Source organism: Tenrec ecaudatus, chromosome 11, assembly GCF_050624435.1.
Source record: "Tenrec ecaudatus isolate mTenEca1 chromosome 11, mTenEca1.hap1, whole genome shotgun sequence".
NCBI classification, from domain to species: Eukaryota; Metazoa; Chordata; class Mammalia; order Afrosoricida; family Tenrecidae; genus Tenrec; species Tenrec ecaudatus.
The window spans coordinates 82,737,749-82,809,837 of record NC_134540.1 but is presented as its reverse complement, the minus strand read 5'-3'; the positions used below and the strand labels follow the sequence as shown (position 1 = coordinate 82,809,837).

General features: G+C 39.9%; 1 protein-coding gene across 1 annotated transcript; it reads right to left on the bottom strand.

Annotated features, from left to right (window-relative positions):
• Window positions 1-26,170: 26,170 nt before the first annotated feature.
• SLC5A7 (solute carrier family 5 member 7) lies at window positions 26,171-50,980 on the bottom strand. The gene is made up of 8 exons (XM_075562580.1): window positions 50,803-50,980; window positions 46,349-46,462; window positions 44,819-44,974; window positions 36,979-37,127; window positions 33,838-33,981; window positions 30,919-31,072; window positions 28,699-28,916; window positions 26,171-26,800 (listed from the first exon to the last, which is right to left on the bottom strand). Exons 1-8 carry the CDS (start codon window positions 50,978-50,980, stop codon window positions 26,171-26,173), a joined length of 1,743 nt encoding a protein of 580 aa, XP_075418695.1.
• Window positions 50,981-72,089: the final 21,109 nt, after the last annotated feature.

Genomic DNA, 72,089 nt, shown 5'->3' with positions numbered 1-72,089 from the left:
GCATCAAAGAACAAAAAACATATCATTCTGTGCTCACCTCCTTGATACGATCGCTGAGGACAAATGGGCGCATAAGCAAATGTTGCAAAGGAAGCCGATGGTGCTTGACTATTTGGTTTACATCTAAGAGAGCTGCTGAATAAATATTTGGCAAATAAATGGATATTGAATTCCGATATAAACAGGCACAATAGGACTTGAAAGTTCCTATGAACAGATGGCCTATCTGCAGAGATGCTTCTGCACCCCAGGAATGAAACGCCTCCCTTTCCTTTCCTCTACATCCCTAATGACATGCTTGCATTTCCCCAAATCCATACTTTGTGCTGTGCCAGGCCGTGACTATTTATCTCTGTGATGAATACTTAATGCAAATGGCAAGCCATCCTGAGGGAGGCTGGCATCCGTACCCACTGAGAAGGCCAGAGACAGCGTGTGAAGCACTGACGCTCACGGCCATTAATGCAAGCGATAATGAACATTTTTCATCAAGCTCTAATAGCATGCCATCAAGTAGGTCAACTGCTGTGCTGCCCATTTAGACACAAGTCGCTAATCAGCCAGTGAAATCCTGTAAATACCTGCATTTCTCCAAATTTGCTTTTAAGCCTTGGAGAAAGTCTGAAATGTGTTTCAATGAGTGAAATGGATATGTGTAGAAATAGTGAACATTTTAATTTAATGGAAAACCCCGTACTGTGTGAGAAAAATCATTTCCATCTGAAGTTCTTTTCTAGTTTTCTTAGAGGTACGAGGTGTTAGCCACATATCTTGAAAGGTTAATTGCAGACTCATTAAAATCATAAATACTGATTTTTTTCTTTTTACAAATAATTAAAAAGCTGTATTCTCTCCCCCCCCACCCCCCATCCACTGATGAAGCACCACCAAAAAGAGGGAAATCTAGTTTGTGAATTTAAATATTGTATTTTTTTTCTTTTGGTTCGTATGAGCCACAAAAGGAATGCTACAGTGTCAGTCATGTTTTCTATCACATATTTGTCATACAAATGGTGACATAGAACTCAGAAGTCATAATGAAGCTGGCACCCTTTCTTCGGGACAGCTTTTCACACTATCAGTTCTTTCATTCACTGCAAGAGTTAGCCCTGCTTTGTTCTTGTGCCTGAAGCCTGATTTCCAATGGGTGTCCCAGCATTACAGAATGCTAGTAGAATTCTCCTTCCTGGTGATTTCAATGCTGACTTCCTTCTCAATGATAACACGAGAGAAGCAGGCACAGGTAATGAGAAAATACATTTTATTTGCAGGCTGGCATATTGATGTTGAATGCTAGAAGGGTATTGTTTTCAGCCATAACTAAGCTTCATTTGGTGACTGATCATTTCAAAATCTTCCCATGGACTCTAATGGCCGCAGAGGAGGGCAGGTGGAAGGGCGTCTAGGTAGAATTCACCATTGAACGAGAATAATGAAGTATTTCAATATAAATCAAAACTAAATTCAGCATGAAACAAAAGCGATCATTTCGCCTCCCTCAGGATCTGTTTCAAGATTGTTCGGGGCGTTAGGTTATAATAGTTGCTTTATATTCTTTTGACTGGTAATCCCAAACTGTCACCGGGGCTGGTCGGCATTTGTTGGTTGGGTTTCTCTTTGCTCCTTTATTTCTATGTCAAATATGTTTCCACCCAAAATGTTTGCATGTTATCAGATTCTAGGTTCTAGCTTTAACAAGTGAAGAACATTGAATTTTTTGTTGTTGTTTTAGCTGCCAATCAACCTGATTAGGTTTAGCTATAATTTCAGACTGTTATTCTGTGAGTCTGACCAACCCCAATGTGAGTTTACTTTTTTCAAAACTAGGGAGGGCTGTTTGTATATTTCTATGTGGATGTTACAAATGGAGCTATGTATGGTTAAATGATCAAAGTTTTGGTATTCTGTTTCTGGCTAGTTTCACACACACTGTCTGTGTATGTGACCCAAGACATCATGCATAACTCTATGAGATCATATTTTTAAGCTTTCTTCTTCGCTCTGTCAAAGGAGTCCTGGGGTTAATTGAAGGTCAGAGGGATAAATGGCTCCGTGAGCCTTGCCTTTCTAGTTCTCAGGTCTCTTGCTTTGTGATGGTCAGACCAGGGTGCAGCCGCCTTAGTCAGTTCCATGCTTCAGCTGACCAGGCTCACTGCCTGCAAGATATCCCTAAGGAGAAGCCATAGACCTACCCCGATGCAGCCCTGGGTGCTGGAGCAGCTGTGTGGAGATCCCTGCCAGAGCTGAGATGCTTACACATTCACTATTTCGGCTTTCCTCCTGCAGTCGGCATCATAGTATGTGTTTTGTGTGATGGAGGAGGATTTTGTGGATTGGTGTCAGACATATGGGTTAATGGGTTAATGTTTGACTTGTGGGCTTGGGCAGCACTGGGTTGGGATGTTTTCCTGATGGGCACTTAACCTTTTAATAAGACTCTTTTTTATACATAAGTTTCTGTGGATTTGTTTCTCTAAAGTACCCAGACTAACACAGTGGGTTATGCACTGGGCTGCTAGCTACAAGATAAAAAGTTTGAGTCTAACAGGTGCTACTCATGAAAAGATGAGGCTTTATGGTCCCATCAAGACTTACAGTTTCAGAAACCCACAGGGAGCAATTCTATTCTGTCCTACTGGGTCGCTAAGAGCTGGAATCCTCTCAATGGCAATGCCTGTTTGTTTTCTCTCTGCCCTGTCTACAGCACTTTCAAGCTCTCTAGGGCTGCTCAACTATAGTCCCTGGCTCAAAAAGCATGGGTTTAAGCTCCTCACATTTTTGGTTACCTTCTGTGACTGACTGTGCTTGGGGATGCAATGGTTGGCCAATGTGAAAGTGTAGAATTGGTAGTGAGCTCACTTCTGAGGAACGACAGGGAGAGAGAAGAAAAACCAAGAGACTTCTACCACATATCTCTTTCCCTACAAGTCCTCTGTTTAGAAAGAGAGAGGGTTTCCTGAGAACACCAGCTGCCATTTGGGTCACATTCAGAATTCAGGCTCATCTGAACATAAGCCCTGAAATACCAGAGGAAAAATCAAAACAGTGAGCATATTGGTCTGTGTTTGCATTTCTTTTGCCGTTACTGATCCACGTTCTATTATTCACGTTTTGAGAGTCTTTAGGTAGAGTTTTTTTTATCTACAGTTGTCAGTTTTAACCACCAAGAGGGTCTTTACTTCATCTGAGTTAGAACTGGAAAATTGCAGATTGCTTCGTTTTACGTTTCTCTCCCAGAAGCGTTTTTAAGTTCTCTGAGCACAGCTATAGAGCCTAAGTCAGTTTGTATCTCTGATGCTCTAGTAATTGAGTTTCTGTATGATGACCATGAATTTGTATTACTCCTGATTTCAGACAAACATTTCTGTAATTACATTTACAAATGCATATATTAATGTTTTATAAGCTTCGGTCGAAGTGTGCTCTCATTGGTCACAGAACGAGTTTTCTGGGGCAACAGAGTGGAATCTTCAGTTTGTTCTCAGTCCTGGGTTAAACAGCACTGTTTCCCAAAGCAGACACTGCAATCATCCAGCGGGGAGCTGCAAAGGCCCATCTCTATAGCTTATCCTGGATTGTGGACAAAAGGACAAACAATTTTCATTTCCATTGGGGAGCTAAGTGTTATTTTTCTCTTGAAAATAAGGTAGTAGGCCAAATAATTTTAGAAACCTATGCTATGGAATTTTCGTGGGACCCTAACACATCATTAGCTGGGGTTGGACGTGTGGTCTAGTCAGCATAAAATGCTTTTTCACATTAGTGAAATGGATTCTTCTGGAGCAATATTAATGGATCCTTCACTTCTATAAAAGTAGGCTGAGAAAAGCAGAACTCTACTTTCCCCACCCTGTGCATTGGTTCATCCCTGGAATCCCAGAGGCCAGTTCCTTGCAGCCGTCAAGAGAGCACATTATCCTTGGGGATTAGGTGTCTTCCAATTTGGTAAAAAGAGAAAAAAATAGAATTTCTACTAAGGCTGTGCATATTTATCATGATCATCATTATTGTGCATTTATTTTCATGGTTTATTATTTCCCCAGATTGTCTATCTGGTTAGAAAAGGATAAGAATTTAAGCACAGTCACGTCAATCCGCGGCCCTCACCCTTCCTTCAGACAGTGCCTCATGTGGCGCTGACCCCTAGCATACAATTATTTTTGTTGCTACTTCATCACTATAATTTTGCTACTGTTATGAACTATTATGTAAATATCTGACATGCAGGATGTATTTTCATTGCTACAAATTGAACATTAAGGCATAGTGATTCATTACGAAACAATATGCAGTTATTTATTGTGAAATATTTATTTCTAATGAAAAACAAATGAAATTTTATCTTGAATCATGGAGTAGCATGGGTAACAGTCTTCATGCCTGGTACTCATAGGTGGGCGCATCTGCATGTGGACGGACCCTCCTGGAGACGGATAGAGGAGCGGTATCTTGGTTCCTAAGACCATTGGAAATATGTGTTTTCCAATGGTCTTAGGTGACTCCTGTGAAAGGGTCATTCGATCCCCAAAGGGGTTGTGACCCACAGGTTGAGAACTACTGACTTAAATGGATTCGTAGGAAGAGAATGTACCATTACTGCATGTTATCAATTTTGAGAAACTTAGTGTGCAACTTTTCTGAGTGTAGTTGATACTTAGTCTCCCTCTGTCTATGTTTAAAATTATATTCTAGGATATTTTCAAAGCAATGTTTCTTTTTTCCATTATGTTGTTTGTAGACTTTTAATTGCAAGCACATCACATTAAAACAAAGAGGAAAAAGCAGACACATTAAGTCACATGTTTTATGATTTCATTTCTTAAAATGTCTATAGTAGGCAAATTCAAAGGGTCTAAAAGTAGATTCATGGTCACCAAGGACTAAGGAGAGAGAATTAGGGATTGCCTGCTAACAGGAGTCAGAGTTATTTTGAAGGAGGGTGTTATACACATGTTTCATAATTAGATAGTGATGGTGGTTATATAAATTTGTGGATATATTGAAAGGTACTGAATTATATATGTGAAAAGTTTGTTATGAGAGTTATATTTCAACTTTAAGAGATATAGTTCTTGGTAGCAATTATAAAAGAATATGCTTTTGCATATGGGAGCTTACAAATTTTTTATTCCCTCTAATGGAGAATGATTTAAACACATAATTGTAAAAATGCATGGGGAAAGTACTCAGAAACCCACTGAACATTTAGACTATTATTCAGGGAATACAAACAAGGAATCAGGTAAAACGATGACAGTATAACCGAAAATAAAACAAGACAGAGAGTTAGTCAGAGATAGAAAGAAGGTCAAGAATCGCTGTCACTCTAGGTGTCTGCAAACCGGATGTTCAGAATTTAAGCTCTGATCATCTAGTTCGCAGACGGCTATGGATGGCAGGGGAAGTCTAAAATCCACTTGCGGGGTCCACACGAGGATTAAGCCTGCAGTGAATTCCCTCTGGTTACAGTGCAGGGTTGGGAATAGCCTTGCTGTCAGACGGCGAGCACTGGAGAGCTGAGTGTGGCAGATGCAGTCAGGTGAACATGAAACCTTATCATTTGAACTCCCTTCTCGACCATTTTAAAGGTGTTTCCGTTTTTAGTCTTTTCTGCTTTCTTTTCATTTGAGCTTTTCCCCTCTGTTTTGTTTTGTGAGAGTTACTGTAGATGCAATCCAGGATGCTAAATCTATAAGAGGCACAGTGATTACATTAATGATTACCTGGGAGCATGGCAGAAGAAGCAATGAAAGTGACTTCGTCATATCCCTGGACCTGGAACCACCCAATGGAATCTGGAACTATAACAGGCTGAATTAAAATCTCCAAAGAAACAGCTGGGCTGAAAATACTTTGCTCGCTGCTCAGAACACTCTCTACTGTCTTCCATATGAGTTTGTACTTATCTGTGGGGTTGTTTAATCCATTAAGTTGGTGGCGCCGAACTCCCAGACGATGCTCATGATTAGGGCGGTTATTAGAGAAGTTAGCAGGTTACAATTCAGTTGAGAAATGCTTAGCATAGCGTTGTTCAGGTGGGCCAGTTTCTTCTCTGCTATGTCCATAGGCCTCTCTCTGGACATTAATCTCTTGGCCTGGTCTCTGCCCTGCTAGGGTAACAGTGCTCTTTTAGAGCTGCCAATAAGTACCCCCAAAGCATGCCACTCTGCAGGATGCCTCAATACAAAGACAGCTCCAGCTCCATGAGTCACCAAACTCAGATCCCTCAATTAAGTGCCCAGAGGAAACTGGCTACTTGCCCCAAAGCACTCAGCTTTAGTTGTTCGGTGGGCTGAGAAGCCCACAACTCTGTCTCCAGCACGGGCTTCTCCCTCTGCTGTTGTTCCTCCTCCTCTGTCATGCCTCTGGTGTCAACGTTGGTTCCTGGATCAAGGAGGCTCAATACCCAGGTATCTTGGGGTCCAAAGGGCTCGCTCAACTCCTTGCACTTTTCTCTCACTACCAGTGACACCCACTACGCTCCTCCTGCTTCTGAACATAACTGAGGGACGGGAATAAACTGGTTACGAAACAGAGAGTGCTGGAGAGATGACTAGAGGAGATCAAAATGATAAACCTGGCTAGAATGGTTAAAACCCTGCCACTTGATTCCCCCTCTGATATATTTTGGACCTGATCTGGCTTTCAATATTTTCTCTCCCTCTCTCTGTCTCTTTCTGTCTCTTTCTCTCTGAGTGTGTTTCACAGTGGGGTTATACCTGATATATCTTATAATTGGGGGCCTTCTAAAATCTTTGCTGTATGCATCTCTGTTTTTCGGTATACAAAGCCCAGCAGGGACGAAGCTACAGACAGCAAAGAGGGGTACAGTGAGGGGGGGGCGGTGAGGAGAGATGATATCAAGGAGTTCAAGAAGGAAAAAACAGGTTTGAAATGGAGTCTGATAGCAATTGTGTAATACTGCTTGATATGATTGAACGATGGAATGGTATATAATCTGTATTAGCTCCCAATAAAATGCCTTTTTTTTTCTTTTAAAAGAGAATCACAGCAGAGTTAACTGTTATTGTTCCCTGGCCCCTTCAACCTGGTTGTTAAGTTTTTGCCTTGCTCTTGACCAATCTAAACCTTGTGATTTTTAATATAGACTATGTGACCTTTTTTGTTAATCCAACTACTACCTGAACCTCCTGTATGCCCTTGAACTTCCGTTCTGTGCCTGGCAACCTACTGCATCTCGGATCTGTGACCTGTGATTCCTTATGCTCTTTGTCTGAGGTCCCAAAGAGTGCTTCATTATGACCACCCGATCTTTCCTGCTTTCTCCCAGTATAGGAAAGCTCAGAGTCCAGAGTGGCTTTCAAGGCTGTTTACACACTGAATTAGACATTACATTAATTAGAAAGCTTTAACAATATCCCAACGCCAGCTCATTTCTCTACACAGATTAAATTAGAATTTTAGGTCACAGTTCAGGATCAGTTAATTTTGAAGCTCTTTAGGGGATTTTAATCGGAAGACTTGGGCTGCTAACCACAGATACTTCGCCAGCCTCTCCATAGGAGAAGTATGCAGCATTCTTCTGTGAATAATTACAGAGAACTTACAGGGAAATTCTACTCTGCATTTAGCTTGAACTTGACTTAGAGCAGAGAATACCAGAAAGATGTTTACTTATGTTTTATTGACTATACTTAGGTATTCTACTGTGTGACCATAATGAGCTATGGGTAGCTTGAAGAAGAATGGACATTCCAACATATCATTGTTCTTATATGGAATATATATATGGCAGTTGTGCAAACAGAATGAGAGAATACTGCCAGGGGTACATCAGGGTTGAATCCATATGTAGTCAATCTGTATGGTGAGCAAATAATCAAAGAAGCTGGACTATATGAAGGCCCATGCAGCATCGGGATTGGAGGAAGGCTTTTAGCAACTGGTAATTTGCAGATAGCACAATCTTGCTTCTGAAAGTGAGCAAGACTTGACATACTTGCTGATGAAGACCAAAGGTTGCAGCCTTCTATTTGGATTGCAACTCAACGTAAAGAATATCCAAATCCTCACACCTGGACCAGTAGGTAGCATTGTGATAAATGAAGAAAAGCTTGAAGTTATTGAGGGCTTTGTCTTGCTTGGATCCACAATCAATGCTCATGGATGTAGCCATTGGAGATTAAAAGATCTGTTGCCCTTGGTGACCCAGGCCATGTGCTATAAACAAACGGTACCTCAGACTCTGTTCTTTCTAGGAACATAACCTCCTTTATAGGCCACTCCAGGCAGATTTGGTGTGGAAACACCACTAAGGGGACCAGGCTTTCCCTCAAACTCACTGGCAGCAGATTTAAGAAGCTGACAGCCTCTCTTGGACATACGGCTAAAAGGCCCTGGTGCGATGAGAAGTAGATGACTGCTATCTTAAGGTAGCGTGGATTTGGTGGACATTGGGCTTTGCTTTGGATCTCTTGCTTTGAGGGTGCCCAATGAATGGTGGCCTGGGGATTCCATATGTTTACTCTTTTAATGTGCTCCTTGATTTCTTATGACATATATTAGTCTGATAGGCATGCTTCTTCCTTTGTGAATGAGAGTTATTGAAAATGATGCACTATGACCAACTCCCATTGTTTATTTAAATGATATACTTAGGAGTCTTATCTGTACAAGTCAAACATTCATGTATTATGATCTGAAAAGTTGGCCTCATAAAACCCACACCAAACTCACTGTCATTGAGTGGATTAAGAAGACAGAGGAGAACCACCCCTATGGGTTTTTTTTGAGACTGTAAAGACTCTTTAGGGAAGTAGAAAGCCTCACCTATCTCCCATGGAGCAGATGGTGGTTTTCAATTGCTGACCTTGCCCTTCGCAGCTCATTGAGTAACTCATTATACCACCAGGGCTCTGAAAAGCCAGTCTTGACTTCTATAATTTTATTTTCTCAACAGTGTTTTAAATTCTATACTATTGGCTAAACAAATACTATAAATAGAACTACCTTATTCCCCAGGGAAATGATTTATACTGTTCTCTAAAGTTAACTAAAGACATACATATATATATAGATAAACCATCAATATATGAATGGATTTGGGGCTCACACTTAATTCTAGCCTCGATCTAAGAACAATGAGTTTTTTTGACTCATCCTCTTGAAGAGACCTCTGAAGATATGGGTGCTATAGCAAAGTGTGGTGAAGGATCCACATGGTGAATTGCATTGGGTAAATCTGTTGCAGAAGACATTTTTTTTAAAGGATTGAAAGGCAAGGATGATACTTTGAGGAGTAACGTGCACTTGACCCAAAGCATAGCATTCTTGATTGCTTCTGCACATAGAATTCACAAATTGAATAAGGATGCGGGAGGCGAATCAATGCTTTTGAATTGCGGGGTGGCAAACAGATCGCAAGTACCAGGGACTACCAAAATAATAAACATACCTGTGCTGGAAGGAGGACAGCCAGAGTGCTTCTTGGCAATGAGGCTGACACGCCCGTGTCTCATTTTCTTTGACATGCTCTCGGGAGAGGCACATCCCTGATAAAGGAGATCAGGCTTGGTAAAGTCACAGGATGCTGAAAAAGGGGAAGAACCCGTATGAAATGGATTGACACAGCAGTGGCAACAGTGGGCTCCAACACTGCCATTGTGAGGCTGGTGAGGAACCTGGAAGTGTTTTCTTCCATTGTTCACAGGGCTACTCTGAGTCCGAACCGACTCCACCTCACCCAACAACAAACCACAAAGCACTCCTCCCATGACACCTGGTACCTTAATAATTGGATGTGACTGGTCGTCATTTAGCAATTGATCCACTGCAGCTGCCACTGTCATTTCCCATGTCTAGGGTGTTCTCAGTGCCAGAACCCTGGATCCAAACCATGTACTTGGCATGTGGATTTTTTGCTTGGTGATAATTCAATCTCTTCACAACTACTGGGATCACCCTTCATAAGTTTAGCAGGATGGCAAAATGGGCCAATCACCTTGGTAGAGCATAGTTAACTCATTTTCATATTAGCACCCAAATCTTTTGTGGGAATACAAGACCGTGGCCAGGAAGGCTGTATACAAAGAAACGTTTTGCCCAACATGCATTGAGAATCCGGATTTGTTGAGTTGGGTTGGTCCTTCGATCTATACGAACAGCTTAATACCTTCAGGTGGGAGGTGAACATCAACTGTGCTCTGCCTCATTTAATCCCATGTCTCTAATTAATGTGCTCCAATCAAGTGTTACATGAGAGTGAGCAAACTGTATTTAAATTGATAACCTGTGTACTAGTTGAGATAGATTTTAGCCCAGTTGGAAATGATTGGAATAGTGCGTTTGGACTTAAATAGGCTTTCCTATCATCAGTGCCACACAGCAAGAAAGAGGGAGAGCCTCAACAAGGTGGATCGATACTGTGGCTGCAACAGTTGACTCAAACATCAGAGCAGTGGGGAGGGTGGCCTGCACCTAACAGCAGCAGCAAACATAGCTGCCAGTCTTAAGGCAACATCAGCATTGTTTCCATTGCCACTTGTAGTTCAAGCTTATTCTTCACCTTCTAGAAATTCTGTGAGAATGACAATATCTGTCCATCATCTCTTCTTGTTGCTATCATGGAGATCACTTTATTTGTAACTCTCCCTCATTCTTGAAGGAGCTCTGGCGGGTGATTGTTGGGCTGCTAACCTCAAGGTCAGTGGTTCAAAACTACCAGTTACTCTACAGGAGAAGAAAACGGGTCTGCTCCCATCAAGAGTGAAGACCTCATAGAGAGGCCACTCTGAGCTGGAAAGGACTTGGCGGCAGTGAGCGGGCTTTGGGCTTTATTCCTGCAGGACGTTAGCAACACCCCCTCACTCTTGCTCTAATGATACGATTTATACTTCGGAGTTTTCACTTAATTTTAGCATTAAACTCCCAACGTTACATTCTGGCTTGATAATAACTCAGAACTTCGGCATGTTTAGCTGAGGCCCTGAGAGGGATACAGTGTCTGCCCAAAGTCGTCTTCAAAAGGCCACTCTTTGCTACCGTCTGTCGGGAAACTCTTATTTGTCTTGGGGTTGCAAACATTGCACAAGCTGAAAAGAACTAAAATAGCATCTCTCAAAAAATACATTTTTGCATTATATTTGAAGACACAAATACTGGTTTTCGTAACAACGAAATATGCTTGTTGCTATAGATTGCTCCCCAAGAAACATGCATTTAAAACCTGTTGCCAACATTGACGTAACGTAATTTTTGCCCACGAGTTTTGTTCTCTGCAGGGTTCAGAATAAAAGCGCAAACAAATCTGTTTCTTCTTATCTTGCCTATTACACTGGGGTTAAGTGAATACCAAAGGCAATCATCATGTATACTGAAAGGTGCTGCTCTACACTACAAACTACAAAGCAGTTTACATAGATATTTATGTCTATCACACGGTTTCATCTGGAGTGTGCATGCATGTGTGTGCGTGAGAAAAAATACATGCCATTAAAGAAATCACATCTGTGAAAGAACTGTCTTTTTCAGTGCCCTGGAGAAATGGACTCAAAATGTATCCCACTGAAGAATGCAGGCCTCTTCTCTGAGCAGTGTATCTTTCCTACTCTAGGCGCCCTTCCTGGGAGGTTCTGCTTTGGAGGTATGAAACCTCGGTTCAACTCAGCCCTGCTCTGCTGTCCAGTGCCTGGTGGTTAGCAGTCTCAAAGGGATTTGGGTCACAGTGCAGTAGAGCTTCACAGGTAAAGAAACGTGTTTATGTGACTGCCCCACCATCTATTTGTCTGTCTTTAGACAGGTGTGCAGCCCCTGTAATGAGGAGCTTAATAGGGTTCTGTTCCTTCAAAGTCCTTCGGGAAAAATTTCTCTGTCTCTCTGCCATTCTGTGCTTAACAGAATCCCTATCTAACCAAAGTCTGGGTGTGTTCAGCTAGGCACTTTTCTTTCATCTACACATCAGGCCTGCTTGGCAAGTATGTCCTTTTATGAATGTAGTTTTATTAATTTTTTAATTTACTTACTTACCCATCCATCCACCCACCCACCCATCTAGCACCCATCCATTCATCCGTCCATCCATCTATCCATCTATCTATTATCTATCTATCTATCTATCTATCTATCTATCTATCTATCTATCTATCATCGACCATCTGTTGCTGGGGATGGCCTGCCTAGGAGGGCAGCCTGTTTATTGAGTACAGAGGATTCCTTTACAAAACAAGTACACCAAAGAAAGGAATGCACGTTCTCAGTCCCGGCCTATTGGAAGCCAGTGGGGAGGGCCAACAAAGGCCCCATTCTTCAGACCCTGGCAGGGACTGCCCTCAGAACCAGGCCTAACCTAGGCTCAAGGAGGAAAAAGTCCCTGGGGCTTTGGGCACAGAGGTTCTTAGAGGAGGTGAGGGGTCTTGGCTCAGGCTCTCCACTCCTGGGCCCTGGAGGTGGGGCATCGGGTCCAGAGGGCGCAAGTGTGGAAGGCACAGGTAACTTGACAGAATAACTGGTGTCTGGTTAAGTGGAATTTTAAAAATAGGAGCTGTTGGTCCAGTGTGTAATCCACTCCAATCCTTGAAATTCTTCCTTCTTTCTTATCTGGCTGCTTTTTGTTATTTGTAACACCCACACCCCACCCACCCCAGGGTGAACAGAAAAAAATAAAATTCAACAAATTGCAAAGCAAAGTAAATTCAGGAAATATTTAGATTGAAGACATGAAGGTTTGTGGCGATTAATGGATTTTAATTTTGTGTCAATATTTCCTGATTCCATAAAGCACACTGTTGAATCATATGGAGTATTTCTAAACATTTTATCAAGACAATTCTTATTAGAATCTCTGAAATCCATGTTCTCAGTTTGAACAGAAGTGCCAAGAAATATGAGGGGACTTCAAAAATTCATGGAAACATGGAATTAAAAAACAATGGACTTTTTCCATGGCCTTTTTGAAGACCCTCTGATAGCAACAGTATTAATGTCGTGGTAAAATTCACTACAGATGTATGATGATGGCTAATATTTTATCTATTAGACTGATCTTCACTTTTGCATTAAATCCTCCTTATTGAAGACAGCATGCTGTCACTTCCTCATTTTGCTTTAATGTCAGTAAGATGAAAATCTAAGGTAGATATTAAAACTCATGGCCGTTGAGTCAATTTTGACTCATGGCAATGATGGGACAGGGTGGAACTGCACTTGTGGGTTTCTGAGACTGAAGCTCGTTGCAGGAATAGAAGGTGAGGTAGGTAGTTTATTGTACCAGCCTGGCCGATAAACACATGTGGGATTAATTGAAGGGCAGCGAGGTAAATGGCTTGGCTAGCCTCACCTTTCTTCTCTCTCGCTCTTTGATCATCAGACCAGTGGACCAGTGTGTGGCTGCCTTGCTTGTTCTGTGCCTCAATTTGCAATCTGCACTACCTGTGGGACACCTAATCTGTGGACTGTATCGCTGTAAGTTGAGGTTCCTTCAAGACCTGCTTCACCACACATTTGGAATGTACATCTCTTGAGCTGGGGACCGACTGCTGGTGATCTGATTGTTGGTGACTGGCTGACTGTTGGTGACCTGCCTTGCTGTTTGCTGCCTGTGCCAGGATAGCCTGAATCTCTCTACAGAGGACTACGTGGGGGCCCTCAAGACTTGAAGGACTACAAGTGTCTCACAATTCTCTCACGGGAGTGAGTTGCACTGAGTGATTTGTACTGCTTTATAATTTAACTGTTCATTTCTTGTATTATATATCTATCTGTATATAATTTAACTGTTCATTTCTTGTGTTATATAGCTATCTATCTGCATATATATATATATATATATATATATATATATATATAATTATTAGCATTCTGGTTTTGTCTCTCTAGAGAACCCTGTCTAACACAGAAAGTCTCATCTTCTCCCATGGAGAACTGCTAAATTTGCAGTACTCAACCCAGCCCACTATGCCTCCTGTGTGATGTTATCCTTTTTGTATTATTGACATTATAAGAAAACAAATTTGGCTTAATATGTATAAATATATATAAACATACTCAATAATTCCACTAATATAAGTTATATTTCTATAGTTTCTGGTTGAGCTTGCAGTAGCTAAGGTTTTGTGTGCAATTCTACTTACTAAAAGGCTGAGACTTGAATAAGTTATACATTACTAGAGGAGTAGTGAACTTAAATACAAACTGTAAGGCAGCTGTATGGCAAATGATAATTGGCCATTAAATTTATCCTGACTCTAAATATAACAAAAAGTGTTTTAGGATGAAATATCATCTAAATTAGGCCATTCTTATAAAGTCCTAAATGATGGTGTTCATTTTTTGTGCTCAATTTAAACAGAGAAGATTATGATATTTGAAGAGGGAAGCTGGAGGTAGCTATACAATTTTCTAAAAATCTGACTAAAGAGTCGAGCATTTTAAATTTTTCCTTTTTAAATCAAATAATGAGACCCAGACCTACTGAGTCTTAACTAGCCCTCAGAAGCATTAACTCAAGGTTAACAAATGTTGAGAGACTTGTTGGGGGCAACTTCAAGAAATCCATAAGGGAAGAGGAGTAACAGGATAGGACTCTATCACCATAATCTCAAGGCACTTTGTACATATATTTGTTTAGTTTAGAGAGTTTTTTGTTTAATAGGGCTGGATACCCAGGAGATGTTTTCAAAGCATTTCCACTGTGGAAGATTACAGTCCCAGCAAAAACCCACTTGCTTTCTCTCTTTTCTTAAAAAACATTTTATTAGGGGCTCATACAACTCTTATCACAATCCATACACACACATACATCAATTGTATAAAGCACATCCCTACATTCTTTGCCCTAATCATTTTTCAAAGCATTTGCTCTCCACTTAAGCCCTTTGCATCAGGTCCTCTTGTTTTCCCCTCCCTCCCTGCTCCCCACTCCCTCATGAGCCCTTGATAATTTATAAATTATTATTTTGTCATATTTTGCCCTATCTGGCATCTCCCTTCACCCACTTCTCTGTTGTCCATCTCCCAGGGAGGAGGTCACATGTAGATCCTTATAATCGGTTCCCCCTTTCCAACCCACTCCCCCTCTACTCTCCCACACCGCCCCTCACACCCCGGGTCCTGAAGGGATCATCCGCCCTGGATTCCCTGTGCCTCCAGCTCCTGTATGCACCAGTGTACACGGTATATGCAGAGGTTGTACACTTGCTGTCTCTTACAGGAGTAACAGCCTCCCGCCCCCCCTCCCCTGGGAGGCTGGCTAGTGGAATCTTTCTCCTCACTTCATTCAAGAGTCAGCCTCTAATGAGGAGCACACACATGGAAATTGCCACTATTGCACATTTGGTAATGCAGAAGCAATTAAAAGCTCTAGATTTCTTTGTTTCTGATGAAGAGATTTCTACTCTCAAAAGATGCCATTAGGTCTGGCTCAGCCTAAATATGTCTTCCTTTCTAGGCTTTGACCTTTGCTCTGGTCTTGAAAGCAAAATATGTACACACCACAAGCCCATTTGGTGTTATTTTAATATTTAAATAAATGCAGATCACACTGCACTCTACTAACGATATTTTCCCATATCTTTGGACTAGGCAATGATGGGTGTGTAAATATTAGCCAGATTTCCAAACTTCCTATATGAGTTAAGACATCCCTCATGGGTAGACAGGTAAGACAAAATAGGTCAGAACAGCAGAATTAAGGGTTTTTGATGACAGATATTAGTGTTTGAAAATATTTCTAGAAATGTCCTCTGAAAAGCAAAAGTATAGAAAATTATAGAAAACAAACATTTATATAGGGCTTGTAATATGTCAGCCAGTGTTTTAAATCCTACATAAACTAATTTATTTTCTCAGAAAACCCTTGGTGGTCGGTTCACGTTTGATAAATGTAGACTTCTAAAAGCCGAGTTCCAGAGAGGACAAGCCATCTGTTTAAGTACCTTGTTAACAACAAGCAAGTTTTAGAATAAGGATTGGAATGGTAGCCTGGCTCCATCATCCGTGACCTTAACCATGATGTACTATGCCCACAGAATGCATAATCATTTTAAAACATAACCTTGCCTTTAATATTAGATGTGAGAGAATGACTGATGGCCAATTTTGAAGATAGCTATTAAGATTTGGCCCTAAATGTTTCTGGAAGTTGGCTTCCTCTCGCCATTAAAAAAATTGCAATCAGAAGGATAGCAGAAATCAAATGGAAAATAAAGGATACATTGTGAAGCAACAGTTGTGTGCATTAGGCGCATCTGCCCCTCTGACGTATCGATGGACAGTGACAACTTTTAGTAGAAGGGGAATGCTGACTACATGATGCAGCATTTCTCTTTTGTCACTAACCTTGCCTTCAACACCAGGATTGGCAGATATGTCTCGTGCGTATCATTTCTGCATCCCTTTTTGCATTCCAACCTACACAAAATGATGGACATGTGGAATACTTCCCCTAAGGTCAGACATTTGAAAAGTGGGAGCTTTCACTCAAGGGTTAACCAGAGTCACTCCCCGTCACTCATTTTTCTTCAGGGAAAGGAAGCAGGGCAAAGGTAGCGTTCCACTGATGAATGCTTTCACAAAAATTGTTTTAAAGAATTTCCCTTTTAGAAAAACGTCTTTTGGAATTGTAAGCTTTACATTGGTTTGTCAATATGGAAGCTGTAATTTTAGAAGCTTTAAAAAAAAGGGAGTGAACATGTTACTGTATAGCATAAAGCCTGACATGCGGGTCCCCCCACCAGAGATTCCTATTTAATTTGATTTGGAAAGTGGTTGGGGCCTCTGTGGTAGTTGGATGATTTTATGTCAAGTACACACCTCTGGATAGCACCTCTGGAGGTGTGGTTGTGATGTATTTGGCTGCGAACTTAAAGGTCAGCAGTTTGAAACCACCAGCCCCTCTGCAGTTGAAAGACAAGGCTTTCTATGCCTGTCAGCAGTTACAGTCTTAGAAACCCATGCAGGCAGTTCTACCCTGTCCTGTAGGGTCCCTATGCATTGGCATTGACTATGGCAGTGAGTTTTGTTTGGAAGCCCCCTCTGGCTAGGAGTGGAGCCAAACCTGCCAATTCAGTGGTAACTCTATGACACCTCCTTGGGGCTGTAGCCTTTTGTGTGAGAGCAAGGGACTCTAGGAACTTCTCTCTCTTCCCCTGTCTTCTTCCTTGCTGGAAGTCTGCCTGTCCTGAGAGGTGGCCATCTGTGGGCCTCTCTAATCTTAGAGCTGTTGGTGTCCTGCCTATGATCTCTCTATAGCCCCTTTCTGGGATCTCCCTAAAGGACAGTGGTGAAGGAAAATCTTCCCAATGGGCAGAACTTTGAGCAGTGCACCTGGCCGTTCAGTTTGCATATAAGAAAAAATGGCCAGATGTGAGACTGTATTCTGATGCATGGGCTGTGGTAATGGCTTGGCTGGATGGTCAGGGAATTGGAAGGACCATGATTGGAAAATTGGTGACAAGGAGATGTGGGGAAGAGGTATGTGGAGAGACTTCTCTGAATGGGCTAATAAAGTAAAGGTAATTGTATCTCACATGAACGCTCACCAAAAGATTACCTTTGAAGAGGAGGACTTTAATAATCAAGTGGATAAGATGACACGCGCTGTGGAGACTGGTCCTCCTCTTTCCTCTGCCACCCCTGTTATCGCCCAATGGGCACATGAACAAAGTGCACATGGTGGCAGGGATGGAGGTTATGCATGGGCACAGCAACATGGACTTCCACTCACCAAAGCTGACTTGGCCACTGACACTGCTGAGTGCCCCATTTGCCATCAGCAGAAACCAACATTAAGTCCAAGATATGGGACCATTCCTCAGGGAGATCAGCCAGCAGCTTGGTGGCAGGTTGATTACATAGGACCACTTCCATCATGGAGGGGGCAGCGTTTCGTGCTTACTGGAATAGACACCTACTCTGGATATGGATTTGCCTTCCCTGCATGCAATGCTTCTGCCAAAACTACTATTCGTGGACTTACAGAATGCCTCATCCACCGGCATGGCATCCCACATAGCATTGCTTCAGATCAAGGAACTCACTTCACAGCAAATGCCGTGTGGCAATGGGCCCATTCCCATGGAATCCACTGGCCGTATCATGTTCCTCATCATCCTGAAGCTGCTTGCTTGATAGAACGATGGAATGGGTTCCTAAAGACACAATTACGGCGCCAACTAGGTGGCAACAACTTGCGGGGCTGGGCAATGTTCTCCAGGAAGCTGTATATGCTCTAAACCAGCGGCCAATATGTGGTGCTGTGTCTCCAATAGCCAGAATTCATGGGTCCAGGAACCAAGGGGTGGAAGCTGGAGTGGCACCACTCACTATTACTCCTAGTGATCCCCTTGCAGCATTTTTGCTTCCTGTTACAGCAACCCTGTGTTCCTCAGGCCTGGATGTCCTGGTCCCGAAGAAAGGAACTCTCCCACCTGGAAACACAGCACGGATTCCTCTGAACTGGCAGCTGAGAATGCCCCCTGGCCACTTTGGGCTTCTCATGCCTCTGTATCAACAGGTCAGGGAGGGTGTCACTGTACTAAGTGGTGTAATTGATCCTGAGTACCAAGGAGAAATTGGACTGGTGTTACATCGTGGAGGTAAAGAAGAACATGTCTGGAATCCAGGAGATCCCATAGGCCAACTCTTAGTGCTACCATGCCCTGTGATTAAAGTAAATGGTAAATTACAGCAACCCAATCAAGACAGGACTTATAATGACCCAGACCCCTCAAGAATGAAGGTCTGCGTCACCCCACCAGGCAAAAAAACACAGCCAGCTGAGGTGCTTGCTGAGGGCAAAGGCAGAATGGGTAGTAGTAGAAGGTAGTTCTACCTATCAGTTACGACCACATGACCAATTGCAAAAGCAAGGTTTGGAATTGTCAATGTATTTTCTTTTGTATGTGCTTATTGTATATCTTTCCTTTGTTCAGGTATGATATATCAGATACAATTGAACTCAGTGTGTTTTCTTTTATATGTATGATAGATGATTGATGATAAGTATAAGTGTGATTTCATCAATGTCCAGAAATTATATAAGTATATATGGCTAAAGAATTGTGTACAGGTGCCAGGTTGGCAAGTCGTGGATTGACATAGTTAGTTTATTGTGCCAGCCTGGCCAATAAACACATGTGGGATTAATTGAAGGGGGGAGCGATAAATGGCTCGGCGAGCCTCACCTTTCTTTTCTCTCGCTCTTTGATCACCGGGCCAGTGTGCAGCTGCCTTGCTTGTTCTGTGCCTCAATTTGCAAGCTATACCACCTGTGGGACACCTAACATGTGGACTGTGTCACTGTAATTTGAGGCCCGTTTAAGACCTGCCTTGCCAGAGAATTGGAATGTCTATCTCTGGAGTTGGGGACTGACTGTTGGTGACCTGGCTGATGGTTGGTGACCTGCCTTGCTGTTTGCTGCCTGTGCTGGGATAGCCTAGCTCTCTCTATAGAGGAGTACCTGGCGGCCCTCAAGACTTGAAGGACTGCCAGTGTCTTACAACTCTCTCACGGGAGTGAGTTGCACTGAGCCATTTGTACTGCTTTATAATTTAACTGTTCGTTTCTTGTATTATATATCTATTTGTATATAATTTAACAGTTCATTTCTTTATAAATATATTTATAAAATTATCAGCAATCTGATTTTGTCTCTCTGGAGAACCCTGTCTAACACATGAAGAGACATCAGTAATTTTTGTTATTTTATAATGACATTATTTTTACAGTGTATTAGTATTAAACTTCCACTTACTCTCAATTGCACCTTGTTTCCTAATTGAAATACTCAAAGAACTTTCATTATGAATTCTTATTTTATTGGCTAGTTAACTGTCCTTCACCTTAAGTACACATATATTTTTAAATGGGGACCAAAGATTCCTGGAAATCACTATGCTGATCAGATTATATATTACTAACTTTATGACCTGGTAGCGTGGTGGTTATGCATTGGTCTACTAACCACAAGGTCCTCAGTTCAAAACCACCAGCCCCTCCTTGGGAGAAAGATGGAGCTTTCTACTTCCACAAAGAGTGACAGTCTCAGAAACCCACAGGGGCAGGTTTACCCTGTCCTACAGGGTCACCGTGAGTCAGTATCCACTCAATGGCAGAGAGTTTGTTTTTGTTTCTTTTACCATCATGCCATTATCTGGAGTCCTGCTGGTGCTGTCAGGCACGTACGTGTTGTGCTGTTAGCAGCAAGGTATTTGGTTCAAATGAAACAGGAGAAATATAAGGGTATGTGGTCTTCTAAAGAATGTGTTCTGAAATGGCTCTGCCATTTTGCATCCCAATAGCAGGGAATAAGGATTGCTGAGCCAAAATATGCTCAGTCCTCAAACGGAACCTCTTTGCTTTTTAACACACTAAGAGGTTTTATTACAGCATGTGGTCCAATGGCATGTGCTTTATGATTTCTTGTGCGATGCTTGCATGGGTATTGGCGGTGAGGCCAAGTAAAACGTACGCCTTGTCAACTCTAATATTGTCTCTTTATTATGATGGTGTTTATCGGTCCAGTTGTGAAGAGTTCTGTTTTCTGAAGATGGCAATGCAGGCAGGGGTGGGGATACTTTATTTCACAGCAAACGCTAAATGAAAATACTTTGAATGCTTGAAATGCTTTGACCAGTGCAGAGGGGCAGTGAAGCAAACTTGGCTTAATATGAAAGGGATATGTAGACCAATGTCATTGTTAAATTACAAGCCAGAGAGATTTTTTAATGATAATCACTGAAAGAATATATAATTCCTAGAAAATATCTGGAACCTGGAAAGTTCACCTAATTTACCCAAATCAAGTACGTATGTTAAAAAAATAGGTACTATTTCTTCTTAGATTATGTGTGTTTGCATGGGCGGGTTTGTTCGTTATTGTTTTGTGCCACAAAGTTGATGTAAATGATGAGTTCCTAGACTAAGGGCTTTCTTGAAGTTAGTCTGCAAGTGAAATCTGAGGTTCTGTTTATGTAGAATGATTGGTAAGTCATCATTCTGTATAAACATGACCAGAGAATTGTTCTGTAGATGACAGATTGAGAAAGAGTAGAAACCTCGACCAAATATATAAAACACACAGATCATTGTCACATGTGTTTGTTTAATATTTGCTTTAGAACCTGTCGTTTGAACCTTTTTTCCAGGAAATGCGTAGTTCTTTCTGATAAATAAAATGCAGCTAATATTTACTAAATGTAATTTTACTTAATTTAGGAAACTAAAATAAAATGGATACTATTATAAACCATTAAGATTTGTACCTAGGTTAGATTGTTTCTGAAGGCAAACTTTGTGCTTAATGTTGATGAACAGAAAATAGAGCACACAGCATCCATTGTATATATTCAAACTCTGTGAACACGACACATATCTTTGGGACTGCAATTATTTTGCATGGTTCAACTTAGATTGTTTCCTGCACTTAAGGCACAGCTTTCATTTTAGGCCCATGGCCATCTGTTCTTGGGACATTCTAACCTACATAGAGTAATGTGGTTTGTAATACTTTCTTGACTTGGAAGGTTTAAAATCTGATGTTAATTGTTTTTTGGTACCTATCAATATGTATTTCCCTCCTCACAACCCCAGCATTCATGTTTGTAAGCTAAGATGTTCAATTTGGATGTTTTCCAAATCACAAAATTCATTTTTATATCTTTTAATTTTCATTACTGTTTAAATAATTTGAATTCATTTCTAAAAGAAATAATCAGAGAGACATATTGCAAGCATATGAACCAAATAAAGCAAAAATTACCATTTACTCTTTGATCCTAGAGAATTTGCATGGGAACATGTTTTCATATTCTTATTGTTTGAAAGGTGTCTCTAAGGAAGTGCACACCTACAAGGAAGGTAGAAATGCTTCTTAATGTTCTGTTGCTTTTGGGGTCTCTCACGAATGATCTAAAGAGAGTGTTAATGATCAAATTTAACTTCTCTAAACTTAATGATAGTGAACAATCACTTATATAACCCCTCTTATTTCCACCTGTAGTATAGACTTGGAATAAAGCAGAATTGTGTGCTCTTCAGAAGTATGTTCATAATAGAAGACAAACTATTGTGATATTTCTTTGTCAGATGTGCATATACATCTATACTTTCATTTGCACTTAATCTAATGATAGGCCTCTAATTCCCCATATCCATACAAAGGCACTCGTTCTCATAAGGATAAGAGTCCCAAGTTCTTCTGAGAGTTGTATAATTTAATATTTAAAGAAACAAGCCAGTTAGATTAAGGATAAGGATGGCACGAAAGTTAACAAATAAATCTTTACTCATGAAGTCTCTTCTGCCGTACAGGACCTTATGGACAGAGCAGAACTGTTCCACAGGATTTCTAAGACTGTAAATCTTTTCAGAGACAGACTGCGCTAACTTTCTTCCAAACTGGCTGATAGGTCCATACTGCTGAATTTTTGCTAAGCTGTGTGAGGCTTCACCCGGTGTACAACCATGGCTCTTTATTGAACTCCCTGTTCAGGACATGATGAGAACCAGTTCATGTCTTAGTGACCTAAGTGTGGTCTAAGTCAACACTGTCAATTTCAATTTGACTTTTAAGATGAAAATCATATTGATATTAATGAAATTGATTTTATTTCTTTTGATTTAGTTGGCTCAAAGAAAAGCTTATGTACCCAGGTGAAACTTCTTTTTCCAAGAATCATACATTGCCATTTGTTTTGAGATATGCAGGCATATGTTTCCTCAAGACTTAAGAGATGTGCAGCATTTCCACTTGGCACTCATTTATGCTCCAGTCGCAGGACACCTTGTTATACTTCATGCCACAGCCTCCTCAATGCACCACTTGTAACTGTTTTAAGACTGGGCCCCCCACATCCAAACCTAGACAATGATATCCTGAGTTGCACCAGCACAATTTAATTCAACAGCATTACTTTGGAAACATTTACATATATATATATATATATATAGTTGCAAATCTACATATTTTAAGCATATTTTGATATAACATTTTAACAGACAAAAATATATGTTTTAGAACAGTTATATGTATCTGTGTTCAGTAGCAAACTTGGAATAAATGATATATTATACTGGAGCACATTTGAAATACAATGCTAAGTCATCACTTTCAAATGAAAAGAGACAATGTCCACGAAACTAGAAGCACTTCTTTAAAGTTTACATTCATTTTATATTCACATACAATTCATTACTTATAAGAATAGCAATGAAGTTAGATTTGGACACTGGTGTTTGAAAGTTTATTGTTGATATTTCAGTCTAGCTGCAAGCTTCATATTTTGAAGACTATGTGGCAAAAAATTGAAATTAAGATTACCCAAAACACATGTTACAAAAGTATGAAAATAAACATATGTTTTATTCCAATGCTTTATCTACAAGTAATAGCTCCAGTGGAGAATGTAGCCAGTGTCTGAAACATTGCTGTTTTATTTAGATTGAAATACCATTTGAAAAACCAGGTCCACTGAACTAAACTGGAAGATGAAAAGCCACCTGCATGAAACACGATGTCAGAATAAAGCAGAGAGGTGAGCTGCCCTGAGTAGGAATTGACTCAGCAGCAACTAGTTTGTGTTCATGAGTATAAACTGTCACTTCTCATGTTTTACAACTCATTCCTTTCTTGGAAATTGGGGAGCACTGTGTGCATAAAGCATACATACTCCTATTGTTCACGGTTGCATTCCATTTTATCTTTTTCTTTTGGGGGAAGGGGGGATACTTAAAACAATTGTCCTAATATTTAGCACATTTTTAGTGTATTTACACTAAACTATTTTTTTTCAATATATCTAGTTTGAGAGTAGGGATGAGAAATAATAGATTAGATAAAAATATAACTTTATTTGTTTAGATTATTTATATTATCCAGTTATTAATATTTTATAGTACACACACTTTTCTATATCTTTATATTATACTAAATGACTAAAATGGATGAAAGGTTCACCATGAATATTTATTATTTTCACCTGTTATATATTATATGATATATATTTTTTTGGAAAATTGATGCCTAATCAAATTGTTATGTATAATGTCTGTAAAGAGCCCAGGTTTCTTTTTTCGGTAGTCTCTTATAAGGAGTGACGTGTTTTCATGGAAGCATGGCCTCCAAGGTTGAAACAAAACCTTGTGATGATGGAGAGGCGAAACATTACTATTTAGTTAGTGCCTAGAAAGCACAGCATATCGGAATTTTGTCTGTCAGGTAATTCAATCTCTGCCAAGTAGTTATTCTTGCACATCAAAAGCTTCAATGCGCCACTTTTCTAGCTTAATTTTTGCCTCTGGCTCTTTTCTCAATCCCAGTCTTGAGAAATTAACACTTACTGGTTCCAGAAATCCACTTCTTTCAAATACTCCATAGGACACTGAGTCTGGAGCAGATTAGAATCAAGTAGGTAGGTGAAAAGAACTCTCTTTTCATTTAGGTATATGCAATGTTTAATACATAGATAATATTCATCCTTAACTTTTAATGAATCATTGAAAATGTGGGACAATACAATATGTAAAAATTTTAAGTTTCACTCTGAAAATACTCTCCTGCGAATGTGATTCATGTTTACTAAGGAAAGGACATAAAGTTGTGTTGTTTTGACATAATTCCAATTAAAATTTAAAAAATGATTCTTGCATCAAGAACATACCATTTCATATTTAATGGAGAACATGGAGTTAACTATGCATCATACAAAAATGCTTTTTGGAAAACCTGCTTTAGCTTGAACAGTTCAGTCTGGATTTCTTTTTTCTTTTAATTGGATGGCATGCTTAGATAATTTTTCAACTCATCGGTTCATTTTGCTTTTGTAGATCCAATTATTTCTGCAATGTGACTGGTAGGAAAATATTTAACATTCTAAAACGAATACAAATCATTGTGTGTGTAGGTGTATGTGTTTCTCATCTAAATATATATCTTTGAAATTCCATAAAAGGAACAAAATAATACATAATGACCAAACACATGAAGTTCTGTAGACAGCAAATGTGAAATTTATGGCTTCTCTCCTGTAGGATTTATTTTCACTTTCTGCTTTCATCAGCATTTAAAATCCACCATATATTTTTTTGTAGTGGGTGATTTGTCTAATCCCTAAAACAAGTTCACGTGAAAAAATGCACAAAGTACCATAGAGCAGATCCCTCCAATACTCAATCACCCCTATTCCTGAATATCCAAATATGAGTAGATTTTGCCTCTCCAATTTTATTATCAGGAGATGTGCTATGGGAATTTCTAGCAATCAATATTCAGTGGAAAACATTTTAATTTATCATTTTGTCTCCCTCTTTAACCTTAATTGATGCTACATAGCCTTACATGTGGCTCAATTTTACTTCCAATGCTAATTTAGATAGTAAGCTTAGATACTCATTATTTTCCTCATGGTGAAATACTTGCTATACTTCAGATGAAGATAAAAATTGACTGTTAGACCTTAGCCCTCTGCTTAATGGCCATCCTGATTTATTGCTTTAAAGTTGCCTACTGATCCTTCTATGCTGCAGGGGTTCCCTGCGTATCGTTCTCTGTTGTACACGGACTCAAAGAAGCTCAAGGCTTCTCTGCAAAGATGTCTTCCATTGTCCTATCTGCTTGCACATAGAGAAGTGTTACTGTTCACGAAATTTTACGTGATTTTGCGTGGCCTGTGCGCACAAGAACACACATCACTACTAAAAGAATATCAAATTGCATATTCAGCAAATGCAGTAAATAGTTCAGATCCTGAAAGAAGGAGTTAATCATCAGGTGGAGAAAAACCTGCTGGCTATTTTATTGCACCATTCATAGACATGACAATGAGTTATTCTCATAGTCTTTGTGCAGTAATTAAACTAGACTTGATCAAGACTATTAAATGGCCTTTTTCTTATGCTGTTACACATCGACTTCCATTTTACATAATAAATGTGAATATTCTGTTTGGCACAGTGAAGGGACGCTTTAGTTTTTCATCCCTGAAACTCAGGAGACTAGCATGAAACTCAAAATGGCTAAGAAAGGAAGTCATTGCTTTCATGGGCGGTTCCTTCTAGCTTGACTGACATTGATGCAGTTGCACTTGACGGGGATTTTTATATGCCCGAACCATGTTTATTTTTTAAATACGCGTATGTACATATATGATGCAAACCTTCTTTCCAGAACTACCCTAGGATGATGCTCTGTTTGGGAAAGGCGTGTTTTATTGGGGGTCATTGCAAGTTATCTTCAGTCCCAGATCCTTCTGGGCTGGAGTCAATGTCAAGGAGGGCCTCTCTATTGGTGAATGTTGAACTGAGAGTTAGGCTCTGCCGAGGCTTCACGGGCGCAAGTTCATTTAGTTTAATGTTTTCATTTCTGACCAGAATTGTCTTATCCATATTTTCTTCACTGTGTCTTGCAACAACAGCATCAAATACATCTAATTTTGGTGGCAAGGTTCCACTTTCAAATAGGTACTTGGCTAGATAAGAGATGCAAATGTTGGCTAAGAAGGCACTAAGCATTGCAAACGTTTTAAATGGGAATCTCTGATTATATATGCCATTCTTATCAGAATAATACCCGGGGTAAAAGATCAAGGGCTGCAGATATAAATACGGTTCCCCTCCAGTTATTCTCAGAAAAAGGCCAGAAATATAACCTGCCACGGCCCCATACGTGTTGGTTCCCTTGACAAAGAGCACACAGAGCAGCTGTGGGAAGATGATAATGTAGACAAGGTCCGAACTGAGGTACCACAGCCCGTACACAGTCTTGGTTAGCAAGGCCATGGCCGTCGCCGACGCTCCGAACACTAGGACAGTGATTCTCATGACCCAAACAATTTCCTTGTCAGATGCCTGTAAGAAATTGTCATAGCGTCAGCTTTTCACACAACATGTTGCCTCGTGTAAGCAGAAATTGAGACAGAAATCTGTGCTTTAAAACTGGTCTAAATAATTCCCTTCGTGGGACCATCACCAAAGCAGACGATCAAGGTGTTTTCCTAGGTGGGCTTATGCAAGGAGTTTATGTGTGCTATATTGCACCAGGGAGAACGATGCGGGATTCTACTCCCACAAAGACTTACAGCGTCCAAAGCCCACAGGTGCAGCTCTCCCTTCTTCCATGGGGTCAGGAAGAGTCGTGATCACCTCAATGGCCATGAGTGTGAGTTTGTTTTGATATGTCTACTCCATGAATGAACCCTACAATACCTGAGTCTTTCCCCTTTATGAAGTGGGTAGGGGGCTAGGGGTAGGTGGGGGAATGAAATTGCATAACTACTGTGGTATCATGGAGGCAGTGCCAGGCTACCCAATAAGTAAAGTAAGCATAGGTCTACTTGTGCTTACTTACTAATCTGTAGTGATGACTTCACACTTTTTTTTCACAAGATGACAGATTCTATTTATAAGTATGGCTGGCATCTACTCACTCCCAACTCCACAGAACTTTCCTATAGAATCAAAACATCTTCCCAAACTTTCAGTCCCTGGCAGGGATTGTGTACCCAGTAAGCAAGGTAAGCGTGGGCTTACTTATATTTACTTACTAAGGTGGAGTGAAGAGTTTGATCTTTTTTTTTTACATGGTAAAACTATTCACTACAGATTAGTAAATAAGCAAAAGTAACTCTGTGCTTACTTTGCTAATTGGGTCATCTCCCCCTGTATGAAGGATTACAAAAGAAGATTATAAAAAAGTAAGAAAGGATTTCTTTTATTTTCCATATTAGAAAATAGTTCTTCAGTGAAAGTCAAAGGGAGGAGTGGAGACCATTCTTGCTTCCTCGCTGTTGGAGCCTTATGACATTTAAAGCTCACCACTGCCTGAAGCCCTTACACAGGGCTGGCGCCACGGGGTTCCTTCCAGGGAAGCAGCTGAGCCCCTTTCTGTTGCAAGGGTAGCTACAATGCACAGGGATCAAGGGAAGGGGGTGAAGAGGAACTCTGGCTTCCAAATGACCACCCCAATCATTGCCCCCGGATCGGTTCTAGGACGTGGATTCTGCAGAACACAGAGTTTCTGAGAGCATCAATCTTTTGAAAGAAGACTTTCTCCAGAGGCAAGAGTGGGTGGGTGGCAAATTGCAACCCAAGGCCTGACCTACGCCACCCCCAGGGTGCCTACGTTACTACAACGTCATGCTGTCATGTACAACTGGACTCAAGAAAGAAAACCAAGTAGAAATATGTCCCGATAAGGATAGACTTGGGGGCTCAGGGGACAGGCTGGACAGACATCACAAAAGTACTGGGTGGAATAATTTTCTCACCATATTTGACTTCTCTCAGGATCCCCAAGTTTCCTATAGTATTTAATTGTATGAATTTTTCTGTTTGAAAATTTCAGGTTTCATTACACTTTCATCAGAAAACTAAACTTTGAACTATAGAAACCTAACTGTACTACTTGAAATAGTTATATTGATTGGCTCCCTTCAGTATTAACTTGAGAAATATTCATCACTGATGCTCATTTTCATCATTATTAATATTCATCATCACTAATTATAGTCTTCTATGTTTAAAGGAAGCAATGATCTACACTCCCCCTTTTGATGCTTATTGAAGATCTATTTTCTAATACGTAATATGATTTTGTACTCTTCTTTTATGATCCTTCATACAGGGGGAGATTACCTCATTAAAATCTGATTTTATTAGATGATTAGTAAGTATATAATCCTATATATAAATAAATAGAGTAACAACAATGGCAATAAGAATTAGAAGCTGTAAAAGACTGCTCTTACATTTTGTCTGAATGAAAGCTGGTAGATATTCCGAGCAAACATTGAACTTGCTGATAAGATGGAAGAGTCTGCCGAGGACATAACAGCCGCAGAAACTGCACCGAGGCCAAAGAACGAGATGTACACGGGGCAGAGGTATTGCAGAACAATTGGTAAGATCATGTCTGCTTCTTCCTTATCCTTGGGATCTGGAAACCCATATGCAGTCTGGTTCCAGTCTGTTGAATAGACACAACAATAACCATCAACCCAAAGTGCCACAATTCTTTGTCCATCTAGAGATCATCTTATTTACTATGTAACCTTTAACATAAATTCAGAATCACATACATTTTAACTTGGGTGGTAAGTAAAATTAAATTGTCTTTATATATACTGGCTTCCAAAGGACATTGGTTATAATTAATCTTCCTTCCCACAGGATACGATAGTGAGGTATATTATCAGTTGACATTACAATATAGAGAATTGTAGAGAGCAAATGCCCTTACAGTGAATTATCTTTTCCTCCAACCTTTGGACGGAGCAACCCTGTGGCTCAGTTACCATATGTAAATGCTTCCATCAGTTACACAGACAAGAGTGGGGGCTATTTTCACCCATGGACTTCCTGTATGGAACTTGTTTTTAAAGCTACCTCAACATTATTTTTCCCCTGTTATCAGCCTCCATGCAAACAATTCCACGTACTTGAGGTGGGTGGTATTCTATATTAAGGGCAACATACTTTCATTGAATAAAAAGCACAAGCAGGCATGAAGTTAATTTTTATAAAAGTTTTGTGTTTCTGGTATATTATAGAAGGATTTTAACCAAAGATTTTCTTTGAAAATAGCTGGGATTTTTTTAACTATTCAATGATTGTACAAGTTGAAGAATACAATAGCATCTGTGACCGCACCTAAATAGAGCTGATTTTTTATTTGCTGAAGTTATTTAACGTCATGATCACAATATCAAATAAAAAATGGGTTTCCTTGGATTCTGTCATTTTTCCTCTCCTCTCTTCCATTGCAATGGTTCAAAGGCAAGCTTATCTAAAATCAATTTTATGTATTAACTGACATGGGATGCTATAAAAAGGACAACGAAGAGGGCAGACCTATTTTAAGTGAAGTGCAGTTTTCATATAATTTTTTTATGATTTTGTTATCCTTAAAATAAAAAAATCAAAATACTGGTGCACACACATAAAATGGCCAGCTGTTCTCTGCCTGTGAAAGCAATGGCATGTTATGGTCAAGGAAGCACTGAGTACTTTCTGTGCCAGCCGTCATGTTGGGTATTTATGTTTTGCTGGATGTGCAGCTGGGATGGATAATGTATACTATAAGCCATGATTGGCCTCTAAGCCACAACAGTACAACAAACTGACAGGTGAGTAGTACAGGCATTCATTAATTTGCTTTAATTATCATTGTTTAATAAAAGCCTCCAAATCTAGCTTAGTTGACACATTTTCTATAAGTGCTCATGAAAGGTATATAGCAAATGAACATAAAGGTCAGGGGTAATTAATAAGTTTGATCAAATAAAAAAGAAGTTTTTGAAAAGTAGGCTACATGGAGAGTATTAACCAGATGATTGATAAGTAAGCTGAGTTACATAGTGCCTGAGTTATAAAAATAACTCAATATAATTATTGAGATTTTTATTCTAGGAAAGAAAATTCTTAATTAACCAACTGCTGAAAAAATAAAGCAGTAATTTCCCGTTCAAACGGTGCTTTGGTGACCAAGATAAACACAAACAAATGTCTTCTAACCAGTCGCTCTCATTCCTGGCCGCACTTGGGATCATCAAGGGAGTTTCTTAAAACACACTGATACTTGGCTCTATTCTGACAATTTAAGTAAAATTTCTCTCTCTCTCTTTCAACAGGGTAGGTGATAAATCTCTTTTTAAAATGCCCCTGCCTTCTCTAAGAGATTTCAATGCATAACCTTGGTTGAGAACCATTGCTGAGTGTATATCTAGCTGATAAATACAAATATTTACATCTGAGGTGTGTCCTCACAACTGTGTTACTGTCGGAGCAGCAGTCTGCCAGTCTCTGGAACCTGGTGAGCTATAAGGTGATGTGCTGAGTGCTGAACCATAGGCAGATAGGGAAACACATAGGAGTCAGAGGGAAGGCAGCGCACCTCATGTGATAGGCACCTTAATTGACTTTGTGGTGAGTCCTACATTGGTCAATTAGCAAAGTTACAAGAGATGTACCTGTTGATGCCCCAATGGCTCCAATGAGAATGGCTGGGAGGGCCATCACCAGGCACCCGAAAGCTGCCAGGAAGGAAAGCACTTGAGCATAAGTAGCTGAGGATGAAGACAGAACCCTCTGGAAATAGGCTTGCCACGGGATTCCACCCAGAATCTGCACAGAAATCACACGGACTCACTTCTCAAGCTGAGACAAATAGCCTCCATTGTTAGAATCACATTTAGAATGAGAGTAACATGGCTCAAAAAGCTAGCAAACAGTCCCACCTGCCACCCATCGTAATTCATGTGCGATCGTGAGACTTACACTTTCGATAGCACAGAATTTCCTCATTCGTTTTCCTTGTAGCTACATAGCCTTATCTTTGCATTTCCTTTATTTACCTGTTTCAAGCGGTATCAGAATGATTTGTTTTCATTTGGACATCGTACTTACCATAAAAATCTTAGGAAAACTTGAGACTATGAAAGTATGACTTACTTTGAATGAATAAGACAGGGGAAATATTTGTGGACATGAATCCCCTGCCAGGCAAGGTCAAACTCCGAGGGTGTCGTGGTGGGAAAGCATGGCTTCCGCGGCGTTTGTTTGCTACTGAGAGTACCCATTCCCTACAGGATTCGCTAAACTAGAGTGTGCACAGCGTCCTTTGAAATCTACACGTCATCAAAATAAAGCGTTCGAAGTTCTATTTAAACTTATTTTTAATATTAAATAGTTGTTTGTTACCAAATGGCTTCAATGATACATTAGTACAGTAAATATGAGGAATTGAAAAATATATATACCTATATTCAAAATGTGCTTATAATTTTTATATGTGTTAGATATAACCAAAAGGTACATGTATGGACACAAAATCGAGAAGCAGTTAATGAGCTGGGGCAAATGTGAGAGTAACGGTGAGCGGCAGAGTCATCAGGGAAAATGTGCAGTGATGACGTCTGGGCCGGTCAGTGACGTGGAAAGGCTGTTATCACGTGAAGATAGAGAAAACAATACCTGGAAAAGTAACGACTACACATGATGAAAACAAAACAAATCTCCTAAAAAGCTATGAGGGGTCTGTGCTGGTGTGATTAGAGGATTGTACAATGGGGGTGCTTAAGAAAAGGGGGGGATATTTTTGCAGGGATTGTAGTCATAGTCCTCCATCTTGCGTAAAGTACGAGTTCAACACATACTTGTAGACGTGAAGGCAGAAATGAATGAGTTTTATGTATCACACATGGAGTATGCTCTTGAAGTCTGTGATTTTCTATTTGGATTATTTGCCCAGTCAGTGGTGTGATTATTAAAAAATAGCATACATTTCTAAGGCTTCCTCTTTTCTTTCATATAATTGGTTGCCAAGCAGACTTAAGAACATTTTTTTTGCCCCTGTCTGTGCTAGTAAAGAGTTCCTGGTAAGGAAGCAAGAACACATGAGAACAAGTATGTTATCAACTGGGCATTGGATGGTTTCCTCCTTTAATGATTATGCAATACTTTGGCACTCATTTTTCTAGAACTTTTATAATTTTGAATTGAATAAAAGAAAGTATTCAATATTATGCAACACCCACGCTGGGGGGGGGGGACAAACACATTTATTGTATTTATGTAATGCTAATACCCAGCAAGTTCCTATAAATAAAAGTAAAATCAAAAAAAGAATGTGAATGATTTAAAGAGGAAACAAAAATAACTCAGTTCCTCTTAAATTTTTATATAAAGGTAATCGATTTTTAACTTGAAATCAAATATAGTGTGTGAAGTTTTAAGACAGCCCTGGTGCTATAGCGGTTATGTTTTGGATTGTATTCTTCAAGGTCAGCTAATGTTTCAAAAACCCACAGCGGGAGTTCTGCCCTCTACTGAAGGGTCGCCCTGAGTCAGCATCGACTCCATGGCAGTGAGTGAGTGAGTGAGTGAGTGAGTGAGTGAGTCCTCTAATTAGGAAAAGAAAGTAAAATGTAGTAGGTTGCATTTGATTTTCTTGTAATACCTTAATGCATGAGCTGCCCTCATTTTGGAATCGAAGTTCTCTACATCCTCAAACTGCTCTGGCTTCCCAAGGCTCATCTCATCTCAACGGTCGTGGGACACTCTTGTTTTCAAACCTCAAAGTAATTTATGTCATGCATGTTGTATGAAACCACTAATTTGCTTACTCTATAATTCAAGGCAGAGCTGCTTTTATTCAGAAGAAATTTACTTTTATTGTCTTCATCCAAAAGGCAAAGTAAAGACTTTTAGATGACTTGGCTCACAGATTAGGTGGGGAATTGGGTTAGTACGAAGTGATCCTTAACTTAAACCACAACTGGAACGCTGCCTGTACTCCACACACACCACTCTGGCTACTTCTCGTAAGGTCTTGTTTGTGCTCCAGCTTTGAGACTCAATCTGCCACGGTCAATGTGTGACTCCACCTTTCCAATAACCCAGTCCACACCCACTGCCACTGAGTTGACACTGACTCCTAGCTGCCCTAAACAGGTATCTCAGACTACAGAGCTTGACAGAGCCGACAGCTTCATCTTTCTCCCAGATAGTGGCTGATGGATTTAAACAGTAATACCAAGCCCACAGCACCACCAGGACAATACCAAACCAAACCCACTGCCATTGAGTCAATGCTGACTTATAGTGACCTGCTGTGGGTTTCTGAGACTGTAACTGTTTACCGGAGTAGAAAGCCAGTCTTTCTCCCACGGAGCTGCTACTAGTTTCAAACTGCCAACGATGCAGACTGCAGCCCAACATGGAGCTACTGTGCCACCAGGACTTCTTTGGCCGTTCAAAGTAGGATAGTTATTTCAGAATAGCTTTATTAACCCAATAGGGGAATTTTGCTTGTAAATATGAATGTCTTAAATATATATTTGATTTTAGAACTAATTAGGCTGTATTCATTAGGTCAGAGCATAACTTACCAATAACAGAAAGCTATCAAGCCACGTGTAGACTTCAAACGATGCAACGGTTCCCAGCCAAGGCTTCTGGTATTTGACGTGTACAGCTGTGAAGCCAATGTCAGTAACTGCAGGATGTGACAATGCAAATGGCACACTGATCCACTGTAACCACAGAGTGATGTCAGGAGGTTAGGCTATGCTTTCCAATATTTACTATAGGAGAGATTAATACTCTTAGTTATTTTCCTGCCAGATCACATAACTCAGCTTTTCATCCAACTAAGACAGAGAAATACCAGGCGGGGATGGGGCTGGGCAAGCCATTGGGAAGTTTGAGATGTAGTTTAAGTTGTTGAATAAAAAACTTTTGATCTGAAATGTACCACCCTCCTCTCCTAATTCACAATATTTTTTTTCGTTTTTATTTTAAAGACAGAGAAGGATCTGAAACCTTATTCCCTGTATGGTGCTTTGGAATACAGATTTAGAAAATTTAAAGTAAGATAATGTCTCCTTCTGAGATTAGTTACATTCTATCATCTGAACTATATGACAAGTCACCTGAAAACAATATTAAATTGAAGAGCATCACGTATAATAATTTTGTTATGTTTTATTTGGAGAAGGGGAGGATTTCCAGTCATTAAAATGACTATAAACTCTATGGTAGAGAAATGGCAGGTGAAAGAAACCTTCAAGGTTAGATACTTTATTAAGAGCCAGAAGAAGGAGGCCTTAAAGAAAAGAGATGGTCAAGTTGAACCAGGGAAAAGCAGAAGATTCCATGATGATGATGATCATGACGGTAATATGTGACAATATAGGGATGGGAGGGCACGCGGTATGCCTGTGTTTCCTGGAATGGGGTGACTTCAAGAAAAGGGAACATATAGAGACATGTGGAAAAAATCTTGAGCTTCAAGTTAAATTTGTATGTCATTCTGAAGGCAACTGAAAACAAGTGGAATTTCTTCTTAGCTTTAATGTAGTTGAGGATCTGGCAGAGCAATGATGTGGTGCTCTAATACCCAGATAAAGATGTGAAGCACAGTGGTGACATTGAAGATGGCAGTATAATGGTCCTAAACAGGGGTTACTAGCAGTGACTCCACAGCACATTGGTTCCAACAGAACATGAAGGTGAAGGGAGAGGGAAGCGAACAGCTGAACTCAAGACTTAGAGTTTGGGAGACAGAAAGATCCTGGAAAAAAAATCCACAGCATCAGAGAAATTGAGATGAAGTGATGTGTAAGGTGATTAATTATTTAGCATGCAAGTAAAGAGATTTAAAGATAAAAAATAGATAATATATAGATTCGTGCCAACTGAAAAAATCCTTAATTTGCTACCAACAGAATGTGTTGCAATTGAATTTTGCAACAGAACATTCTATCATATATGTTAGCATCATGATGATTTATATGTTTGTGTTCTTTATGTTTTACTCTCATGTAAAACAATAAGGAATCACATATGTCATCAATAAATGCATTCATCTTTCAGAATGGTGTTTTGTAAAATCCCAAGTGCATCAGTCATTGTCAAATGCATCTCACCTATATTATTCAGAAAAGAGATTTGTTTCTGTGTTTTGTTTTATTTGGGGAAGTTTATGATGATACTAGAGAAAATTCAGAATTTTAGCACTGTGTTCTTGATGTTGGCAATTAAAATAAAGATGGAAAACCTTGAACAAATGAATTATTATCAAATTTAATTAAAATAAGATTGAACAGAATTTCATGACATTCAAATAAAATGCAGAGGAGAAAATTTTTCTTCTGAATATTATTCAAGATATTCGAAAGCAGAAAAATGAATATAAGATTCATTATAAAACACTGTAATAGCATCAACAGCCACTCAGTACGATAAAGATAAAGGCAAATCCTTGGGTGGCTGGAGCATTCTTGGGAACACGAGTCCAGGATCTTCCTTTCAGCAGGCTGAGTCCATGGCCTTCACACCAGGGCAGGCCCCACACCATACAGTCATGTATGCGACAGAACCCACGATAGCACCGCACAGAGGAGAAGCACCATAAACAGCACATTTCTCTACCCTTCCTTTGATATTTTTAGGTGCTTATTTTACTTCATGTCTAATGATAATATTTATGCATTAAGATGTGAGATTAAAAAGCAGTAATGTATCTATGAAATGATAAAGATGCCTTTAGTTTAAAACTTATTTTAACACAACTCATATTTCATAGTTATGTAGTACTTTTCATTTCACAAGGTATTTATTTACACCTGTACTATTTAATATGGGATTTATAATAATACATCTTCCTAGTACCTTATATAATTAAACCTTTTCTTTAAATGAAGAGATTTATGCAGACTAGCACTAGATAGTTTTTAGGCTCTGAGGAGGGAGTGTTGACTTTAAAATTCAATGATCACACCTAAGTTTCCTTCATAAAGGAAAGAAAGTTACGGGTTTGTCTAAGAAACAAATCGAGCTGCCATGATCCGATTTCTACCTTGCAAGTCTGGATAGAGCAGAGGTTGTACACTGGTGCAGATAGGAGCTGGAGGCACAGGGAATCAAGGACGGATGATACTTTCAGGTCCAGGGGTGTGAGGGGCGATGCTGGGAGGGTAGAGGGTGAGTGGGTTGGAAATGGGGAACTGATTATAAGGATCCACATGTGACCTCCTCCCTGGGAGACGAAAGGCAAAGAAGGGCGGAAGGGAGACTCCGGATAGGGCAAGATATGACAAAATAATAGTCTATAAATTATCAAGGGCTCATGAGGGAGGGGGAGCGGGAATGAGGGGGAAAAAAAAAGAGGACCTGATGTAAAGGGCTTAAGTGGAGAGCAAATGCTTTGAAAATGATTAGGGCAAAGAATGTGCGGATGTGCTTTATACAAATGATGTCTGTATATGTATGGATTGTGATAAGAGTTGTATGAGCCCCTAATAAAATGTAAAAAAAAAAAAAAGAAACAAATTGAGGCCACACTTTCACGTCAAATTCTCACACATTGTCTGGCGTTTTTAATTGAATTAGCTCATACAAAAATATAAACTTGTATATAATATGTGACTTATTGTGTACTTATCATGATGGGAAATACATTTTTAGTCATTTTTGTTGAGTGAGCATAAAATGTTTTATCAATAAAAAATTAAAAATCCATTACTTACCAGTCCTATAAAAATGCAAAAGAGCTGAACAACATCCGTGTAGGCCACGGCGTAGACCCCGCCCACCAGGGTGTACAGAATGGCAATGAGCGCAGAGACGATGACAGAAATGTGCACGTCCACATCGATGATCACGCTGATAGTGGCTCCTGAAAAAGGCAAAACGTTAGAGCGCGGTGCTCAAGAGTCCGCGGCACTCCACTTCCTGTTTGAGAAGACGTGCAACGTTTAGGGACAGCAAGATATTTTCCATGCTAAGTGTATCAGATGGCTAAAACCGCTAACTTGAATTTTAATTTTGATATTTAAACTGTTTTCTATTTATTTGAAGTAAGGTAAAATATAGACACCTTGATGGCGCAATGGTCAAGTGCTCCACAGCTGAGAGAAAAACACCGTTCAACTTACTAGGTGGTAGAAGACCTAGTAATCACTGCCATAAGTGAAATCTGACTCATGGCGATTCTATAAGGCAGGAGAACGGCACTTGTTCCCAACACTGGAAATCTTTATATGAGCAGAAAGCCTCATCTTTTTCCCATGGTTCAGCTGATGGCTTCATGCTGTTGACCTTGTGTTGCCCTGTGGCTTTAGCAGCCCAGTGTGTAATCCTCTCTGCCGCTGAGCTCCCCTCCTGTAAAGACAGCCGTAGCCCAAGAAGCCCTATGCAGCAGTTCTACTTTGGATTGGTGTTGGCCATATGGGTTAATGTTGGACTTGTGGGCTTGGGCAGCACTGGGTTGGGATGTTTTCTTGATGCGCACTTAACCTTTACATAAAACTCTCTCTTAAACATGAGTTTCTGTGGATTTGGTTCTCTAAAGTTCCCAGACTTACACATAATGGTAGCAAACGATGGTTCGATTAGTCTTTCGCCCCTGTACCCAGGTCGGATGACCGATTTGCACATCAGGACCGCTATGGACCTCCACCAGAGATTCCTCTGGCTTTGCCCTGCCCAGGCATAGCTCACCATTGTTCGGGTCCTAACACATGCGCTCATGCTCCACCTCCCTGACGCAGCAGGCAAGACTGGCTGGTGGTGCAGATCTGAAGGTCAGCAGTGTCTCACATCTGTCTCATGGGAGTGAGTTGCACTGAGCCATTTGTACTGCTTTATACTTTAATTAACTGTTTATTTCTTATGTCATATATATCTGTATATATATATATATATATATTTACATTATTAACATTCTGGTTTTGTTTCTCTAGAAAACCCTAACAGTCACTGTAAGTCAGGATTAACTCAGTGGCCACAACACCACCAAAACAACAAATTATATATGCATGTGTGTGTATATGCATATCCCTAATGACGTCAGTTAGGCCGTAGTTAGAACTCACTCGTTGTTCTGTGTTCTGAGAGAAAAAAAGATGTGGTAATCTGTTTCCATTGATATTTCCAGCCTTAGAAATCCAATGGGGAAGTTTTACCCTGTCCTACAGGTTCCCTATAAGTTAGAGGTGACTCCATGGCAATGAACACACACACACACACACACACACACACACACACACACACACACACCATAAAATCCATTGCCACCAAGTCAATTCTGACACATAACAATCACATATAGGGTTTCCAAGGCTGTAAATCTTGACAGAAACAGACAGCCTCACTTTGTCTCCCACAGAGCGACTCATGAGTTTGAACCACCATTCTTCCGGTTGTTGAGCAGTCCTGTACTTCCCTGACACCCCTGTGTATGCATCTAGACTCGCGCACTCATCCCTGAAGTTGTGCTTCGCATAGTTATTTTTTTTTTGTAGTGGACATCTACAATTCATGCTAAAACCAAAAACACTCACTGCCATGAGTCAAGTCTCCCTCACAGTGACCTTACGGGACAGGGTAAAATTGTCCGTGTGGATTTCTCGGATTGTAACTACAGGATTCGATTACAGGAAAGCCTCCTCTTTCCCATGAAGAGCGTCTGCTGGTCTTGAACTGCTTACTGACTTTGCAGTGAGCATCCCAGCTCCTAACCACTATGCCACCAGGGTTCCAGGTGAAATGCATGGGATTCGTCACAGATGAAGACATTTTTAATTCTATCAGAAGAATATCCAATAATTATAGCATCTAAATCACTGATTTAAATATATACAATATACACATTCATAGCCATGGAAAAAGCAAGTCTGTATAATCAGTAGACTATCCACTTCCCTATTTTACAAATATCTTAAGGAAAGTTCTAAGATGTGAAAACTTTACTGAATTTGAATTGCTAGATCTGTAAACATAAGTTTCTTTAAAAAGTTCTGGGAACACTACATAGATAATTTACACTATCATACTCCAGTGGTGAATTACCTACATTCACAGTAGAATGGTAGTGAATTTATGCTTTTCAATTCTTAAGTTTGCCAAGTCATTTCCAATAAACATGAACTGATTTATGTCGTTATCAATTTTGAAGCAAAATTAAGTGTTATTTCAAAATACTCACATTTTTCTTACCAGAGCATAGTATCTGTTCCTTGCTATGTGTACGGGTATACGTGTGTGCTCACTATGCATAGACATGAACATATTTCATGTGCATACATAAATAGGTACATGTACATACAACCACTTTCAACAGATTTAAGCGTTTAATTATTATCCTTTATATCTATAGATTAGCTTAGAATTGTCAGCTTATTAGTCATAGTCGCTTTTCAGAACGCTGTTGTATAAGTTAATTTCTATTCAGTGAGCATGAACAGCTTGCAATTTCTGTTAGATATTCAGCCTATTCTTTTCTTGATACCTCAGCAGGTAGTTTATTCATCCAACCAAAATTTTCCGGTGTGGAAACCCGCAGCAAATATATTCCTATTGCTTTGTAGGTAATGAGAAGCTAGATGAGAAGAAAGGTGTAATTTTTTCCATAGTTTCATTAGGCTACAAGAGAAGTGGTGATTGCTGAGTATCATTGTCCAGCACCAGGAAAGTGCAGCATTTGCACTTATTATAGTATTTAAGGACAAGCGATTTCTTTTTACCCCACACCCAAGTCACTTACCTGTTAAACACTTTGGGATCAAGAAAGTGAGAAAATTATTTGGGGATTTGAGAAGGAAAGGAGAGGGAGTATAACATGATACCTGACAGTCTAGAGGTCTTCTCTGATACCCCCTGGTAATATGTTTATACTCTGCAATATATAAAGCAAAAGCAAAATATCTTATCTTATTTTTGTTCTGATAATTTACAGGCTGGCTCTAGGTTTGATCATTCTATTTCAATTTGCTGTAGGAGGTAGGAGTAAGGGCCTAGATGCCAAAACAAAGGCATCGCTCATCAGGGAAAGTGGTGCAGCTCCCAGTTTCATTGATCTTCTAGAAGGAACTTGACATTCGGGATGTTTTGTTTTTCTTCTTGAAGAAAGGATATTGAGCCAGCAGGTCGCCCATGATTTTATTGAAATAGCTAGTATTCTTAAATGTACAAGTAGGGAAACAAATCCAAGGGCCAAGAACGGTGTGGTAGCTACATAATATGTTGTCAATTTGAAACTTAAGAGTAAACAGGTGGAGTTTAGCCTGTCAATCAGTTCGCAGCATGATGAGCTAATTTGGAGGCACTAAAGAAATAAATAGCTCACTGGAGGTGGGGCACATACTCACACCCTGTAAGACATTCCTGTTTAGAAGACACATAGAGCTATGCTAGAGCCCTGGAGGTGAAGGAACCACATGGAGACCCCTGCCAACTCTGAGATGCTTACACCACCACTGGATCCACAAGGCTTTCCACCCACTGGCCTGTGATCTTCCTGCATTTGGTGCCTTTGCATGCATTTTGTGAGTCTGAAGAGGAATTTATAGATTGGTATGGGACATATTAGCCCCATGGGGCTAATATTGTACTTATGGACTTGACTGGGCCATAAGTGTTTTATTAATATTCAATTGCTCTTGTATATAAATCTCTTTCTTATACACATATGCATGTTTATGAATTTGTTTCTCTAGTCTACCTGGACTAACACAACAGGTTCTCCTTAGCATTAATTTATCTTTGTGGCAAGTTCAAAAAGGCACTGCCATCGAGTCTATATTGGCTCATATCAACCCTATAGGATAGGGTAGAACTGCCCTGTGAGTTTCTGAGACCCTAAGTCTGTTGATATTGTTAGGTGCCTTCGAGTCAGCTCCAGCCATGGAGAGCCTGTGCACAACAGGACAGCGCACCGCACAGTCCTGCGCCAGCACTGCAATTACTCCTGTGCCCGAGCCCATGGTTGCCGCTACGGGGTCCGTCATTCTCCTGGAAGGCTGTTCCTCTTTTCGTTGCCGCTCCACTTTACCAAGCATGAGGTCCTTTTCCAGAGACTGTTCCCTTCGGACAAAATGTCCAAAGTATGTAAGAGAAAATCTCACCGTCCTTCTTAGGAGCACTGTGGCCACACTTCTTCCAAGACACATAGGTTTGTCTTTTGAGCGGTCCATACCGCTAAATACTCTTCTCCAGCACCACCTTTCAAATGCATTGATTTTTCTTCAGTTTTCCATTCAGTGTCCAACTTTCATGTGCACATGAGGCCATGGAGGATACCTTGGCTTGGGTCAGGCGCTCTTTAGCCCTCAGGGTAGCAACCTTGCTCTTCAGTACTCTAAAGAAGTCTTGCACAACAGATTTACCTAATAGAATGTCTTCTGATCTCGTGGTTGCTGCTTCCCTAAGCTTTGATTGTGGATCCAGCGGACAAACTCCTCAACAACGTCAACCGTCTCACCATCTATCACGGCGCCCCTATTGGTCCCGTTGAGAAGATTTTGTTCTTTCCCACATCGAGTCAAAATCTGTACTGAAGGGTGAAGTCCTCGCTCTTCACCAGCAACTGCTTCAGTTCCTCTTCACCTTCAGCGGGCAAGATCATGTCATCTGCATGCTGGAGAGTGTTAACAAGCTTTCTTCCAGTCTGGATGCCACATGCTTCTTCATAAAAGCCAGCCTCTGTTTGCTTGCTGAACATATAGATTTTATAAGTATGGTGAGAGCACAAAACTCTGACACACAACTCTGATTTTACACCATGCAGCATTACCTTGCTCTGCCTCTTGATCCATGTACAAGTTCTGAATGAGAACAATGAAGTGTTCTAGAATTCCCATTCTTCTCAAGGCGATCCACAGTTTATTATATCCCACTCAGTTGAATGTCTTGGTGTAGTCAATGAAACACAAGAAAACCTTTCTGGTGTTCTCTGCTTTGAGACAAGGTCCATCTGACATCAGCAGTGATATCCCTTGTTCCACATCTTCTTTTGAATGAGGCTTGAATTTCTGGCAGTTCCAAGCCAATATTCTCCTGCAATCATTGTTGGATGATCTTTAGCAAAATTTTACTTATGTGTAATATCAATAATAATGTTTGAAATGGGCACAGATATTGATCCCGTCCAGTAACTGGCCAAGTAGCTGTCTTCCTATTTCCCTGGCATAGACAAATAAGTAATTCCAGTGCTTCATCAGCTTTCTGAAATATTTTAATGGGTATTCCATCAATTCCTGGAGTCTTGTTTTTGCCTATTGCATTTGGTGCTACTTGAATTTCTTCCTTCAGCACCATTGGTAACTCTTTACAGGAGCAGAAAACCCCGTCTTTCTCACATGGAGAGGCTGGTAGTTTCAAACTGCTGACCTCACATTTGGCTGCCCAAAGTGGAACCACTACACCATCAGGGTTCCTTTGATCCCTAAAAATATTCACCGCCCTGTACATTACAAGATAATGAGATTACACACAGGAGAAAAGAATAAACATTGACAATGCCTTCTATGACTTCACTTTTGTTGTTGAAAGAAATTATAGGCATAATGTAGTAATTCATTCTTCACTAATTTGTCAGAATGTTATAACTTTGAAGACACAGTCATGACTTGAAGATATTCATAATCTACTTTTGAGGTTAGACTCTATACACGAAATAATAAACAGGTAAATAATCATAGGAAGTAGTAAATCCTATAGTACAAAAACTACCAGGTCCAAACAAAATCTATTGGAAAAAAATGAAGTTCAGGAATGACTATTGTAAGAAAGTGGCATCTGGAAGACAATGTGTTGAATATTTACTAGTTAGTCTCAAATGGCTTCAAAGCAGAGAGCATCTGGGACGGCAAAGTGTCAGAGGCAAGAGAGGGGGAGTTCAATTTTGCAAAATAGAGTGGGACAGGTGGAGGGGGCTATTCATGAGAGAGACCACTCAGGGTAGAGGGGCAGCAAAAGAGAGGAAAGACCCTCAGCAAAATAGATAGATACTAGCTACAACAATGGGCTTAAACATAACAATTGTGGGAAGGGCAAAGGGACAGCCATTGTTTCCTTCTGTTGTACATAGGGTGGCTGACTATGAGTTGGAATGGATATGGAACTAATAGCAAGAACAATCTAGGTTGGGTCATAAAATATCCAGAACCTCACTGAATTATCTGATAAGAAGAAATTGGACATGACTTGATTTGCATTTTAGGAAAATGAGTCTGGCTATCATGTGGAGCACACTGGGAGTGGGCAGAACTGTAAGCAGGTAGCGTGTTGTATTCATCAGGTTAAGGGGTATCCTGGTCTGTGGGAGACAGGGTGGGGTGCAGGACAAGTGATGGAGACACGTTATGGGAGTGCAGGCACTCCAGGATAAGATTCCAGAGTTTAGCTGAACAACTGACAGGATGGAGATAGATAGGGGCTCAGTAGGGCATGGGGGGGTGGAGCTGTGGAGGTATCAAGTGAATCAGTGATTGGAAATCTCCTTTCTATAGAAATATCAGTAATCTGAGTTTATTCATTTATGGTGAACTAGCCATAAATAGTGCAACTCCACAGAACAATCATAACGAAAGTAGAGGGCAGGATGTTTCATTCATTTATACATAAGGTCTGATTGAGGGTCTGATTCAATGACACTAACTAACAACAACACAATCTTCACCTCTAATATCAGATTGGAGGTGAGGAGAAACTCAGAAACAGGAGAAGACAGATCTATCGGAGGAGAAATCCTTGTTATGTTTCACCATACTTAATTTTCCTACTCATAAGCCATAGTACTCTGACTTAAGATATTAACTTATTGAAATCCTTCATGTCTAGGATTTTGACATGTGGTTTAATGAACTCTTAAACACACATGCAATACCTTTCTCAAGGGAGTTCAGATTGCTTTGGGTTAGTTTTCTATTTAATTATCAAAACATTATTAGAAGGAAAAGCAGTGGGAGATAAAAGTCCTTAGTCCACAAAAGGAGGCTTATTGGAGGAGCAGAGAATATAAAAATTGACTTACCACAGTCCATCCATCCATCCATTGTGTTAGGCACATTTGTACATTTGTTGCCATCATCATTTTCAGTTTGATAAGAGTTGTATGACCCCCCCCAAACAAAATGATTTATTACAAAATTTTAAACTGAGCCACCATTTTATTTCACTGAAAACATTATGTGTTAGGTTCCCTACTTCCCACAGGCTCATATACCATTGTTCTTTTAAAAAATTATTCGAAAAATTACAGTGTTTAGTATTGATTAATTAATTAAAGCTTAGTTCAAAATCATTCATGACTTCTAAAAGTCACTTTTGATTCTTGTAAGATAAGTCAGTGTTATTTAATGATGCAATTCAGGTTAAAAACAAAGGTCCGTTGAAATATTGTTTAGCCTTTATCGCTAGATTGCAGGTGAATGTGGATTTTCCGTTAAGCTTTTATGGATATAAAAGGACTCAGAAAGTGGTCTGAATAATAAAAAAATCTAAGAAATCCAAATGAAGAAAATAAAGTTGTGTATTTGATGTTCAGTCAACAAAAGAGACACAGAACAAGATGCCATTCCTACTCACCTAAGGCAGAGAAAATCGCTGCAGCCCAGAACATCTCTCCCATCAGAGCGGGGATGAACAGGAGCCCGCCCATGCGTTTTCCGTAGATCTGCTGAAACGGGTCCAGCATTGTCACATAGCCTTTGGAACGCATAGGTTTTGCAAAGAACAGACCACCTAACAAATTGTTTGTAAGAAAATTTTAAAAAGTATTACCTTTTGCCAACATGTTTACTAGGCTATAGTTTCTTAAAAACTGATTTTTAAAAACACAGATATGTTAAGGTACCAGTTTAGAATGTGAAATATTTAGCAAATAAGTATAAATTTCTTAGTGCACTTAGCATTGTATGTGCCCAAAGGACAACTAGCTAGCGTATCCAAAGCATATACATTGAAACGTATTGATGAGAAAAATGTTTACTAAAATGATTTGATACATTTGTATTTATGAACATAATATTTGGATATTGTGAATAAGAATGGTGTTTTTAAAAAATAATTTTATTGGGGCTCATACAACTTTTATCACAATCCATACACACATCCATTGTGTCAACTACATTTGTACATTTGTTGCCATCGTCATTCTCAAAATATCTGCTTTCTCCTCATTTTCCCCTCCCTCCCCTCTCCCTTTCTCACGAACCCTTGATAATGAATAAATTATTGTTTTGTCATGTCTTACAATGTCTGATATCTCCCTTCACCCACTTTTTTTTGCCTGCACCCCAGGGAGGGGGCTATATGTAGATTCTTGTGATCAATCCCCCTTTCCACCCCACATCCCTTTTACCCTCCTGGTATCGCTACTCTATTGATTCTGAGGGATTTATATGTTCTAGGTTCCCTGTGTTTCCAGCTCTTATCTGTACCAGTGTACATCCTCTCATCTAGCTGAATTTGTAAGGTAGAATTTGGAGTGAGATAGTGAGGGGCGGAAACATTAAAGAACTAGAGGAAAGGTGTATGTTTCACTGTTGCTACACTGCACCCTGACTAGTTCATCTCCTCTCCACAACGCTTCTGTAAGGGGATGTCCAGTTGCCTACAGATGGGCTTTGGGTCTCTACTCCGCACTCCCCCTCGTTCGCAATGATATGATTTTTAAAGGATGGCATTTTGTATAAAAGTAGTTTGAAAGTACCAATATGAATTTTCCATGATGAAATACTTTTGATCTTTTGTTAATTGATTTAGAAAAAGAATTTCAGATATGATTCACATTGATCATTGTTATGACTTATTCACATTATTGTTGAATGAAATAGAACATCGTTATATTAAGACACTGTTCTAATAGCCACAGGGGCATGGAGTTTTTTCACTTATATAGTCCATAAACATAGGATCAAATAAACCAAGAATTAGCCTCCTACTACTCAATAATTTCTGGTAACAGCTACTTAAAGATTTCAGGGAACATTTTTTCAACAGTAGTTATTTTCCACAGTAATTATTCACATTGTTTAACTTGTTGTTTTACTGTGTTTTACACTACCTTTCTTAATGCTTTCATGAACGAGTCATGGAGATTTAACTTTCACTTACCTAGAACAAGACTAAGGGAATATCCAATTGGTGCCTGAGCCCACGCCAGACCATAATCTGGTACGTACACTGCTTCAGCCGTCCCATTGATGTAACCTCCTCCGACCCAGGTGGCTGAAAAAGTGAGAAATAATAGACTGTCTTCCCTATCACACCCAGACCTGCTCTATCCAAGATAAGAGCTCCATGTAGCTATCAGCTCTGGAAACATAACCTGTCCAATTTTGGATGTTTTGCAAGTGAAATGTGCACACCATATTTTGAAGACATATTATAGAAATATTAACATAAAATGTTAATATGGCATATTAACAGAATGTTTTTTCACTGGTTGTATGTGGAAACAGCATCTAACTTAAATAAAATGTATACTTATCATAGACACCTTTTAAAACATTTTTAAAGTTGGTCAATCAAATGTTTACATTATATTTGTGGTTAACATATTTCTACTAGCTGCTTTAAATGTTTTCTAAATGCATTTGATTATCAACACGTTTTAATGCTATTGCTAGGTCATGAAGTCTAAAATCATGCAATAGATTATCTATTTCCATTACCCATTATCTCTACATCTTTATCCCAGCCTCTGTAGCAGTCAAAACTCTTTATTTCATTGATTTTTGTTGTGATTTGACTGATCTCCTCACATTGATCATGGCTATTGCTCTCAAGGAGTTGGCTAGGATATGTGCGCGCACGCGCGTTAGGCACACTCGCTCTTTCCAGTAGAAGTGTCTCACCTTGAAGGAACCACAGTGGCACTTTCAGGTAAGTGCTGGACTGCTAACTGTAAGATCTGTAGTTCAAACCTTCCAGACACTCCTGGGGGGAGGAGGAGACTGTCTACTCCCATAAAGATTGACAGTTTTTGGAAACGTTGTACAGGGTCGCTTTGAGTCACAATCAATTGGATGACCTTTTTTGTGGCTTTTGAACATTGAGGATATGTGAGAATCTGGAATACCTGCTCTGCATTGCCACGAATATGTGCTTCATACCTTCAATTCTCAGGAGGAGAAATAAAGGGTGGAGATGACAATTCTACTGCTAGGTAGTGGTTTCTCTTACATTAGTTTTTCCTTTCCCTTCTCAACTGATCAACCTAACTTTGAGGGCCTAGACTTGTGTTCATAATCATTTAAAAGGCTGTGCACTCACATAACATTTTTCATTTTAATGTGGATCTCTTGATAGGATATCTAGGAATGCATAGATAATAAAATATAAAAGTAACCTTTCTGTAGCATAAAAGTAAGTTTAGGTTGGAAGAAATACAGAGTGCTCCTTAGAGGCAAGGATGTCAAAACTTTGCCTTACATACTTTCGATATTTTGTCAGGAGAGACTAGTCCCTGGAGAAGGACATCGTGCTTGGTAAAGTGGAGGGGCGGGCAGCCCAACAGAGGCAGGCCCTCAGTGACATGGCCTGACACGGCGGCTGCAACAAGGGGCTCAAGCCAAAGAGCAAGAGTGAAGATGGCTCAGGGCAGTGTGTGGCTCAGTTGTGCACAGGGTTGCTATGGGTCGGAGCTGACTCAACGGCACCTAACAACAACAATAGCAAAAAGGAAGTTCAAGAAACAAAAAGAACTAAGGAAAATAAGTTTTGGCTAAACATAATTGGACCAAGAGATATATACAAACTCACCAGTTTCTATGAGTAGAAAACATTACATTTGAATCTTGCTGAAAAAATTAAGTGTAAGGATTTGCAGTGTATATGCTTTAATACCATTGTCAAAATAATGTTTAAAATTTCTTTGTGTATATATGTGAAATGATGTGGGGTATTGACTAATAAGAAGATTGAGTATCTGAGACTAAATAAATTTGATTCTAAAGAATTTTCTAAAATCTTATAATTAGGTTGCAAATCAGTGCAATGAATACATATAAAATTTATGTAGTAATGTTTCTGTTTATATCATTCAATCCAGTATTATTTAAATTAATAATATTTTTAATAATAATTATGAGAAATCTTATTGCTGAGTAATTGAAGAACATTTCAATGAAGAGCATATGTACAAAAGAATGGACAGTAGATATTTACCAAAATGTCTCATCTTCAAAGTAGTTTTTATATAGGTGGTTGACAAATGACAGGTGTTTTTACCTGGTTTTCTCATTTTAAGTTCTGCTGAATTCCCATACATATTCTGGGCTTTAAAAACATATATACATTTGTTTATTGGAAACGGGGCTTTTGAGTGACTGTGAAACTAGGTCCGAGCGGAATGAATTCTTTTAGGCACAGTACTGAGCCTGTATCTTCCTGAGCAGGCAACCGAAAGTGCTAATGTACCAGCCATGTTTCATTGCACAAAATAAATGGTCTGATGGTCATACAAGCACAAAGCTTATTAGTGATCATTTTTCATTGTGTAGGTCTCCTGTCTCTTGTCCAGAAAGACAACTGGTGCCTTAATGAGTATAACTATTATAATATAAAGCTAAACAAGGCACCTCAGTTTCTCTCAATCCATTTCTTTCTATTCCAGAACTTGTTCCTTGCATATATGTCTTGTGTCATGTTTCTGACTGAGAACAAGATATCGACTAAATGAAATACATTGGTGGAGAATCCACATTTTTGACCTGTATACTTAATCAGATGATGTAAGTCAATTGATTTTATGAGGTTTAGATAATTTAATTCAGTTTTTAAATAATGATGATATTGACTACATTTCTTTTTGTATTCTGAGAGGTTTAGAGAAAAGTTTGAAAACTGAGATCAATCATGATATCTTAAAAATTATCTTAAATATTTTCTGTATACTTTAATATATCTTTGCTTAATAACACTCTAAATGATAAAACAAATTCTGGAATATCATCTTTAAGGATATTTTAAATATACCATTAAGCTAGAGTAACAGGATTTCATAGTAGTTTACATGGAACAAAATGCTTTCACATTTGGGAGTTCATGTATTCCTCTCAGCAATTTTTTTAGTCAAATCAAGAACTTTTGTGGTTTTTATTATATTTTTTATTTTCATGTTTTGTTCTAATTTTCTGATTCTTCTTGTGAAAAAGCAAATTCCACTTTAAAGTCTGTATTGCATATGGATTTTTAAGGACAAGAGGAATGCTTGTACAACAATGGAAGATGAGAAGTGAAGATGCAGAGCGTGTAGACTGTGCATGGGTGGATAATAGAGAGGGCAGGGCAAAGACTCTTTACGGACAATGAACCTGTATAAAGCAATAGCATTTTGAAGTCAGAAGGCTGCATGCGGTATATCACAGAGAGGTGCCAAGGGACCTGGTTTGAACCTAACCCTAGTCCTCGTTAACCAAGTAACCTGGGATCCTACTTAATCCCAAAGTTCATTCAATAATGCAGTTCTAAAGATTAGATAGAACCATATCATGGGCAAAGAGGTAAACAAACATAATGTGAATGAACATGGAAACATATTGTGAATAAATGAGAGAAAACATCTATACTTATACATCTTGCTAGACCCATAGACTTCAGATGAGCTAAGTCAAGGCATGTAAAAACATACATTCAATCTTCACTGACTTGTTTAATAATAGAGATACTGGGTGAGTCATTTTTTCAGAAGCACTTCAAGACTGAAATGAATTATCATTTGAAAATACTCTCTTATGGGCTATTTTCCCAAAGGTTGCTCAGAATTCTTGTTAAATGTTTTTTCCGTGTTATTATTTATAACCTAGTAAGGCTCTATGATAAAATATGTTATTACATGTGTAAGAAATAAGATTAAAGGTATCATTTAAAATGGTTGTGCCCCCCATACTGTTTTCAATGACCAGGCAAGAATATAGGACAGAAACATAGCACCAAGTCACCATTTATACCTATGCATTTTACCAGAACCGAGGTTTCAAATGTCCTAAGCCAAGGCATGTAAAAGCATATCATCAATTTTCGTTGACTTGCTTATTAATAGAGATACTAGGTGAACCAGACCACCTTCCGAGCAACGGAGGAAAGAACACCAGCCCCTCCTAACACAAAGAGGGTCTGCGTGAGAGGGAGCCACAGATGGGAGCTTGAGAATCATGCAAGGACACACCCTAGTTTTCCCCTTTTATACTCAGGTTCCTGGAAGTCTGCCCCCCACCCTTCAGAGTTATAGATGCATTACATAAGGGAATTGCCTTTTAAAATGGACCATTAGTTCTCAAAACAGGACATAAATTAAGCTGAAATTGTTTTAACCTCAAATAAGCTTCGTTAGGTTAAAAACCATCACCAATGAGTACTTACTGGTTATTAAAATTTGAGGTAACTGAAAGTCATAACTTCATGCCTGTGTTAATGTGCAGGATGAATACTAACTTGGTTGCATTAAGGAGTAAGAGCCCCCAAAGAACAAAGGGCAGCATTTGCTTTGCCACTCTGAAACCCCCTGCACTCTGAGATGCCAAAGGGTGGGTTGGCAGCATGAAACAGAAGGCACTGGAACTTACCTGTCATAGTAAATCCTCCCACAAGCAAACCAATATCTCGACCACCAACTATTATGGCTTCGCTGCGTTCTTCTGCATTACCGCTGTTTTTGGTTCTCCACGCAGCCCATATTCCAACCAGCAATATCAGAAGGTAGAATACAATGATGGCTATCAGTCCTTCCACATGGAAAGCCATTACTGGATTCTTTTGCAGCAGGCTACTTCATTAAGACTTCTAAAGAAAATATAGTATTATGTTTTAAGTCAGCCAACAGCCAGACAAACACAGGCAGTCAGGAATAAACCAGCTGCTCTTAAGGGATGCCGTGCCACTTGAAAAGGAGCAAGCTGAGATCACATGTTAAAGCAATAGTTACCAACAAGTGTCTGCTACACTATTCTCGTTCGCAATTCGATGTGGTTTTGTTTGCAAGAAACATACCAATTCTGAAAATTTGACTTCACGAATATTTGTAAATATAAGCTTAATCATTTGGGGCTCACTAAATAATTTTAATTTAAAATTAAACTTGTGTTAAACCATCTTAACTCAGTAACTCTAAGAAGAAATCTCAAAGACTATGGTAGAGCATTTGCTTATTGAAACTGAGCTGGTATTCCGCCTAGAATTAGTTCGTCCTGTCTAAAGTGCACCCTAAAGAACATCCATTCACTGAGGCAGTCATCCATCTACCTATCCTTTCAAACCGCCTCCGGAAATCGTCCCCAAACAATCTAGCACACAAACATATGAGGGATTAACAAGGGGTAACTTTAGAACATTTTATTTCAAGACATATTTTCAGCAAATTTTGGTTCAAGTGACTGTAACAACCAAAGATTATGTTGCTATTGTTTGGAGTATTTATTCCCTTAATTAGCTCTTTCCCCTCATTGTTCGTTTTTTCTTACTCTCTTTCTTTCTTTCTTTCTTTCTAAATCATTTTATTGGTGACTCATACAACTCTTATCTCAGTCCATATACACATCAATTATGTCAGGCACATTTGTACATTCGGTGCCCTCACCCTTCTCAAAATATTTGCTCTCCTCTTAAGCCCTTGTCCTTTCAGTTCCTGCTTGCCTCTATTAACCACAGAGTTAAGACAAAAAACAAACAAACAAACAAAAAACCTTAAAAGTACATCATTGTCTAATAACACAACAGAGTGTCTCAGGCATTAACAACAAGACCCGGAGACAGATAGCAAATTCGAATGCCTTTCCTTCGGGACTTTTGTTCCCTTTCTCATTTTCCCCTTGAGACCTTGGCTGTTTCACGCATTCTAGTTCACTGGAACAGATGGCTGGGCGACACTCCGATAGTTATGTACGCAGGAGGTTGAGGAAGAAAGAACCACCCTCGCAGTGGTCCAAGAGGAGGCACACTAACCCCAGCCCATCTTCGGTGGGTCCCGCCCTGGACTCTCCTTTGCTGACCCAGCCTTGCGTTCCTGGACCTCCAGCCCTGTGGTCTCTCCTCCACGCCTTCACTCCATCTCTTGCGCCCAGACTTTGTCTCTCTGCGCCCAGACTTTCCCGCGGCTTCCCTGGCTGCTCTCCCTCGCCCGCCCGCATCCCTGCCCAGTCGACCTGCGGGTAGATCCCTGCCAAGAGGCAAAAGAGCCACATCGCTCCCTTTTAAAATCGCCGCCTTTGGTCCCCACACTCTTTCAGAGCGCGCGGTCCTGAAGCGTGGGGGATCCTGAGTCCGCGCCTACCTGGAGGGACCGGTGGGCGCTCCTGCAGGTCCTTGCTCCTACCGTGGACCCGGCTGTCGGGGTGCAGGAGGGGTGCTGGATGGAGAGCGGGTGGGGTGGGGGAGGGGGTCAGGGGTGCAGTGTGGGCGTGGTCAGGCAGCGAGGGTGGGGGTCCTGGCGGTGTCTGGCGGGTCCCAGCGCTGACTCCTGGACTGTCTGTCGGAGCGCAACCCAGCTGACAGGTGTGGGAGGGGCGGGGCGGGCGGGGAGCGGTGGGGAGCCTGCAGCATGGAGCAAGGTGGGGAGCAGAGTATTAGGAAAAGTCCCTTTATAAAGGGAGCCAAGCCGGGGCTCTCGTCAGAGCTGCAGAGACGAACGTCAGAGGAAAGTGGGGCTGGAGCGTGGGATGGGGACAATGGTGCCCCGGGCGAGGAGGGTGTGTGTGGGGGGGGCGGGGGGGCGCTGCCAAGGGATCACAAAGGCCGAATGCCCCTGGGATGGGGATGCAGGGTAAAGATGAAAGGAGGCTGTAAGGAGGTAAAGAGGGAGCTGAAGAGTAGCCATTGGACATCTGGGTTCTGGTTCAAATGCTGCCACAATGCCCACCAGGGACGCGGGGCAAGTCCCTTCCACCCACACTTCTCTCCTGAGGAAAAGGAGGACATGCTTCCATCTCCACCTCTAACTGCCCCTGGCTCTGGTTGGAAGGAAATTGATGGAGTGACTTTGAGGGTCTCAAGGAAATCGACTCTAAGAAAGAACAACAGATAAGAATCTGTGAAGAGAAGGGCTTTGGGGTTGGCTTTCCACCCTGTCCGCTTTGTTTCTTCACGTGTCGCTCTCGCGAAAAGCAGAGAGGTGGCCTCCCAATGCCTTCTGGGGGCCTCCGGATGGAGTTGATTCCAGCTCCTCTGGGGACAGGTTTTCTGCAGGAGACATAGCGACAAGATTTTGAAAGGCATTTTCAGAATTCTCACCCTTCCACTAAGAGACAGGATTAAAATAAAAAACTGTAATAGTTGTGCCAAACAGCCAAGAGGCAATCATGTCAGACAGCTTCCTTACCAAAGCCAGCTGGATTGCTTGCCTAATAAAATTTTGAGTGAGGTTTGTAGAAAATGCTGCCGATTTGTTGAAGAGGTACAAGTTTCTGTATCGATAGTTAGATCTCTATACATACATAACCACCCTCTGACAGTGGATTCCAATCTAGGGTGCCTCTAGGTGTGTCTAAGTAGAACTGTGTGCCATGGGATTTTCAATGACAGTTTTGGGTTCTTTGAAGTAGGTCATCAGATCTTTTCTCCAAGATGTCTCTGGATGGACTGGAACCTCCAAACTTTTGGTTAACAGCTGATGAGAGCATTAGGAGTCATTAACTGTTTTCAGTGCCATTCCTATCTAATACCTTGATCTAGATATTGTGTGTATATATATATATATAAAACAATTAATACATCTATACATCTCCTGGACTCTCACCCATGGCAACCTGTAGGACAACAAAACAAAACAGTGCCGGGTCTTGTGCCATCCTGGCAAGATTTGAACTCATTTCTGTTGCCACTGTGTCAATCCATATAGATCATCTCATATACAAGAAAATTCTGGTTAGTGAATAAGAAAAAACCAACAAAGAAGAATTGATGTGTTAGTGTTGTGGTTTTGAAGAAGAATATTAGCTCTATCATAAATTTGTCTTGGAAGATGTACAGCCAGAATGTTCCTTAGCAGTGAGGATTTTTAAAATGTACTTTGCACTTGTCATCAGGAAGGACCAGTTTCTGGAAATAGGACATCATGCTTGTTGTGAAACAGAGTGTCAGTGAAAAAAAAAAAAAGGAAGATCATCAATAAGACAGAATGACATAGCAACAATTGCAAGAATGGTCCAGAGTGGGACAGTGTTTTGTTGTGTTCTATGTAGAAATAGGAATCAGAGCTAACTTGAAGGCATCTACTAACAAGAACATGATATCTGGGAGTAAGGAAGAGAGAGTGAGATGAGAATGTCTGAAGCCCACAAGACATCTTCTCACATCTTCCATTTCCCCCATATTTCATCATGAAAGATTATGAAACAGTGAAAATGTAATAACTAACAGGAAGGAGTATTCTACATACAAAGTAAGTAGATTACTTCTCAACTGCTAGCTTTCTAGGTTAAGTTTCAGAATATCTCTCATTTTCTTATACTAGAGTTAGAAATGGACTTTCAAATTTATTTCACTATTTCTTTTATTTTTCCTCTCTGTAAAACAATAACTGGGCAATTATGTTGTTTGACATGGAAAATCCTAGAGTCCAAACAGAAATGAAGAGAGATTCTACGGATGTGCATTTCTTGTGTGGCTTACCTGATTAGCTCGCTCTTTCTGGACAACTCTTAGATACCTTTTCAATACTAGCCGGTTTTTAAGTGGGAGGGCTATGAATTAAAGCAATTCTAAAGACCTGACAGAGAAAAAGTAAAAATGAATTTCCAATAATTACTCAAATGTTTTAAAAATAGAGTTATTTATTGATGGATGCATTTATTTGTTTTCTTTCTGACAATTGTAACAGAATTTTGAATTCTGGCCTTGGACCACAGGGGAGTTTACATTTTCCCTACCGGAATGTATTTAAGGCAATGACAAAAAACCCAAAAACGCTTACAGTCGTCACTAGGCAGACAAAGGCAATGCCAATGTATGAAATGGAGTACAGGGCTAAGTTCAGGAAACTTGTCTGGAGGCCAGAGAGGGATTAATGAGATAGATGTGCTCAGAGAAGTATTGCCAGTGCTTTTAACTAAGAGAATTGGGAGTGCAGCCATCTCACGTAGCTCTCCCTGGGTCCACCTAATCCACTTTAAGAACCCAGACTTGCCAGATTCTGGAATTAATGCCCAATCTTGGTAGGGACAATGACCTTGAATGTGACAAAAAAAAAAAAGCTCTAGTGTGGCAGAACAATTGCCCTCTATGACAGAAAGCTTGCTTATCTATGGAGTCTACTTCTGTGGCGACATTGTCTCATCTGTGAGTCCTTTGAGCTCTTGAGCGTGACCTCAGGATGAGACAGCATGTACATTTCTATTCCAGGCTGTGCGTACTCAGCCATTCATTTCTCTTTTGTTTTTAATATGCACTTCTTGCTCTACTTTCCTGGGAATATGTGGTCATATTTGGAGTTAGAATAGTTGACATGTCAGTACTTGTCAGTGAGGAAGTCAATTTCCCATTTTTGGGCGGTGGTGGTGTATCTTTACAACATAACCTTTGCCTTTTCAATTCACAAGTCTATTTAATATACATTTTTCTTAATGCCCTTTATGCAGCTTGCACTCTCCTAAGTGCTGTGACAACAGGTAAAAAGTGATCTGTTCCTTTCATTCAAGCAATTGTCACTGGGAGAAGGAGGAAAAGGGGGTGGGGGGCGGGTACCAAATATACCACCTCTTGTTCCTGACATTATCAGAAAGGCTGGGCAAGATGGGTTGTGAAGATGGCACAGGGGCATAGGGGTGGCATCTGACCTCTTCTAGCTTTTCAAGGAGTGTGAGGTGGGGGGATTATCATTAGCATCTGCTCAAAGCTAATTCCTATGAGGGGGAGATCAGACATGCCTCCACCTTCCAACCTTTTTACCAATTTCTCTATCTAGTTGTTGGGCATGATAATTCCTTGCGAAGGCCACTCAGAGCTCATGGACAAGACTCCTGGTTGTGGAGTTTATTAAGGAACTAACAAGTTACAATTCAGGACGAGAAACACTCAGATAAAATTCTTTAGTCAGCTCAGCCTTTTCTCAGCTATGCCGGCAGATGTACCCCTCTCTGGCTCTTGGCCTTTAAGCTAGAGGGCTGCTTGTCCTCTGCTCACGTCAGGCAAGTGATACAAAGTTCTTTTAGCTCTGTGATAAATGTCCAGAGGGACCTAACTCCACCAGTAAGCCTGCGCTCTAGTTCCATGGCAGACAGACATAGCTCCTCAGATTAAGTGCCTGGGAGGCAGCTCTATCCTGAGTAAGCCTTCTGCTCTGAGGCACCCTGTCATCCTGTGCCAAGAGCCCAGAAACCTGCCACACCATCTTCTGCCAGTCTTGAAATGACTTGGCCAAGGTGCGTTTTAATCCTTGAAGGGACACCTTTGCTTTTAAACATTTTAAAGAAGTCATGTTGTATAATCAAATTGTTTTTATCTCTGGACTGCTATTTCCATAAGCCTTGATCCTGGATCCAACTAAAATTCCTCATAAACATGAATCTCTTGTGTGTTTATCATAATGTGAACTATTGGTTCAGTTGTGAAGATTTTTGTTGTCTTTACATTGAGTGACAATCCATATTGTAAGCTGTAGTTTTAAAAGTGTTCATTAACAAATACGTCAAGTTCTCCTCACTTTCATCAAGCAAGACTATGTTATCTGCATATCACAAACTGTTGATAAGGTTTGTTCCAATGTGTAGGCTGCATACTTCATATAGTCCAATTTCTCTGAATATTTGCTCAGCATACAAATTGAAGTGTGGCAAGTATACAACCCTGATATACACCTTCTTGATTTTAAACCAGGCAACATGACTTTGTTGTGTTTGAACGACTGCTTCTTGATACATATACAATTCCCCATGAGCACAATGATGTATTCTGAAATTCCCATTCTTCTCAAGGCTAGCCAGAGATTGTTATGATCCACGGAGTCAAATGCCTTTGCATAGTTAATAAAACACAAGTAAGCATCTTTCTAATACTTTCTACTTTCTATCAAGATATCTAATGACAGCAATGTTATCCCTCACACCTCCCTCTCATTGTACTGCTGCAACTATTGTTGAATGATCTTCTACAAATGTTTACTTAGATGGAATATTAATGATAATATTTGATGACTTCCGCATTCTGTTGGGTCACCTTTTTTTTGAGGGCACCAATATAGATCTCTTCCATTAAATATGCCAGGTAGCAGGTGTCTTTCAAATTTGGTGGCCTGAACGAGTGAATGCTTCTAGTACTTCATCAGTTTGTGGAAATATTTCAATTGGAATTTTGTCAATTCCCAAAGCTTAGTTTTTAGCTAATGCTTTCAGTGCAGCTTGGACTTCTTCCTTGGGTACCATTGTTCTTGAAATGATTGACCATCTTCCATGGATTTTTGATACAGCGCCTTTCTGTTTTTCATCCCTTCTCCTTTGATGGCTTTGCATGATTGGCAGTTTGAAGCCACCCACAGCTCCATGGGAGACATACTGGGCTTTCTACTTCCATGAACAGTTATAGGCTCAGAAACCCATAAGGGGTCGCTCTGGGTCAGCATTGTCTCAATGGCAGTGAGTTTGGTTTGGGGATATATCTCCTTCATATATCAAAAGAGATGACTCGAGAGTGGAGCACATACTAGCCCACCAAGCATTGAGGACAATATTTCCGTTCGGAGCAACCAATCCACGGAGAAGACCACATGGCTGGCCCAGCTATAAGACATGACATCCCTCATGGACGCATAGTCCTACAGGGGACAACAATTGAGACACAGTGTGGGAATTCCACCCGATCTGATCCCACCACACCAAGGCAAAACATTAAGGGCGTGGAACAGAACAGCAAGGGGAACAGAATACAGAATATAGACTTGGGGCCAGGACTTGGTGCCCCAATATATTCAACTGGAAAACACTCCTAACGGCCAACAAACAGTCCCTGAACTAACTACAAGCTTTTCTTTCATGTTGTGTTTTTTGGTCATTGTTTTGTTGTTGTTGCTTTGTTGTATATTGTTGCTTGGTTTTGCTTGTCTTGTTTTTGTGCATGTTATTATCTCCGCAGGTCTGTCTATATAAGATAGGCTGGATGAACACTCTGGAGGAAAAAGCAATGGGACTCACAGTTCTAGGGGTACATGGGAGAGGGGGAAGTGAGGAGAAAGGAAGTGGTGCTAGCAAACCCAGGGACAAGGGAACAACAAGTGATCCAAATCGGTGGTGAGGAGGGTGTAGCAGGCCTGGTAGGGCATGATTAAGGGTAATGTAACCAAGAGGAATTACTGAAACCCAAATGAGGACTGAGCATGATAGTGGGACAAGAGGAAAATCAAAGGAAATACAGGAAAGAACTAGGAGGCAAAGGGCATTTATAGAGGTCTAAATAAAGGCATGTACATATGTAAATATATTTATATATGAGGATGGGGAAATCGATTTATGTGCATACATTTATAAGTTTAATATTAAGGTGGCAGATGGACATTGGGCCTCCACTCAAGTACTTCCTCAATGCAAGAATACTTTGTTCTATTAAACTGGCATTCTATGATGCTCACCTTCCCTACACAATCACTGAAGATAAAGTGAGTAAATAAGCAAATATGGTGATAAAAAGCCGATGGTGCCCAGCTATCAAAAGATATAGCGTCTGGGGTCTTAAAGGCTTGAAGGTAAACAAGCGGCCATCTAGCTCAGAAGCAACAAAGCCTACATGGATGAAGCACACCAACCTGTACGACCACAGGCGTCAAAAGCATTTAGGTATCAGGCATCATCAGAATAAAAAAATCATATCATTGTGAACGGGGTGGGAGGAGTGTGGAGTGGAGACCAATAGCCCATTTCTAGACCACTGGACATCCCCTTACGGAAGGGTGTCTGGGAGGAGATGAACCACTAAGGGTGTACTGTAGCAATGATGAAACATACAACTTTCCTCTAGTTCTTAAATGCTTCCTCCCTCACCCCCTCCCAATCCAGTCCCCTATCATGATCCCAATTCTACCTTACAAATCTGGCTAGACCAGAGGCTGTACATTGGTACAGGTAGGAACTGGAAACACAGGGAATACAGGACAGATACACCCCTCAAAACCAGTGGTGAGAGTGGCAACACCAGGAGGGTGGAGAGAGGGTGAGTTGGAAAGGGGAAACTGATTATAAGGATTTACATATAACCTCCTTCCTGCGGGGCAGGCAACAGAAAAGTGGGTGAAGGGAGATGTCGGATAGTGAAAGATATGACAAAATAATAATTTATAAATTATCAAGGGTTAATGAGGGAGTGGGGAGCGGGGAGGGAGGGGAAAAATGAGGAGCTGATGCCAGGGGCTTAGGTGGAGAGCAGATGTTTTGAGAATAATGAGGACAATGAATATACAAATGTGCTTTTCACAATTGATGTATGTATGGATTGTGATAATAGTTATTTGAGCCTCTAATAAAATGATTAAAAAAAAGAACTACCCAACTTAAAAAAAAGAGATGATTCAAGATACAGCCTAAATTAATTAGTATCATGACCACAACAAAGACTGATTGTTTCTAAATTAGATTACAGCCAGAGACATAGAGGTTAGGATTTGCAATACATATTTATGTGGGACAAAATTCAATATACGTTATGGACTGAATCTGAACTAATTTGTAAAGGGTGTGTAGGGATTGTCTGGAAGATAATAAGCATTAGTACAACCTAGGCAGAAGCATGACTTTGGTTTGGCACCCAGGCAAGAAACTCACAATGCTTATGTGACACTGCAAGAACTATGGCCCATTGTATGTTTATTCAACAGAGATACTAAGGGTATGGCAGGTCATATCATCAAAATCTTAGAGGTTTTTAAAAACAAGGGTCATCTCTGAGTGTATATAAATAGGACATAACTGACATATGACTCAAAAATCAAATTGGAAAGAGGAGCTGATACCAAGGGCTCAAATAGAAAGTAAATATTTACAAAATGATGATGGCAACATATGTACAAATATGCTTGATACAATTGATGTATGGAGTGTTATTAGAGCTGTAAGAGCCCCCAGTAAAATGATCTTTTAAAAATTTAAATTAAATTTGAGCTTATTTTTCTTTTTTTTAAATGTATCATTTTGTTGGGAGCTCTGACAGATATTATAACAATCCATAATTCAATTAGATCAAGCATAATTGTACAATTGCTGACACCATAAGTTTAAAAATATTTTCTTTTTTCTCAACTCCCCTTTATCCTCTTCCCTCCCTTGCCTCCCCCCAAGGAACCCTTATTATTATATTATATATTATTATTATTATTATTATAGAGCTTAGTTTTTCTAAGTCAGTAATCCTTCATAATGACCAAGTTTTCTGATACAATTTTACCTTCGGCCTTTCTTTTCTTGATTGATTATATTCGGCTTCAATTGCAAGTTGACTCTTGGCTAGCTGTTTCCAAGCCCGGGTAATAAGCCAAATCATAGATTCACAAGGTTATTTGGCTTCTATCTTCTTCTTTTTTTTTTTTAAGTAGAGAATGTACAGATTGGGGACAATATTTGGCAGTGATATATCAGATAAGGGATTAATTTTAAAAATCTATAGAAAACTACAAGACCTTAGTAAAAAAGTACAAATACCCCAAACAAAAAAATGGACACAAGACATGGATGGGCAATTTATGAAAAATGACAATTAGGTGGCCAACAGTCTTATGAAGAAATGCTCATATTCAATTCACAATAAGAGAAATAAAAGATAAAATAAAAGCTTCACTCCAACACGCTTAGCAAAATAAAAAGGCAAACAAACAGAAAATAATCAACACTGGAGAGGCTCTGGATCACACAGACATTGTCAGCGGTGTTTTATAATTATACAACCACTATGAAAACTGCATGGCATTTCCTTAAACAAATGCAAATACCTTATAATCCTGAATCTCTCTACTTGGTATATGTTCTAAAGAAATAAAGTAGAAAACATGAACAGACATATTTCAGCAATTTCTATAATAGCAAATAGATGGAAACAATCAAAAACCATCTGTGGCAGAAAGGATAAACAATCTCTGGCACATAAAGCTCCCAGCTCTGTTGGTCTGTGGAGCAATCAGCCCAGACAATTGTCCAGATGCAACCCACTCCACCAGGAAGCCTCCCTGTCATCCTGCCCTTTTCTTGTCTCCTGGCCCTGCTGCTGCTGTTTCAGTGTTGGTACTTCTTGTCTGGGCCATGTTAGGGGTGACAGCTCTCCGCACTGCCTTCATTGTCCTCACAGGAAATACTTTGCCATCTGCAATTCCACCAATAACCGTTCAAGGGATTCTGGGCTTTTAATCTCAGGAACTTTAGCATTCCTCAAGCCTCTTCTCTTTACCCAATCCAAAAGCCTCTTCCAAATTTTAGGTATGTCAGAGCAGAACCTCACTAACTTGGTATTAAATTCTGTCTTTGATAATACTTGGTACTATTTCTATGTCAGAAACACTACAAATGTATGATTTTTACAAATGAGCATTTAATTTTTTCCCCGTTTAGGAGGCAAGAATTTCAAATTAAGGGCACTAGCTGAAGGGGAAGGTGTTCTCTCTGTGTCGGCTTTGCCCCTTTCAAAGTGTGTGGGTCAGTGTTCCTTGGAGATCTCAAGGTGTTTGAGCATCCCCTGGGTCTAGAAGGCTCTCAGTAGAGACACTCTAGCTCCAAAAAGTTCCCACCACAACAGGTTCTTCTTCTTGTGATACTGAGGTTCCTTCTTCTCTATTTGCATCTCTCTCCTCTTATCTCTTATCAGATTGAAAAGTGATGCAGGTCACACCTTAAAGAAACTTCCCTCTCATGGGATCAGGGCTATGACCTGGTCTGTAATGGTCTGTATTCAAACTGAATCCCCTTAAAACTGATTAGCTGATTACATCATATCACATCATGGGGCTAATCACATACTATAACTGTCAAATTATGCCATTACCTAACCGCCAAACCTCTAGAAAAATATGCTCAGTTAAGTTGATAAATGTTTTGGGCAGGCATCAGAAGGATACAATACTGACTTAACCTGAGAGTTTTGCCAAAAATTCCCAATACCCTTCAAGGAACACTATCATAGTTAGGTTTGTATCAACTTGGCCAGGCCAAGGTCTCAGTAGTTTGTCAGTAATCCTCCCTGATGTGATATAACACAATGCAATCAACCCCATGATATGATCTAACTTATCATAACCAACTCTGTGAGTAGCCAACAGTTCCGGTAGAGTGCAGCCCCCTTGAATTGGTTACAGTCATTATACAGTTGGAAGAAAGATGCTTCAGGGATGTGAACTGCTCATTTTTAAGCAGACTCTATGGGAAAATTTGTAACTTCTGATGGATCTGGATCCTGGGTTTAGTTCCTTGTCCTCCTACCATATTTCCTGCCAGTTCCAGGAACCATCAGTGTACTGTCATCTTTGGGTTAATTTAGCTCTGCATCTACTGATTGTGGTATCATTGCTTTGCCTTCCTGATTTACTGGCCCCTGCTACAACAAGAGTTCAAAGAAACTTCCTACTTATCATCTTACCTGTGGACTTGAACCAGACTGGACTTACAACTTTATAACTGTGTGAGCAATTAAAAATATATATTATATTAATATTAATAAATATATTCTTACATACATGAACACACAAACATCATGAGTTTTGCTTCTCTAGAGAACCCAGCCTAATATAGACCAAGGTCTCTACATTTGCATTCTTCTTTGATGCTAACACCTGGTTTATTGTTTTACACTCCTCTCAGGGAAGGATCCAAAATAAGTTTTCATGGCACCTAGACTATGTGTCCTACTTTGGCTGATTTTCTTATGGCATTTAAACCACAAGTCAAATGTCTACGGGTTGTATGTCTGAGAATTACATTCTATTAACCTTTGTATACTCAACCCTTAAGCACTATGACTGGGATACTAGAGTAAAATAACTTAGTTGAATTGAACTGCCTTATAATTTTACAGAAGGAAAATTAAGATTCAAAATTGGTAAAAACTTCAGAGATAACCTAGCGAAAAACTAAAGAATTGAGATTAAATAGAGGTGTAAGTGACTTGTATAAGCAATACAACCAGTTAAAGGTAAATATGAAACAGCATTCTCCCACCTCAAAAATGAGTTACATTTAATCGTGTGTAATTACATTCAATTTGATATTTTTACACCTCTAAATTTCACATGGTTTTCATTTAAAACCTTCATATTTTATATTCATTTTCATAATTATGATAAAGTGAAAAAGAAGGTAAAGTTGTAAATAGAAAGAAAAAGAGACAAGATAGAGAAAGAGATGGCATGGAGAATAGCGCTAATAGACAGGAATGGACATTTTTTGGAAAAGTATATATTACACATATCTGACCATTTAAAAATAGACCTCAGGTGTTTTGACAATAACAATAACTCTAGAATTAATCACTTGGATACAAATCAATTTGATTCAAATGCAATTGCCCAGCAAATGCCAAGCTTTTTCTGGTGTCCTTATGATAAATGGCACATGATGACTAAATCTTCACATTCTCAAATAAATAGTTACATAGTAAGTATACAGTTATAGATCCTCAGCATGAGGTCATAAAAACATAAGTCATTTTAGGGTCAAACATTTCCCCCAGAGCTTTACATCAGTTCAAAGAAGGTTGGTCATAATCAACGGAAACAGGAGCAGCACATGCACTTACACAGCAAATCTGCTCTGAGCTTTAGGGTCACTGTGGGTCGAAGTGCACTCAAAGGCAGTGAGCATTGCATTAGGAAATACACAGAAGTGCCTTGCTTAAAATTGGCGACCTAGAGGAGGGCGTAGGAGGTCTGGCAGGGCTGGATCAAGGACAGTGTAGTCATAAGGAATTCCTGAAACCCAAATAAAGGCTGAACATGATAGTGGGACAAGAGGAAAGTAAAAAGAAATAGAGGAAAGAACTAGGAGGCAAAGGGCATTTATAGATACCTAAATACAGGCATATATATGTAAATATATTTATATATGACAAGGGGGAAATAGATCTATGTACATATATAGGTTTAGTATTAAGGAAACAGATGGATCGTAGGCCCCTATTCTAGTACTCCCTCAACATAAGAACACCTTTTTCTAACAATTTGGCAGTCTGAGATGCTCACCTTCCTGGCACTATCACTGAAGACAACAGGTGCATAAGCAAATGTGGTGAAGAAAGCTGATGGTGCCTGGCTATCAAAAGATATAAAGTCTGGGGTCTTAAAGGCTTGAAGATAAATAATCAACCATCTAGCTAAGAAACAACAAAGCCCACATGGAAGAAGTCCACCAGCCTGTATGACCACAAGGTGTCAAAGGGATCAGGTATTTGGGCATGAAAGAACAAAAAAAACCATATAATTTTAATGAGAGGGAGTGCAGAGTGGGGAGCCAAAGCCCATCTGTAGGCAACTGGACATCCTCTTACAGAAGGGTCTCAGGGAGGAGACAAGCCAGACAGGGTGCAGTGCAGCAACAATGAAACATACAACTTTCCTCTAGTTCTTAAATACTCCCCTCCACCCTACTGTCAGGAATCCAATTCTACCTTACAAATCCGGTTGGATTGGAGGATGTACGCTGGTACAGAGAGGAACTGAAAACATAGGGAATCTAGGACAGATAAACCCCTCAGGACCAGTGGTGAGAGTGGCAATACCGGAAGGATGGAGGGAAGGTGAGGGAAAAGGGGGGAACCGATTACAAGGATCTATATATAACCTTCTTCCTGGGGGATGGACAGTGGAGAAGTAGGTGAAGTGAGACGTAGGTTGGTTTAAGACATTCAGGCACCATCCTCTTTCTTCACCACATTAGCTTATGCACCCATTTTGTTTTCAGCTATTGTGCCTGGAGGGTGAGCACCACAGAATTCCAGTTTGCTAGAACAAAGTGTTCTTGAATTTAGGGAGCATATGAATAGAGGCCCAAAGTCCATCTACTCCCTCAATGTATATTGCCATGTAAATATTTTGTACTTAGGCCCATATCTCTATTTTTATGAATTAGTTTTTAAGGTTAAAATTTACCATCAGAAGTTTTCATTGCTATGCAATGCATACACTGCCTCTTTTGTTGTTGTTCATCAACCATGACTGAACTATTTCAAAGCGGTTTGAAGCCCTGCATGTAACCAATGCTATAGTTCTTGGTGGCACTAGCTGATTTCAAAAGCTTCCCCCCAACCTTTTATTATAAAAATATTCAAGCTAAAGTTGAAGCATATATCAAAGTTCACACCCATATATACCCATAAATTAAAGTCTATCATTCACAATTTTTATCTCATATTTGTCTGTCTAATTTCTGTCCATTCTTTAATTTATTTTATGTATTATAAGTAAATTGAATAAGTACTATTTCCCTGAAATGCTTCAGCATGTCACTAAGTAGAGTTCAATAATTATTTATAGATTTTTTGCAATGATGTAAAAATTTATCAAAATTTAGCTAATATGCATTCACTATAGTGATTTTTTATAAATGCAAGCAATCATGTAGCCTAAACCTTGATCAAGAGATTAAACATCACTATCACCCAGAAATCCCATATGTTCCATCTGCATCAATCTTGCCATTGTTTCTTTAAAGAAAATGATACTTTTAGTTTTCTTACACCATATTGCCTATTCCAAAACTGTCAGTTTGTTGTATTGTGGTGGCTTGTGTGTCGCTGTGCTTCAGGAAGCTACATCTTTCCATTGGTATTGCAAATGCCAACAGAGTCACCCATGGTGAACAGTTTTCAACAGAGCTTCCAGACTAAGAACAGACTACGAAGAAGGAATAAGTGGTCTATGTCTGAGGAATTAACCACCAACAACTTTATGAGTGGCAGCAGAATACTTTCAGATACTGAAAACCTGAAGAATAGCAGTAGAACATTGTCAGATATTGTGCCAGAAGATGAGTCCCTAGGCCGCAAAACACTCAAAATGTGACCGAGGAAGAACTGCCTTCTCAGAAGAGAGTTGGTCATCATGATGTAGATGGAAGAAAGCTTTCCAGAGCTTCATTTGCTGGTGAGAAGAAGAAGAAGAAGAAGAAGAAGAAGAAGAAGAAGAAGAAGAAGAAGAAGAAGAAGAAGAAGAAGAAGAAGAAGAAGAAGAAGAAGAAGAAACAAATATATTAATATTCAGAACATGCAATGTATGAAATATGTATCTATGGAAACTAGAAATAGTAAAAAAATTGAAATGGAACACATAAAGATTGACGTCCTAGATACTATTGAGTTGAAAAGACTGGAATTTGGAATTTTGAATCAATTGTGATTTACTATGCAGAGAATTTAAATAATAATAATAAGAGGAATGATGTCACCTTCATCAACAAAAAGGGAGTTTAAAGTCTGATGTACAATTCTATGTGTGATAGGAAAATATTTTTATGCATAGCATGAAATTAAGTTAATGCAACTATGATTCAAATTTTATGTCCCAACCATTCAAGCTAATGATGAAGGCATTGAAGACTTCTGCCAACTTCTTCATTCTGAAATCCATCAGCTATGAAATCTGGATGCATTGTAATTATTGGCGATTAGAATGTTAAAGTGGGATAACGTGGAAGGAAGAGTAATGTGAAAATATGTCCTGGGTGATAGAAGCAAAGCAAAGCTGCAGATCGATGATAGACATTGCAAGACAAATAAACAATGACTGTAAACATGGATTTCTCCAGTTGAGATGCATTGGTATGAAATTGACTACATCTGTGGGAAGAGACCATGGAGAAGCTCAATATTACCACCAGACAAATTGAAGTCAAGGACTGACTGTGGAAAAGACCAGAAATTGCTCATAGGGAAGTAAGTTCAAATTATGTAGTGCTGTAAGTTGGAACTGAGTCAGTGGCATGTAATAAGTTCAATTAAAGAGCCCTGGTGACGTGGTGGACTACCCATTGAACTACTATTTCCAAGGTCACTAAATCAAACCCATCTCATGTTCCACAGGAGAAAAGGGAAGCTGCCTGCTCCTTTAAAGATTTTTTTTGGTATAAGTCTCTAAAGCATAGCCACAGTTTTATGGAGTCCCATTGGGTCATCATGAGTCAGAATTGACTCAAAGGCAGTGAAATTTTTAGCTTAGAAGTTCACATTAAAGACAATTAAAATAAATACACAAGGGACAAAATATGACATTGACTAGATCCTACTTGAATTATGAGAACATCTTAATAATAGATGACCCATTTAACACCATGACAGAAGAATTGAAAATCTATGGAATGACATTAAGAACATCATACATGAACAAAAGCAAAAGGTTATTAAAAGACAGCAGAGAAAGAAAAACTAAAATGTATTTCAGAAAAGACTCTGAAACTTGCTTTGGATTTATAGGGTAGCCAACTCACATCAAATAAATGATGAGACAAAAGAGCTGCATATAAAATTTCAAAGGACTGCTAAAGATGACAATATTATGATGAAATGTGCAAAGCCATGCGGAGTTAGAAAACAACAAGGGAATAAGAAGCTCAGGGTATGGCAAGCTGAAATAACTACAGCACACACCTCTTTGAGGTGTTAGAGCAAGGATGTCACTTTGAGGAGTAAGCTATGCCTGGCTCAAGCCATGGCATTTTCAGTAGCTTCACATGCGCGTGAAAGTTACACATTGACTGACGAAGATCGAAGAAGAATGGGTTGAATTATTGTGCGAGTAAAGAATATCGAAATTACTATGGATTTCTGAAGAACAAACAAATCTCTCAGAAGAAGTGTAGCCAGAATCTTTCTCAGAAGAAGGATGATGAAACTGTCTCATGGACATAGGACATGTTATCAGAAGAGACCAAAGACTAAAGTCAAGCTAACTGGCATTTGAGTTGATGCTGACGCACAACGACCCCATAGAACAGGGTAGAACTGCCCCTGTGAGTTTCTGAGGCTGTAACTTTCTTTTTTACAAATAAACATTTTATTGGGGGCTCTTACAGCTCTTATAACATTCCATACATCAATTGTGTCAAGCATATTTGTACATATGTTGCCATCATCATTTCCAAAACATTTTCTTTCTACTTTGAGTGCTTGGTATAAGCTCCTCTTTTGTGGTAGTTATATAATCTGGTGTCAGTTTGAGGATTAAGAGTGAAGGGGTGGAGTCTAGCCTGTCAATCAGGATATAGCCAAGGAGGCCTCTGTGTGGGCATGGCCTTCTCCTGAGGATTCTGGAAACTCTGGTATTTTCTCTGTGGAGGCGGGAGACACTCTCTCTCTTGACTCACTCCCTGTGAGATGTCCCTGTGGAGAAGACACATGGTGAGAGGCTGATGGAGCCAGATATCTGGAGCCAGAGAAGCCATGTGGAGAGTCCTGACAGCACTGAGATGCTTATAACACCACTAGATCCACAAGACTTCCCACCCACTGGCCTGTGATCTTCCTGCATTCAGCATCATTGCATGTTTCCTGAGCCTGAAGAGGACTTTATGGATTGGTATAAGATATATGAGCTAATATCAGACTTATGGACTTGATCTGGACTGGGGTGGGTTGTTTTTGAATATTCTACTGCTCTTGTATATAAAGCTCTTTCTTAAAAACAAAGTAAAAGCAAAACCCTCTTTCTTATACACATATGAATGCCAATGAAGTTGTTTCTCTAGTCTACCGGCACTGACACATCTTTTTTCCCCTCTATCCCTTCTGCTCCCACCCTCATGAATCCTTGTTCAATTGTATATTGCTATCTTACACTATCCATTGTCTCCTTTCACACACATTTCTGTTATTCATCCCCTTGTTGGGGGATATAATCCACTTGTGATGGGTTTCCCTTTCTCCTCCTTCCCCTTCCCCAACTATCCCATTCCCCTCCTGATATCACTATGCCCACTACTGTTTCTGAGGGGTTTATCTGTCCATGTATCAAGTGTTCTTATCAATACCAATGTGTGTTCTCCGGTCTAACCAGATTTGTAAGGTAGAAGTGGGTCATGGCTGTTGTGGAGTAGGAAGCATTCAGGAACTAGAGGAATGATGCATATATCTTTGGTGCTATTTTGCACCTTGGTTGAATCATCCCTTCCTTATAACCATTCTGTGGGGAGACATCCAATTGTCTACAGATGGATTTTGAGTCTCTACTCCACATCAATATAATTGTTTGTTTTGTAACTCATTAAGAGAACAGAAAGTCCTGTCTTTCTCCTGGGAACTGCTGACCTTTTGGATCACAGTGCAACTCATATCCACAAATATCTACTAAACCACCATGACTTCTGTCTCAGAAGAGACCAGAGCCTGGAAAAGAACATAGTGCTAGGTAAAGTGGATGGGCAGAGAAAAAGCGACGACCCTCAAGGACACAATGGCAGCAACAAAAGAGTCAAACACAGCAACAACTGTGAGGATGTTGCAGGATCAGACAGTGTTTTGTTCTGTTGTACATAGGGTCACATAAGTTGGAATTGAAGTGATGAAACCTAAGAATAACAACAAAAGAAAATCATTTTAATTTAATTATACTATGTATACTTGTATTCAGGATAATACCTCTGTGTGATAGTTAGGTTTATTGTGCCAACTAGGCCAATAAGAACATGTGGGCAGAGATTGATCAGGGCATAGCTTGATTGGCGGGTAATTGAGATAAATGAAGATTGATGGCATCCTATAATTTCTCTTGCTACCTGCTGATCGAACCAGTGTGCTGCTGCTTTAGCTAGTTTTTTTTGCCTCAACCTGTGTGCTAAACTCCCTGTGGGCTAAGCCAACCTGTGGATTGTGCTGTTGGAGTTTGAGGTTCCTTTGAGACTTGCTGCACCATGCTGCTGGTATGTACATTTCTTGAGCTTGAGACTGGTGGATTCTTTCACTGAACATCCCTTGAAATTTGAGCACATTGGGCCTGCTTTGCTAAGCTCCTGTGCTACTGTCTGTTGCTGAGCCACTCTGCTGTTTACTGCCTGCTGGCAGACTGCCTGCCTTGCCTGAGGGAAGACTCTGATGTCTGCTTTGATTTGGCAACCCACCCACTAAGCTGAAGGACTCCAAATATATTAACCATTCCACGAAAGTGAGAGCTGAACGGAGCCCTCTGTACTGCTATGTGGACTAATTTGCTATATATTCCTTCTTGCTGTATAAAGCTATCCAATATATATCATCATAAGTGTCCTGATTTTGTTTCTCTAGAGAACCCTGCCTAACACACTTTGAAATGCATTCCAGTTATTGAGTAAATAGTATTTTTCCCCTGCTATCATATTCTATTCTTTAAAACAGAGTTATTGGGATATATTTCACATAATCATATTAAAAAGAGCCGTATAACCATCTCCACAATCAACTTTAGAACATTTACTTTCTTTTTATTCCCATTGTCATCAGTTCCTTATCTCCCCGCAACCTTCCGTGGCATACCCTTCAATAAACCATCAATGCAGTCACTGTCTCTACAGTTCGATCATATCTGGATATCATGTATGTGTATATATATATATACTGAAAAACAAAGCAATAATTACTTCATTCCCCATGGTAGCAAAGCAATTCACTCTGGTTCTGTAGTCAGAGGACAGTCATCGAAATTTTAGTCCATGTGAGGACCCTGTGAATGGATTTTGGTCTGCCATTGTTATCCATAACCTTCCGAAATCCAGGTGTTCACAATTTAAGCTCTGATATCATTCCCTCCTTCTGATTTGGGTTTTTTCATTCACAATCCTTGTACCATATAAGCTGGGGTGCTTCTTCCATGTGTGCTCAGTTGTCATATTCCATTATGAGTATAACATGGTTGGTAATCTATGTTCTTATTGATCACCTCCTACTGAGTGTTCAGTTTTTTACTGCTATTAATAAAGCTGTTATGGACAAGTCTTATTATAGACAGAGTTATATTTCTCTTGTGAAAACAACTAATTGTGTTAGATAGGGCTCTCTAGAGAAACAAAACCAGGACACCTATGATTATATATATATATATATATATATATATATATATATATATGATCATATATATGATTATATATGTATATATATACAGCATGAAAAAATAACAGCTAATTAGTCCACTATGATTATATATATAAAATTAGTCCACTCAGCAGTACAGAGAGCTCAGTTCAACTCACTTCTGTGGAACAATTAATATACTGGAAATCCTTCAACTCACGAGGGCTACTGGGTCCAAGTTCAAGGGAGCAGACAGCTGAGTCTTCTGTAGAGCTATGCAGGCAGTCTGGCCACAGGCAGAAAACAGCAGAGTGGGTCACTAACAGTTAGCCAGCCAACGGGATCCAACAGTCCCAGGCTCAAGCGATGTATACACGAGTAGCGTGGTGAAGTAGGTCTCAAAGGAACCTCATGCTCTATTGACATGATCCACGGGTGGGGTGTCCTACAGGTAGTGTAGCTCACAAGTTGAGGCAGAGAATTATCTAAGGCAGCCATAGGCTGGTCTGATTATCAGACAGAGAGAGAGAGAGAGAGAGAGAGAGAGAGAGAGAGAGAGAGAGAGAGAGAGAGAGAGAGAGAGAGGCGGGCCTTGCCAGCCATTTGTCTCTTTGCCCCCCAAACAAACTGTGACCTTATTAATCCCACATGTTCCTACTGGCTAGGTTGACACAATAAACCTACCTACCACACTAATAGCAATTTGAATTTTGGGGGGGTGGGTGTCTGCTCAATAGGATAAATGTGTGCTTAATTTGTAATGAACTCTGAATCTTTTTTGAAAACAGTGTACCAAGGTTACCGCCCATCAATGTATGCGATTCTACCCATTCCAAAACCTTGTCAGCATTTGACGTAAGATTAAAAAAATTATATATACTTATTTTAATTTCAACCTTTCTGCTGGTTATATAAAGGTAACTCATGGTACATTGAA

Excerpts from the sequence above, each read along its gene's own strand:
- SLC5A7 (XM_075562580.1), bottom strand. The coding sequence starts at position 50,980 with ATGGCTTTCCATGTGGAAGGACTGATAGCCATCATTGTATTCTACCTT. Across the intron at positions 33,982-36,978 it reads TTTGCATTTTTATAGGACTG|TGGATCAGTGTGCCATTTGC; the intron begins GTAAGTAATGGA and ends CTGTGGTTACAG. Across the intron at positions 31,073-33,837 it reads TTGATAGCTTTCTGTTATTG|ATTCTGGGTGGAATCCCGTG; the intron begins GTAAGTTATGCT and ends ATTTCTGTGCAG.